General features: G+C 38.8%; 1 protein-coding gene across 1 annotated transcript; it reads right to left on the reverse strand.

The window, feature by feature from the left end:
* Positions 1-7,572: 7,572 nt before the first annotated feature.
* On the reverse strand, positions 7,573-58,356 carry LOC118819333 (mucin-5AC-like). The gene is made up of 57 exons (XM_036587073.1): positions 58,245-58,356; positions 57,874-57,927; positions 56,428-56,689; positions 55,935-56,049; positions 55,103-55,193; positions 54,606-54,712; positions 53,644-53,860; positions 52,725-52,853; positions 52,426-52,543; positions 52,175-52,313; positions 50,354-50,464; positions 49,580-49,649; positions 49,288-49,425; positions 49,033-49,197; positions 48,822-48,916; positions 48,279-48,405; positions 47,413-47,665; positions 47,248-47,300; positions 45,866-45,966; positions 45,568-45,719; positions 44,057-44,195; positions 43,255-43,365; positions 42,979-43,158; positions 42,643-42,882; positions 42,379-42,535; positions 41,303-41,431; positions 40,587-40,737; positions 40,464-40,507; positions 40,168-40,365; positions 36,670-37,256; positions 35,256-35,431; positions 33,517-35,140; positions 33,180-33,316; positions 32,112-32,321; positions 26,380-30,577; positions 24,387-24,562; positions 22,335-22,445; positions 21,395-21,706; positions 18,537-19,015; positions 18,105-18,286; positions 16,239-16,410; positions 15,879-16,126; positions 14,943-15,126; positions 14,181-14,364; positions 13,264-13,442; positions 12,270-12,339; positions 12,039-12,169; positions 11,852-11,886; positions 11,565-11,733; positions 10,340-10,438; positions 10,188-10,231; positions 9,836-9,958; positions 9,527-9,622; positions 8,803-8,931; positions 8,409-8,448; positions 8,170-8,293; positions 7,573-7,950 (listed from the first exon to the last, which is right to left on the reverse strand). Exons 1-57 carry the CDS (start codon positions 58,321-58,323, stop codon positions 7,746-7,748), a joined length of 14,349 nt encoding a protein of 4,782 aa, XP_036442966.1. The 5' UTR covers positions 58,324-58,356; the 3' UTR covers positions 7,573-7,745.
* Between the last annotated feature and the right edge of the window lie 13,733 nt (positions 58,357-72,089).

Genomic DNA, 72,089 nt, shown 5'->3' on the forward strand with positions numbered 1-72,089 from the left:
TGTCTCTGGCTGGTTTTAACCACAGAAAGCTGCAGTAAGTCACATGTGGCTTGAAATTTACACAGAGAAAGACAGTCAATCTTTTAGATAAATAGAGAAATGCTATTGGTGATGCTGAGCCCTTTATTTCATTCGATTTTATGAGTAGAGTGTAAAAATGAACTTGAGCCTAACCACTGTCGGCTCTCTCTGCCTGCATTGTGTAGCAGCGCTCTGCTTCATGATGCTATGCTAAACTGCACAGCGTGATGCAGCACATCTGGTGTACGTTGGCCTTAAAGATAGTTTTAATGTGGCCCAGATCTGCAAAATAAATAAAGAAATAAAGCAAAGAAGTTACAAAAATTTTACCAAATGTGCTTTAATATTAGTTCCTTCTGCCGAAAAAAAAGTAATGTAATAAAACTGTGTGAATATCAGGTTAAGCTCAGCCTTTTCAGTATTTTCAGATGAAGCTGAATGTGGTTTTGTTTTACTTAGTCTTGTTTGCTGAAATGTATTCTGTTGGCTGATTCTTGTGTGTTTAGGTGCTTGAACGTCAGGTTCAGAATGCATGTAGTCATGCGGTTATTCTTTTCTTCAGAATCTGTACAAATGGGATACAGGACAAACTTAGCTTATCTTAGTAATGGCTTGCTGCAGCATAAAGCGAGTTGTTACTTAGGAAACAGAGCTCAACAGAATGATACAGTTATTGTTATTTAAAAAAGGTGCTGTTATGAAAAGCAAGTACAGCACAGTTACAACACCCTCAAAGTCTGCCATCGGAACAAACTGTTGTATAAGGATCATTCTACCAAAAATAGTTCAAAGTCAGAATGGAACGTGTAACGGAATAGGCTTTAGACTGAAATCATTTTGATTTGAGTGATCCTATACATTAACTGTATTTATTTTATTAAAACAAATGATAGAACATTCCATTTTGTTGCTACTGAAACAATTATATCACTGCTGAAACTTTACCAAATGTTTCAGTACTGAATGTTTTAGTAGTGACAGTTTTAGCTCATTTTGAGCTCAAAAACTCTAGTCAGTACGTGACCAGCAAACACAGCTTTGAACAGCTGTACACACTTAAAATATTCATATTTATCATTGAAACACGAAAGTATGTGTTTTGGTAGTGACAATTCTTAATGTTCCACTCTGATTTTTAGACTTTGGGACACACTTACTGAAAAACAATGGGATCTAACTGCTCACCATGTGGCCATGAGGGACAGAGATGCAGCCTCACTTCCTGCAGGGCATGGCTAAAATAAGGCTCCACATACGAACTAGAACTCCTTGTGTTTCGGTAATGCAGCTGTCATTTAAAAAATAAATAAATAAATAAAAACTAAACTCACAATTAAGCTAAATGAAAAAAAGGCAGAAAACAACATTGAGAAAAAAGTGTTATTTTCCCAAGTGTAAATTTAGAGGTTTGTATAGATTTTGTATATATTTATCTTATTACTATTTCTGGTGATGCCTTGCGTTTAAATAGATCAGAACACAATCGTCGTAAATATCTAAGGTCTGGTCTATAAATGAATAGAATAACTGGAAATCATACCTTTGTGAAGGCAGCTATAGTAGAATTGCACACATGAAAAGAACCAATTTCTGAACCGCAAAAACCTGTCTAAGCTGTCATGGTTCATTGAGTTGTCACAGCCATTGCCAGAACCCTTGAGGAACCCCATTGTTTTAGAGTGTGGGTTTGTATTCCAGCCGGTTGTATGCAGGATGGAGACACAAGGTGACGTAACAGGGACACCTGCAACTGGTACACGGCAGTGTGTATCAGTGTTAAATATCACTGACAAAATACTGCAACAAACTTTTGACAGCTGTCAGCCTCAGGCCAGATCTGAAATTTCTGGAGGCTGTATGCATTGGTAACCTTGTGGAACACAGCCACGTCAAAAGCTCTGGGTGGCATATTTGGTCACTCGCCCTGTCAACTTTACTGTAGGTGGACTCATGCTTGGATGAAGCTATTATTTCGCAGTCGCTAGGTAAACAGATGAAGCTTAATATCCCCTTGGAGTAAACTTGATTCAGGATGCAGGCATGGAATCAATGGCCCAGCAACGTAATTCAAACACATAAAGTGATGATTGATGTGCTGCACTGACATGTGTCAATAAAGATTAAACTAAAGAGGCGAGGACAGAATAGCTTTTATGTAAAGGTTACTTTCGCAACCCTTTGAATTGTATAAATATGTACACAGGGGTGGGACGGAGGGAGGGCACCTGCGCATGTGTAATTTATCTCATGCGTGAATTGTGTTGGTCATTTTTTTAATGTGGATACTGAATTATCTAGAATGCTAAAGAACAGAACATTGCTGTTCGTCAGTGGTATGACTTCCAAAACAAACAATTACATACAGAGCTATGTTTAAAGCTTTAAATGGTTTGTGTATATCAGTGCTATTTTACCTTGTGTTTTGTTGTTGTTTTGTTTTTCTAACAGCATTTCAGAAATGCCAGCTGCCCTTTACATTGTGAACATTTCATTAAGAGTGGGCTAATAAAATGGTCCAAAATAATGGATTAAATTCTCTTTATATAAGCACACATTGATATGCAGACTGTCAGAGATAGGAGGTTCTATAGAATAGGATGTTCCAACAGTGAGGATCTATAAATATCTCTAGTTGTGATTAGAGGAGTACAGCTGTTTTGTGTTTTAGCGTTATGGCTAATACAGCAGGTTAACCAGTATATTTTTTGACTTGATCACTGTTTTATGATAATAGACATTAATACAGAAGCAAATCAAACAGCAAATATTACCTATTAGCAAAAATTTGCTAATCAAACATTCTTCATTTCACCACGCCACTAAACATGCCATCTTACAGTATAAAGCCTGAAAACAGACCTCTACTGTCATACAGTGAAGTGCACTGCATGAATAAGCTAGATGCTCATTTAAAAATAGACATTTAGAGCTTTTTATCCTAAGAAGCTGAGAGTTATCAGTTGTTTTGCTATAGCTACTACTATTTTCATGTAGTTTTGATATTGATCAAATATTTTTTGCCAATTTTAACACACAATTTCTATTTATTTATTTATTTACTTTACTAACTCATTGGAAAAAAAATAAACAATACATTTAAAATGCACCATTATTTTGTGTGTAAATGTGCATTAAAATGTGCAGAAGTTCGATGTGTTGACGATGTGTTAATTTATTTTCACATAGAAAATCAAAACAATCAAAATATTTCTTCTTCTGCTTTCAAACACAATGTGGAAGGGATTTAAAGTTTATAAGATGGCATTTTTTTCCATTGCAAATCCATTTAGAGAAGCACCAGAATAGAGAATAGAGAAATTTCTCCCCATCCTTTTTAACAGTCCTAAATGGATTTGCCCTGGAAATGAAGGCAGTTTTTTCATTTTTATATGTAAGAGTGCCCTGTGCAAAAAGAACTTTTAGTATTAGTATGTCCAGCCTCAAGTCTGTCTTTCAGAATCTGCGCTTTCCACACAGTTTCTCCACTTGTTTCAGCAAACTACAAGCCAAAAATAGGCATATTAAATTACAACATGATTTTAAAGGCTAAACATGATCCTGTTTATGATAATCCACTGGAAGAGGGCAGCATGCCCCCAGTTTTACTCTCAAGAGTTTTAGGAAATCTCTAGTTGTAGCTTTAAAGAAAGTGCTTTGTCAAGGTCCTGATTTCTATGCCATGACAGACCATTAATAATACAATATGAAAGTGTGTATATAATATGTTATGTGATGTAAATGAGAGTTTGTATGCAAACAGTGTTATAGGATAATATATTGTCACTCTTTGATTTTTTTTTTCAGTTTTTTTTTTTCTACATCCTCACAGCTCTCCTTTACACTGTGTGAAATTTTCATGATGAATGGACCAATAAAAATGGTCCAAAATCACAAATACAATAAATAGAAAATCTCTTAGTAGTTTACATAGAATGGAAGAACGTCTCCTGTAAAGTTTTGGAGATACTTGTACTTAAAGCCTTAATCATTACAAATATTTTGATATTGATACTGATACCTTGAATTAAATACCAGTTCCTGAATGCTACACTTGTTAATGACAAGTTGACAGTGGGAGGGGCTTAAGCTAGAAATGAATGTGAGGTTCTGAAAGTGGATAAATTTAAATTCGCTGACACGCACACAGGATGTACTTGGCCAGTCAGCAGCCTAGATTTTTGGACATGCATGCTCATTGGCTCACTAATTGAACGACACAGAACTCTGTAGTTCTGAAGTAATTCACTTGGACCATGCAAGTAGACATGTGAATCAGACGTCTAGTAACAAAATGCCAAATGCTTTGGATAAGAATCACGTTATGCATTAAAATGTGATGATGCTCACATTTCTTCAGTAACAAATTATTTGTCTAATGATATTCAGAAACTCTACTTGCTGGCTTTGTTTGAATTTATTTGGTGATATCCCACCGCCCTTACTCATACAACAATGATGAATGTTGTCTTTCACAACAGTGATATTGTTTCTATTCACTGTCGGAGAAAAAGGTACTGAACTGTACCCTCCATGGTAAGTTCTTTCAAAAAAGTATGAACAGCTTTTAATTTTGTGTCCTGAAGAAGGACTGAGTAAGCCGCAACACATCAGCACAATCTTTTAAGCACTACTTTGTGTTCATAAATACTCATACTTCTCCAAAGATCAAAGATACTTCAAAGAGGGCTAGATTAGACTTGTTGTCTGACAAGCTGGGCACAGGCTGACAATGAAGCCGCTTGAAATTTCTATTAACATACTAATAGGTTTAGATCAGAAACGCAACAGCTTTCATAGCTGTCAAATTTGAAATAAACACAGACTTTTGAGTTGGGAAAAATGTAATAGTTTAAGTTAATAGTATGTAGTAATATGTTAACCTTTGCCTTGTTTTTAAGATATTACACAACATTGGCCCCCCACACCCCAATTAAACATTTATCATGCAAAAAACAAGCATTGACATTAGCAAAGGTCCCCAAAAAGGAGATTGCATTGTTCCTGCACGAAGAAGTGCTTTTAGCCAGTCAGCGTTCTGTATAACAGCATCTAAACAATGAAACTTACTACCAGTCCATATTAGAGAAATTGGTTTTATTGCTCAGCTGAAGCTTTGGCGTATTAATAATCAAATATGTGAGATTAGAATACTAGCTACCTACTGACCTTTCAGCTGCCTTCTGTTTTTTTGTGTTGCATTGGTGGCATTGTACTGCTTTGAGTTTTAGTCTGTATGTATGTGTATGTGTTATTTGTGATAAATCATTGTAGGTTGCCATTTTAAGAACTGACCTTTGCTAACGTGAATGCTTGTTTTTTGCATGATAAATGTTTAATTGGGGTGTGGGGGGGCAATGTTATGTAATATCTTAAAAACAAGGCAAAGGTTAACATATTACTATATACTATTAATCACACAGTGTAAAGGAGAGCTGTGAGGATGTAGAAAAATAAAAACTGAAAAAAAAATTCAAAGAGTGACAATATATTATCCTATAACACTGTTTGCATACAAACTCTCATTTACATCACATAACATATTATATACACACTTTCATATTGTATTATTAATGGTCTGTCATGGCATAGAAATCAGGACCTTGACAAAGCACTTTCTTTAAAGCTACAACTAGAGATTTCATAGAGTTTTCCTAAAACTCTTGAGAGTAAAACTGGGGGCATGCTGCCCTCTTCCAGTGGATTATCATAAACAGGATCATGTTTAGCCTTTAAAATCATGTTGTAATTTAATATGCCTATTTTTGGCTTGTAGTTTGCTGAAACAAGTGGAGAAACTGTGTGGAAAGTGCAGATTCTGAAAGACAGACTTGAGGCTGGACATACTAATACTAAAAGTTCTTTTTGCACAGGGCACTCTTACATATAAAAATGAAAAAACTGCCTTCATTTCCAGGGCAAATCCATTTAGGACTGTTAAAAAGGATGGGGAGAAATTTCTCTATTCTCTATAATAAATTAACACATCGTCAACACAGATCGAACTTCTGCACATTTTAATGCACATTTACACACAAAATAATGGTGCATTTTAAATGTATTATTTATTTTTTTCCAATGTGTTAAACTCAAATAAAGTAAATAAATAAATAAATAGAAATTGTGTGTTAAAATTGGCAAAAAATATTTTGTCAATATCAAAACTACATGAAAATAGTAGTAGCTATAGCAAAATGACTGATAACTCTCAGCTTCTTAGGATAAAAAGCTCTAAATTCAGAGAAGTCAAAGCTCTAAAGTCAGAGAAGAAAGGCACTTGAACTTTAGCTATCTTTGTTACCACCTAATTTTACAGCACTGCTGCCACAATCAGGTGAAAGGAAGATCTGCAGCATACTGGCTAGCAGGACACTTGTACTCTAAAACAGAAGCCAGTTAAGATTTGCCTAAGATCTGTCTAAGATCTGTCTGTGGGCCACATTTTGCCCTGGGGCTAGACTTCGGACACTCCCGTCATAGATGGAGTGTCTGGGATGATTTTTGCTCTGGGAATTATTGTCTATACTTTTTGACTCTTAGTGTGAAACCCTCACAGTTTTTAACTTATGGAAAGTTACCAATATACACATTTTCTCTGGAAGAGTGAATGTAGAGCTTAAGGACCATCGTTGTACCATTTATATAGTGTTTATACATTAGGGGACAAAATGTACATGTACAGTACTCTGTTTTTCTGACAGTGTTCAATAATTACTTGACAAGATAATCCCCAAATAATATCAGCATTGTATTTAGAACCACTGTTATGTAAGTCACTGTTATATAAACCAACTCACTAGGCACTTATATATATTACAGATTATAATTTTTATTGATTTATATATCACATTTTGACCATCTGACTATGCTGCACTATGCTGTAAGTGACAGCTGCTTCTATTGTTTGTTCTGAACATTTTTTAATGTTTTCTCTTCACTTTTTCCCATATACTAACTTTTTCACTGTTCTCAGATGAAAAAAAAAATGCAGCTACAAAACTCACTTTACAGAAAAGCATCCTGTCTCCTCTGTGTACACAAATATAGTTACAGTGGTTGGCCTCATGGTGGAACCTTTTACATTTCAGCCCATTAGTATTGATTTGTAAGTCATCTTGTTCTTGGCATCAGCTGAGTTTATATAGACTTTGACTAGAAATTTCAGTCTTATAGTTTTGTACTTCTTGTGTTCAGCATCACAGAACGTGATTTTTTTTCTTGCTCATACAATTTTGAAGTTGAACCCACTAAAGGATTTTAAATTTTAAGAGGGTTTTAGAGGACTGGGCAGGATTTACAGTGCTGTCCAGAAATTTTGGTACCTTTGGTAAAGACGAGCAAAAAGCCTAAAACAATTTTGTTGTCTTTCATATTACATTGATATCTAACCTTTCAGAGTTAAATTAAGCAGATTCAATTTTTCATTTCTAAAACAACATCACAAATGTTGGTTCCCCCTGAATTTAGAATATGATGACCATGGCTGATACCTCATTCCTGTGTATCAGTACATCAGTCGTATCTTCTGACTTTTCATATAAATAAGAGGCTAAGGCATGTTCATTGCTGATATTTATTGAATTTTAAGCATCAGAAAAGAAATAATAAGAAGCAAAAACTAAAGTAACATTTTGTTTTAGATTGTAGAGTGATTCAGATAAGCAAACTGAATTGTAAATAAAGTCATAAATAGATTAACGTTGATTTGAGCAGGCAGAGCATGGGGATCACCGTCTTCTACGGCGCTGCTTGACAGCAGCGGTCTCCCTTGCTGTGCATTCCGTCTCTGTGCAGCCACACTTTTCAATAAAGATGTAAGTGTGTATGACCTTTGATCCATCTGGACAGATGAGTGTTGCTTCTTTCTGGCTGGTGACCAGTTCCTGACAACAGGAGCATGAGTGCTGGATTGTTCTGGTTTGCACTGAGTATCTGAGGCGAAGCAGAAGGAGAGAGGGTTACTACTATGAAATATTTCTAAACAAATTTTTCTGCAAAATGACTTATTTTATTGACATAACTATTTTGCCTCCACACATGTTCTTTAAGTGGCTGTGTCATATTAGAATTCAACACAGGTGAGCTGTTTTTGGCCCCTGGCATGTATTTAACTCTATTTTGATGGAGATTTTTTTATTTTTCATCACTTACCCAGATGATGTGCTGCAAGAGCCTTTGCAAGTCGTCATCTCCACCAGGTTTGCAGTTTTGCAGCCGTTGCTCTCGAGGTACGTGGAGGTCTTGCTTACACCACAGTGCTCAGTCTTGTTTATGCCTTGAGAGACCATGCAATTTACATTAATAAATTTGAATTTCAGCATAAATAGAATATAATATAGAAATGTGCACTTTCAATAGAATATGAACTAGGACAGATTTTGAACACTCACAGGTAACACAGCAACCATCGGGACCAACGACTATCGTTCCCTGTGTTAAAAGAGAAAGGATTTGGGAGGGTCTTTATAAAAGCAACAAAGTGGCATTTTACCTTGATCTAGTTATATTCTGTGTCCATGTAATTCATAGACAATAGTCTGGGTATCCCCAAAAGTCAGTCCTATTGATTCATTTGTTTTATTTCAGTTTTAAAAGTCATGTTGAATTGGTGTTGAACTGAAAGCAGCTTATGGAAAAAGTGAAATAAAAACAAAGGGCATAGTGTAGCTATTATTGTAACACAGGGCTAACACTCCATATCACTTTGATGTGATTATTATTAACTAATTGTTTCAGTTCACTCATAATAATCCATTTTTGTGGTCATAATTTTTGTCAACTCACAGGAATACAGTCATCTTCATTGATCTTTGGACAAACAAGCTTGGCCTCAATCACGATGAACTGTGTTCCAATCTTCACACACTCAAACTTCAAACATTTATCACTAGGTGGAGTCCAGATTTGACCAGGCTGTGGAGAAACAGGAGGAGTAAACTAGTGTTATGAGCAGCGGTGGAGAAAAATAAGTAAATGTGAAAGAGGTAAGTTACTGCATGTGATCTGACTTTGATGGACAGGCTTTTTTATTAACCACAAGTGAGTTTAAAACCGCATTTATTGTATTTTTATGTGTTTGGTTCCTTAATATGATATGTTCAGGCCTGTACAGTTATTTTAGGTTACATGTAGGATGCATTTTGTTATTTTAACCCATTTGTACATCATAATACGGTGGAAATGAGATCTTGAAAAGCTTATTTAACAAACATTTATACTTTTTTATTTATTTCCAAGAAAACATTAGACAAAACATGAATAAAAATAAAAATGAAATGCAATGCAGGTTAGTGGTAAAAGTAATTGTCATTGCTGTTGGAACAAAAACAAGTAATTCTGTCCATTTGTCATGAAATATACACACAATGTAAAAGTCAGCTGGCATTTTCAAATGTTGTAAAAAAGAAATTTTAATAGTTACTAATTATGTGTAAGATGATCAACTTTGAATTTAAGCTTTTAAGCATTCAGAAAGTTGCAGTCTTTTTGCACATGCAGAAAAACTCACCTTGATGGTTTCGGTGATGTTTCCTAACGTGGCCACGCAGCTGGTCTGCACACAGTTTCCACAGCACTGCCCTGTAACTGACTGGTACTCATATCCCTGAATGTCAAAACAGAAACAGACTGAATTTCTCAAGTCTTTGGGCAACTGAACACATAAAAAGTAAAGATCACTTTAGTTGTCTTCTACAGCACTTTGTTATTAGGTTCATCTTTATTTCTAAATAGATTAACTGACACAACAATTTTTACCTTTCAACTAATAGTAATAGTTTGACAGCATGAATTTCAGAAAAATTGTCTCTGGTCTCACCAGTGGGCAGAATGTGTCACATGGAAGAGCCTGACACTCAATTTTGTGCCATTGATTTTGTTGATCCATGTCATGACTGCATATGCACTGCTCACAGTTTTGCATAGGCACTGCTGAACCAGGCTGTAATTAAACAAAAGCATAATAAAAAAAAAAAAACTCCAGTACATGAACTGCTTGCAATAAACCAAACAAACAGCAAAATACTTGTATTCATTTATGACTAAATGGAAAGAGAAAAGCTTAAAAGGAAAACAGTCAGAAGCATACTTCTGTGGCATTTGAATTCACACTTAATTTTTATGAATTGCATCCTACTAGGTGTCACGTTCATGCTCAGAATTGGTCTTACCTTATATTCCGTATTGTTGAACACACAGACGTTTCCATTAGGCTCTGTAAAAGAGCACAGCAGACTTTTTAACATACAGTCTACATCTAATCAGCTTCTCTGAATAGATTAATTTCATACATAAATATATACACATGCTCATCTCCACTCACCACATGTATACTCTGGACAGCAAGCTCCCATTACAACCTCTTGAATGTATCCAACAGGGCACGTGAGCTTCTTAGAAGGACAAAGACGGCCATCACACACTGTGGGAAGATGTAAAAAATGAATAAAAACATGTAAATGACAATGATGCTGCCAGTAATTGCTGATTGAGAGTATCAAGGCCGTTGTTGACAATTTTTCACTGTAATAGTCATCCAGTGACAGTGTAGTTTAAACCAAGAAAACCTTTATCTCTGCTCAGAAAAGGTAGCCACTTTTATAGGGGAGGTACACTGACTTCTCACCCTCAACTTGTATTTCATTGCTGTTGATATAAACCCTTAAAAGTTATTAAAAGCAATTATTGCATGTGACAAAAGAATGCTCTAATTTTATAGGAATTATTTCTGACTCGTAGCTCTTTGAAACAGGAAAATTTGTGCACAAAGTGCAGATTATAAAATGTAAGTGTAGAAGGGGAGATATTGTATCATGAATTGAATTCAATGAAAAGTTATTGTTGTTGAAAGAAAAAATATTCTTTACATTTTTGCCATGCTTTTGTCAGTTTTTTACATAAAAATGAAAGTTGAATTTTCCAAAAGTTCTCCATAATATACTGGTTAACGTGTAAACAAAGTTCATTCAAAGTGGTTTGGTGTGAAATGCTCTGTTCTAGAGAAACCTGCTGAGTCGGTATTGTTCACAGTGGTGGTGATAGGAACTAGATGTCCACCTCTAAAAGCTCCCTCACCGAAGTCATTATATGAAGTGAATACACTGCATGTCTGAGAGATTGTTTCACAATCGTTTTGGCATAAGCTTTTGGTCTACACTGTATTTCTTAAAATCTATTCATGGAGGAGAAGATACATGCAACGCTTTTCGTTTTTCCACTATTTTACCATCATTAACATTCCATACTCAGAAGACACGTATGGTTCACTAGTGGCTTTGGATAATAAATAAAATGTCTATATTGTATTATAATAAAATGTCTATGTGTTATAGTCATTGCGACCCCTGGTTCTTATCACCATCACTGTAAAGAAATCTGAAAATGAAAGTAATAACCCTTGGTGGGTTAGTTATGCCTTTCTGTGGATACATTTGATGCAAGAGTGCCTTAAGTAGAATTACCAAAGCCACTGAGATGTAATCTTTATAAAAGAGTATTACAATATTACTGTTTTGCAGTAAATAAACCAAGCGAGTCACACCACTCACCGCATGTGATATTCTGGCAGCAGCCCACTGTCTCTGTGATCTTCACCTGACCTTCCTGATCGCAGGTAACTGGCTGTGGTGTAGGACATTTTGGAGCATCACAGTACACAGTCAGAGTTTCTGGCTGGCATGTGCATTTCTCACAACCGTTATTCCATGTCTCACCAGCCTAAAATGAATAATTATGTTTTTTAGATAACCACAGTGATACCACCGATATAAAAGTTTTGCAACAGATGGTTTCAAATCTTCACTCTGTCTTGTTCTTAATTGTTCTTTTGTCTTACCGGTTTCCACCTTCCATTTGGCAACAGGCAGATGTCTGATGATTCACAAAAAAAGTACGTATTGTTAATTTAGTATGCTTGAGAAAATCTAGCACTCACATGGACTGATGTCTAAAGCAGTTACACAATAATGCCATTGTTCATAAAAAGTAAAAAATAATAGATACATTAATAAATAAATACTTACTACAAGTAGGAACACAGACATCTGAAAATGGGTTCAGCAACGTAGTGCCTTCTGGACAATAGCAACCCTCCCAAGTTATGCTTTCCAAAGCATTGAATGGACTAGGCTCACTTATAAATTTCAGGTTATATCTGTAACAGCAGACAATGTAACATCACTGTGATGCTCTATTTCTATTAAAACCAATTTCTTCAGTAAGTAAGTGTATATTTGTATTGGACTGTACAGTACCTCAGATCACAAGTTGATTCAACCTGAGGACCACAAGCTTTGTATACTTTGGGTTCTTTACAGATGAAAGCTGTGAGTGTAAGAACACAGAAGAAACACAGAAATGTTTCAGACTTCAGCAAGTAAATTGACGAATTGACAGTTATATGCAGGTATCTACACTGCCTACTGCCTGCTGCCCCTGGCCACAACATTACACATTTTCATCACTAAAAATGCAGAGCCGGTACCTACTTGCCATGATGAAAAAAATCCCTTCTGAGAAACTACCAGACCAGCTGAATTTTCACACATTCGCAATGTTTTGCTATTCATAAGAAAATGACTACTTTTCACCCTCCTGCACAAGACCCAGAGACTGTTTGGTTGTACACGGGACTAACTCCATCAAATCAGATTTTGTTGGAATTAGGCAACTGTGCCATTAATGGTAGTGCTGCAACAGCTAACGTGAAGGGATCTCCATGCACTTTGTTTGTAGCCTGATTTAATAAAATATGGTTTACTGGCTTTAATGATGATCAATGCAAAAGACACACAAGTTCATTTTCTACTGGGGACTAGCTGAAACTAGTTTATGACTAGTTTATGCAGTGATCTTCAGTGATCCCATTAACAACTCCTCAGGGCCAACAGATGAAAGCATAATGAAAATCAAGAAGACTCAGATGTGTCAGGGGGATCAAATGGTTGTCTATATTGTAAAAGGGAGGATTCCTTCACATCAATCCCTGGTTTGACTGGAATAATGAAAAAAGTGGATGTGGGGGACTCATAGCTAAAGTGACACCTGGCTGGTTGTTGGTATCAAAATGTTCTTGTTAAATGTAAATACAGTGTATATATGACAAAATAATTTCAAAAATTATTAATTCTGGTCACTAATTATTCATTTTGGCAACAAGAGTCATTGGCTTGGTGACCCTAGTGACCTATCGGACATTTTTATGTCTGTCCACTCCTGTGTCATATGCTGCAACTTTTGTGCACTTACGACATGTTCCATTTGTGGCTTCTCTCCAATCGATGCAAACTCCTGCCAGAGCACACTCCTCTGCATACATTTGCAAACTAGCGCAGCCAATAGACACATTGTTCACGTGGCAAACATCAAAGTTGCAGGCCAAGAAAAAAGGCTCGTAAGGGACAAGCTTGTGGCATTTCTCAAAGACCCTGTTGAAAAGATCAAAAGAGCACACAACAGAGTGAATTCCATAGCAAGCGCTTAATACAAGGATTCAGCAACATTACTCTGGGTTACAAAACTTACCACCAGGTAAAATAAATTATTCTATATATTCCTGCCAGACAGAGGGGCCAAAATTGCCTGTGTTTTTCTCCTTCTCTGTTTCCTGCAACAGTATGTCAAAATATTGACTTAGTGTCGCAAAAAAGACTTATTTTCTCAAAATATTCTCTTTCTTTCTTGAAATTAAGTAACTCTTTATATCAACATAGAATCTCAAAATCTTGAGAAAACAAGTCAAAAGATATAAAATCTATGTTTCAAGAAACTTAAGTCATTGTTTTCAAATACTAAGTCAATATTTAATGAAAACAAGTCATTATTTTGATAAAGTCAACTGTTCAAGAAAATATGTTATTTAGAGATATATTTAATATTTAATATATTTTATATTTAATATAGTCAATATGTAAAGGAAAAAAGTGATTATTTTGAGACACTAAATGAGTATTTTGAGAAAATAAGTCATTATTTTGAGATAATAAGTCAGTATTTCAAGAAACTGCGTCATTATTTTAAGTCTGTATTTTGACAATATTTTGATACTGCTGCCAAAAACAGAGATGGAGAAAATAGAAGAATTTTTTTCCTATTTGTCAGGACAGGAATAGGCTTCCAAAATTGACACAATCTCAAAATGTTTTAGTTCTTGTGGGAGTACTTACTTGCTACTAATAATTTCGCAGATTGAATAATTAGTACAGTGCACTGGTGGTAGTGTAGGTGGAACTGGTTGGCAGGAGCCATTGTTTTCATTAACATGCCAGTAGGGAGCCATTTTTTCACATGATGATATAATGGTGCCATTTGGCAAGCGACAGTCATCAGTGCGGTTATTATCACATGTTCCTGAAAAGTTATTGAAAAATAGTTACATTCGAACAATCAAACCAACAGTGACAGTTGACAACTTGGATCATTGGACAGTTTTAATCTCACAGTCATCTACTAATAGGAGTGAATCTTTAAAGGACAAAAGCATGCATCACAGTAATCTGTTATTTTAAACATATCCTAGGAATATACCCACTTCAGAATTTAGATTTTTGTATATACTAGTAAGGACAGCATTTCAATATTATTATTCCATTAAATTTTTACAGTAGTAGCTAATTTTTGTAAGGCTGCCAATGATGCCACATATTGCACATTTTTATGAAAAATCCTTTTTTTGATTTATTAGAGAAGAGAAAGTCTTTTTAGCCTGGAAGGCAAGCTGTCTTTAAGAATAAAGGCTTATATGATGCGTTTTTGTCAAAATCATTACAATCACATATAAATCATTAAAACATTCATTGATTCACTGTAGTTTCAACAAAAGTTGTGGCCTTTTAGAAGCAAGAGATCAGAACACAAATTGTCTTACAATTATTCTACATGTAGCACCTACTGATCATTATTTTAGTAAAAAGAGAATATAAACTTACCACATTGTCCCTCAGTGTTACCGTGGAATTTTTGCCATGGGAGGTTGATGAAAAACATCATTCCAGTGAATGTGACCTGTGCACCAATCGCTGGTATCACCACCAGTGATTCAATGCCATTGTCTGTTATTCGGAAGTCACTGTTCTCAAATGGCAGCACGACTCTCTTGTTGTTGACGTAAATCTAAGGGGAAACAAACATTTTAAAAATCATACTTTAACTTCATCACCCACGAGTCAGCTGATCTCCCACTTCAAGCCTGCACAGAGAGTACTGAATTGTGGCTGAGTCGTGAGAGTTGAATGGAAAGAAAGAACTTTGGGATTGACGTATCAGTTTTCTTCCAGTGCTTTAAGCTTAAAGCTTTGACCTGGACCTATTCCGCTCTTAATTTTAGGAATATTTACAAAGTACATGCAGGTTGGTACAATCCATTCAGAAAAATGCAGAAATTATGTTGGAACTGAGAGTCAGCTGGGGACTTTTTTATGATACCTGCATGTGCAAGTATCAGTCATTTTCTTTCTTACATTTCTGGTGTGTTGAAACATACAGATCACATAAAATGTCTCTTGTCATAAGTAAAGTATCTAAGTAAATGTCTGAAGTGTGGACACGATCATTGAAGAATGGTGTTTGTTGACCATGAAATAACATGTGATTTCTATGTGAGAAACTGTGTAAAAATTAGCATCTGGCTAAATGTACCCTAATGACTTGTGGCTACAAATGACAAATGGCATCACTGGAATTGAAATCCCAGCAACCGAATCTACTTCTAGGCTGGTTGAGCTTCTAGAGCAATGACACAGAATAGTTTTTACCCCAAAAACTAATTTGTCAAATTAAAAAAAATACTTTTTCAGTAGTACACTTCATTAATACAAACCACTTCTATCTTTAAATGAAATTATATAAATAATTCTATTAGTTACCAAGTTTGTGACAATTCCATTAGAAATCTCCTGTGACATGAAAATCTTGAAGAATTTGTAGTACACTGTCAGTGATTTAGGACAGGAGAGGCCATCTGGAGAATCACAGTTGACATTGTCAATGATGACGCTGAAGTTATATGTTGGATGGATCTCTTTGACCAAGACATAGGAGCAGTTTCCTTGGAATGGGTAGTATGTTCCATCAAATGTGATGTAATGTGGGTCTCCAAAGCCACTGCAGATACCTGAGCAAGACACAACACACTCAGTCTTCCCTGCAGTGGAGATGTAGAGTATACCCTAATGTCCATAGCAATTGTAGCATTGTATTGAAGTGATGTTATCCAGTGTACTCACATTGGCAGTCATATTTGGAACAGCACCCAGAATCATCAGTGACGCTTACTGGTGGATGGTTGTTTACACACACAGGCAAAGGTGCAGGCTCACAATGCACATGCTCATGCTTGATTGTTCTGTCGACACATGTGATATTGGAGCATTTGCCATCTGGTATACTTTCACCGTTCTGAAAAAAAAGAACTAAATTAGACTTGGTCATAAAAAGAAACTCTTGGTGGATTACAGGAAGTATGGCATGTAACGTAACACCCTAAATTCTGTTACAGACCACAATATAGTGTTCTATGCCAAGAGAGAAGAAACACAGTTGTACAAAACATATTTGTACATTCTGGAATCACTTTAGACTACATTCTAAAGTCATCATATATTTTCCGCGAAAAGATGCCAAGTCAATGCTTTCTTACTGGTTTTAGAATGATTGTGCTCTTTTTTAAATTATTTTTATATACATTCTATGATATTACAACCCTGTTTCCAAAAAAGGGACACTGTGCATAATGTGAATAAAAACAGAATGCAATGATATGCAAGTCATTAAAGCCTGTATTTAATTGAAAATAGTATGAAGACAACATATCAAATGTTGAAACTTAGAAGTTTTATTATTTTTGAAAAAATATGTGCCTATTTTGAAATTGATGCCAGCAACACATTTCAAAAATGTTGGGGCTGGGGAATGTTTACCACTGTCTTGCATCACCTCTTCTTTTAACAACACTCATAAAGCTTTTGGGAACTGAGACTAATTGCTGTAGTTTTGAAAGTGAATTGTTTCCTCATTATTGCTTGACGTAGGATTTCAGCTGCTCAACAGTTCGTGGTCTTTCTATTTCATAATGCGCCTAATGTTTTCAGATGTGCACGTCATTCATGCCACGTGCACTAATTCAGACCCATACTACCTCAGATAGTGACTGAACTGTGCCCTGATAACAAGCCAGAAAGTTTTCAGAAAGATTTCTGAGTCCATGCGGTGATCGTGTGTGTTTTAAATGCAGTGCCACCTAAATGCCGGGAGATCACAGCCAGGCAATATTATTTTTGGCCTTGTCCTTTGCATACAGAGATTTCTCTGGATCCTTTGGATCTTTTAATGATAATGTATACCTTACATGATGAAATAACCAAGTTCTTTGCTATTTTACATTTCGAAACGTTGTTCTTGAATTGATGAATTTGCCCACACAGTCTTTCACAGAGTGGTGAACCCCTCCCCTCAGCCTCTGTGGGATACTCTTTTTATATCCAGTCATGTTCCTGACCTGTTGCCAATTAACTTAATTAGTTGTGAGATGTTCCACCAGTTGTTTTTTCCAGTATTAACTTTTTTTAAATGTCTTGCTGGCATCAACTCTCGGAATCCTCTAGGAGGTCACATGACTCTGGAATCTTTGTAACCCACCTATCCATGTTCAACCTCTCCTGATTATTGATTACTTTCACCTGTATTCCTTGTCGTGTGTTCCTTTAGAGTTAGTATAAAGCCTGGGCTTTTAGTTAGGTTCATTGTGAAGTATTTTTCCAGCTTACTGTTCATTTCAAGCCTTTTGTCTGTACTGATTTTCCTGGTTTGTGACTTTGCTTTGGTTTCTTGTTCACCTCTTCTGCCTAACCCCTTTTTGAACTCTGATTTGCCTCGTTTGTGTTCAGACCTCTTTACCTGCCTTACTGACCTTGTCTGTGTCTTGCCTGCTCCATCCAGACAGCTCACAATCTAATATGTTATCTTTGTACTAATTTGCGCAGCGTCCCAAACTGTTTTTGGACATGGGGTTGTAGGTTAAATTCACATAGAAAATATACAAAAATGATGCGCTGGATCACCTTTGTTTTTAACCAATTTGAGGGAAGTCTTACCTTTAGGGGTGGGTTATGATTGTCGCAGTTTGGTGACAGAGGTGTGGTAGTAGGTGGTGAAGTTGTAGTTACACCACATGGGGTCAGTTGTGGAACGAAGACACATGCGACATATGTATTTTTGATACATGTCATAGTGTAACACCATCCATCACCATCACTCACATTGTATACTTGGGAACCTGTTTTAAAATGGTAGTTTTTAAAAAGGAAGGAAACACAATTTGTTAATGTTTATTTACATGGTGGGAACTGAAAGATTACGTAATAAGCACAAAAAATATGGACATGATTCTCTATTATATGGTCTAAAAACAAATTCATGACAACTAAAAATAACATGGAGAAAAACACTGTAAACATGATGACTAAATATTATGAGTACTATGAGTAAATTAAAAAAATATTTGAATGTAAGTAAAAGTAAGTTACCTGGGGGATATTTTATTCCATCGAGGATGCAAGAACAATTCTGTGTAATGTAGGGAGGAGTTGATGTGGATGCAGTATGTACAAAGAGTGTAGAGGTTGTAACTGTCGGAGTTGTTTCAGAACAGTATTTATCACAACAGAGCACTCTGATTTCATAATCTAAGCACTGCTGCTGGAGATCCTGGTTTTGGTTCAAACAAATCAGTCCATCTTTAGCATTACAAGTCACTACTTGACCCAGTTGTGAAAGTGGAAGTCCTGGGTAGAGTTTTGCTCTGCATTCCACTTTACTTGGTGCGCTACAGATGCTAGGATAAGTCTCCGTTATTCTTTTAATTGGTACAATTTCGCCACCATTAGCTCCTGTTGTTGGAGGGCCAAAGTCCATCCATGCTGACCAATGGCAACGCTTACAGCTTGTTGTGGTCGAAATTGTGGTTTTTGTTGTAGATGTAGGTGATGTGCTTGTGGTTGGGGATGTTGTTGATGGAGTTGTTGTAATTGTTGACGTAGGTGTGGTTGTTGTTGTGGTTGGTGTAGATGTTGTTGTTTCAGTTGAAGTAATGGGACAAGGCCCAGGCTCAATTTCACAACAGTAGACTCTAATCTCATAATCCAAGCACTGCTGCTGGAGACCCTGGTTTTGGTTCAAACAAATCAGTCCATCTTTAGCATTACAAGTCAGCACTTGACCCAGTTGTGAAAGAGGAAGTCCTGGGTAGAGTTTTGCTCTGCATTCCACTCTACTTGGTACGCTACAGATGCTAGGATAAGTCTCTGTTATTCTTTTTATTGGTACAATTTCGCCACCATTAGCACCTGTTGTTGGAGGGCCAAAGTCCATCCACGCTGACCAATGGCAACGCTTACAGCTTGTTGTGGTCGAAATTGTGGTTTTTGTTGTAGATGTAGGTGATGAGCTTGAGGTTGTGGATGGTGTTGTGGTTGGGGATGTTGTGGTCGGGGATGTTGTTGTTGGAGTTGTCGTTGATGTAGGTGTGCTTGTTGTTGTAGTTGGTGTAGATGTTGTTGTTTCAGTTGAAGTAATGGGACAAGGCCCAGGCTCAATTTCACAACAGTAAACTCTAATCTCATAATCTAAGCACTGCTGCTGGAGACCCTGGTCTTGGTTCAAACAAATCAGTCCATCTTTAGCATTACAAGTCACCACTTGACCCAGTTGTGAAAGTGGAAGTCCTGGGTAGAGTTTTGCTCTGCATTCCACTTTACTTGGTGCACTACAGATGCTGGGATAAGTCTCTGTTATTCTTTTTATTGGTACAATCTCTCCACCATTAGCACCTGTTGTTGGAGGGCCAAAGTCCATCCATGCTGACCACTGGCAATGCTTACAGCTTGTTGTGGTCGAAATTGTGGTGTTTGTTGTAGATATAGGTGATGAGCTTGTGGTTGGGGATGTTGTTGTGGTCGGGGATGTTGTTGTTGTTGGAGTTGTTGTAATTGTTGTCATAGGTGTGGTTGTTGTTGTAGTTGAAGTATGGGGACAAGGCCCAGGCTCAACCTGACAACAGTAGACTCTAATCTCATAATCTAAGCACTGCTGCTGGAGATCCTGGTTTTGGTTCAAACAAATCAGTCCATCTTTAGCATTACAAGTCACCACTTGACCCAGTTGTGAAAGTGGAAGTCCTGGGTAGAGTTTTGCTCTGCATTCCACTTTACTTGGTGCGCTACAGATGCTAGGATAAGTCTCTGTTATTCTTTTTATTGGTACAATTTCGCCACCATTAGCACCTGTTGTTGGAGGGCCAAAGTCCATCCATGCTGACCAATGGCAACGCTTACAGCTTGTTGTGGTTGAAATTGTGGTTTTTGTTGTAGATGTAGGTGATGTGCTTGTGGTTGGGGATGTTGTTGTTGATGGAGTTGTTGTAATTGTTGACGTAGGTGTGGTTGTTGTTGTGGTTGGTGTAGATGTTGTTGTTTCAGTTGAAGTATGGGGACAAGGCCCAGGCTCAACTTCACAACAGTAGACTCTAATCTCGTAATCTAAGCACTGCTGCTGGAGATCCTGGTTTTGGTTCAAACAAATCAGTCCATCTTTAGCATTACAAGTCACTACTTGACCCAGTTGTGAAAGTGGAAGTCCTGGGTAGAGTTTTGCTCTGCATTCCACTTTACTTGGTACACTACAGATGCTAGGATAAGTCTCTGTTATTCTTTTTATTGGTACAATCTCGCCACCATTAGCACCTGTTGTTGGAGGGCCAAAGTCCATCCATGCTGACCACTGGCAACTTTTACAGCTTGTTGTGGTCGAAATTGTGGTTTTTGTTGTAGATGTAGGTGATGAGCTTGTGTTTGTGGATGTTGTTGTGGTTGGGGATGATGTTGTGGTTGGGGATGTTGTTGTTGTTGGAGTTGTTGTTGGCGTATGTGCTGTTGTTGTTGTAGTTGGTGTAATTGTTGTCGTAGGTGTGGTTGTTGTTGTAGTTGGTGTAGATGTTGTTGTTTCAGTTGAAGTAATGGGACAAGGCCCAGGCTCAATTTCACAACAGTAGACTCTAATCTCATAATCCAAGCACTGCTGCTGGAGACCCTGGTCTTGGTTCAAACAAATCAGTCCATCTTTAGCATTACAAGTCAGCACTTGACCCAGTTGTGACAGTGGAAGTCCTGGGTAGAGTTTTGCTCTGCATTCCACTTTACTTGGTGCACTACAGATGCTGGGATAAGTCTCTGTTATTCGTTTTATTGGTACAATTTCGCCCCCATTAGCACCTGTTGTTGGAGGGCCAAAGTCCATCCATGCTGACCAATGGCAACGCTTACAGCTTGTTGTGGTCGAAATTGTGGTTTTTGTTGTAGATGTAGGTGATGTGCTTGTGGTTGGGGATGTTGTTGTGGTTGGAGATGTTGTTGTTGTTGGAGTTGTTGTTGGCGTAGCTGTTGTAATTGTTGACGTAGGTGTGGTTGTTGTTGTAGTTGGTGTAGATGTTGTTGTTTCAGTTGAAGTAATGGGACAAGGCCCAGGCTCAATTTCACAACAGTAGACTCTAATCTCATAATCCAAGCACTGCTGCTGGAGACCCTGGTTTTGGTTCAAACAAATCAGTCCATCTTTAGCATTACAAGTCACCACTTGACCCAGTTGTGAAAGTGGAAGTCCTGGGTAGAGTTTTGCTCTGCATTCCACTTTACTTGGTGCGCTACAGATGCTAGGATAAGTCTCCGTTATTCGTTTTATTGGTACTATTTCGCCACCATTAGCACCTGTTGTTGGAGGGCCAAAGTCCATCCACGCTGACCACTGGCAACGCTTACAGCTTGTTGTGGTCGAAATTGTGGTTTTTGTTGTAGATGTAGGTGATGAGCTTGTGGTTGTGGATGGTGTTGTGGTTGGGGATGATGTTGTGGTCGGGGATGTTGTTGTTGATGTAGGTGTGCTTGTTGTTGGAGTTGTTGTAATTGTTGTCGTAGGTGTGGTTGTTGTTGTAGTTGGTGTAGATGTTGTTGTTTCAGTTGAAGTAATGGGACAAGGCCCAGGCTCAATTTCACAACAGTAGACTCTAATCTCGTAATCCAAGCACTGCTGCTGGAGACCCTGGTTTTGGTTCAAACAAATCAGTCCATCTTTAGCATTACAAGTCACCACTTGACCCAGTTGTGAAAGTGGAAGTCCTGGGTAGAGTTTTGCTCTGCATTCCACTTTACTTGGTGCGCTACAGATGCTGGGATAAGTCTCTGTTATTCGTTTTATTGGTACAATTTCGCCACCATTAGCTCCTGTTGTTGGAGGGCCAAAGTCCATCCATACTGACCACTGGCAACGCTTACAGCTTGTTGTGGTCGAAATTGTGGTTTTTGTTGTAGATGTAGGTGATGTGCTTGTGGTTGGGGATGTTGTTGTGGTTGGGGATGTTGTTGTTGTTGGAGTTGTTGGTGTAGCTGTTGTAATTGTTGACGTAGGTGTGGTTGTTGTTGTAGTTGGTGTAGATGTTGTTGTTTCAGTTGAAGTAATGGGACAAGGCCCAGGCTCAATTTCACAACAGTAAACTCTAATCTCATAATCCAAGCACTGCTGCTGGAGACCCTGGTCTTGGTTCAAACAAATCAGTCCATCTTTAGCATTACAAGTCAGTACTTGACCCAGTTGTGAAAGTGGAAGTCCTGGGTAGAGTTTTGCTCTGCATTCCACTTTACTTGGTGCGCTACAGATGCTTGGATAAGTCTCGGTTATTCTTTTTATGGGTACAATCTCGCCACCATTAGCACCTGTTGTTGGAGGGCCAAAGTCCATCCACGCTGACCACTGGCAACGCTTACAGCTTGTTGTGGTCGAAATTGTGGTTTTTGTTGCAGATGTAGGTGATGAGCTTGTGGTTGTGGATGGTGTTGTGGTCGGGGATGTTGTTGTTGTTGGAGTTGTTGTAATTGTTGTCGTAGGTGTGCTTGTTGTTGGAGTTGTTGTAATTGTTGACGTAGGTGTGGTTGTTGTTGTAGTTGGTGAAGATGTTGTTTCAGTTGAAGTAATGGGACAAGGCCCAGGCTCAACTTCACAACAGTAAACTCTAATCTCGTAATCTAAGCACTGCTGCTGGAGACCCTGGTTTTGGTTCAAACAAATCAGTCCATCTTTAGCATTACAAGTCACCACTTGACCCAGTTGTGAAAGTGGAAGTCCTGGGTAGAGTTTTGCTCTGCATTCCACTTTACTTGGTGCACTACAGATGCTGGGATAAGTCTCCGTTATTCGTTTTATTGGTACAATTTCGCCACCATTAGCACCAGTTGTTGGAGGGCCAAAGTCCATCCATGCTGACCAATGGCAACGCTTACAGCTTGTTGTGGTCGAAATTGTGGTTTTTGTTGTAGATGTAGGTGATGATGTTGTGGTTGGGGATGTTGTTGTGGTCGGGGATGTTGTTGTTGGAGTTGTTGTTGGAGTTGTTGTAATTGTTGTCGTAGGTGTGCTTGTTGTTGGAGTTGTTGTAATTGTTGTCGTAGGTGTGGTTGTTGTTGTAGTTGGTGTAGATGTTGTTGTTTCAGTTGAAGTAATGGGACAAGGCCCAGGCTCAATTTTACAACAGTAGACTCTAATCTCATAATCTAAGCACTGCTGCTGGAGATCCTGGTTTTGGTTCAAACAAATCAGTCCATCTTTAGCATTACAAGTCACCGCTTGACCCAGTTGTGAAAGTGGAAGTCCTGGGTAGAGTTTTGCTCTGCATTCCACTTTACTTGGTGCGCTACAGATGCTAGGATAAGTCTCAGTTATTCTTTTTATTGGTACAATCTCGCCACCATTAGCACCTGTTGTTGGAGGGCCAAAGTCCATCCACGCTGACCACTGGCAACTTTTACAGCTTGTTGTGGTCGAAATTGTGGTTTTTGTTGTAGATGTAGGTGATGAGCTTGTGGTTGTGGATGTTGTTGTGGTTGGGGATGATGTTGTGGTCGGGGATGTTGTTGTTGTTGGAGTTGTTGTTGATGTAGGTGTGCTTGTTGTTGGAGTTGTTGTAATTGTTGTTGTAGGTGTGGTTGTTGTTGTAGTTGGTGAAGATGTTGTTTCAGTTGAAGTAATGGGACAAGGCCCAGGCTCAACTTCACAACAGTAAACTCTAATCTCGTAATCTAAGCACTGCTGCTGGAGACCCTGGTTTTGGTTCAAACAAATCAGTCCATCTTTAGCATTACAAGTCACCACTTGACCCAGTTGTGAAAGTGGAAGTCCTGGGTAGAGTTTTGCTCTGCATTCCACTTTACTTGGTGCACTACAGATGCTAGGATAAGTCTCCGTTATTCGTTTTATTGGTACAATTTCGCCACCATTAGCACCTGTTGTTGGAGGGCCAAAGTCCATCCATGCTGACCAATGGCAACGCTTACAGCTTGTTGTGGTCGAAATTGTGGTTTTTGTTGTAGATGTAGGTGATGAGCTTGTGGTTGTGGATGGTGTTGTGGTTGGGGATGATGTTGTGGTCGGAGATGTTGTTGTTGTTGGAGTTGTCGTTGATGTAGGTGTGCTTGTTGTTGGAGTTGTTGTAATTGTTGTCGTAGGTGTGCTTGTTGTTGTAGTTGGTGTAGATGTTGTTGTTTCAGTTGAAGTAATGGGACAAGGCCCAGGCTCAACTTCACAACAGTAAACTCTAATCTCGTAATCTAAGCACTGCTGCTGGAGACCCTGGTTTTGGTTCAAACAAATCAGTCCATCTTTAGCATTACAAGTCACTACTTGACCCAGTTGTGAAAGTGGAAGTCCTGGGTAGAGTTTTGCTCTGCATTCCACTTTACTTGGTGCACTACAGATGCTGGGATAAGTCTCCGTTATTCGTTTTATTGGTACAATTTCGCCACCATTAGCACCTGTTGTTGGAGGGCCAAAGTCCATCCATGCTGACCAATGGCAACGCTTACAGCTTGTTGTGGTCGAAATTGTGGTTTTTGTTGTAGATGTAGGTGATGATGTTGTGGTCGGGGATGTTGTTGTGGTCGGGGATGTTGTTGTTGGAGTTGTTGTTGGAGTTGTTGTAATTGTTGTCATAGGTGTGCTTGTTGTTGGAGTTGTTGTAATTGTTGTCGTAGGTGTGGTTGTTGTTGTAGTTGGTGTAGATGTTGTTGTTTCAGTTGAAGTAATGGGACAAGGCCCAGGCTCAATTTTACAACAGTAGACTCTAATCTCATAATCTAAGCACTGCTGCTGGAGATCCTGGTTTTGGTTCAAACAAATCAGTCCATCTTTAGCATTACAAGTCACCGCTTGACCCAGTTGTGAAAGTGGAAGTCCTGGGTAGAGTTTTGCTCTGCATTCCACTTTACTTGGTGCGCTACAGATGCTAGGATAAGTCTCAGTTATTCTTTTTATTGGTACAATCTCGCCACCATTAGCACCTGTTGTTGGAGGGCCAAAGTCCATCCACGCTGACCACTGGCAACTTTTACAGCTTGTTGTGGTCGAAATTGTGGTTTTTGTTGTAGATGTAGGTGATGAGCTTGTGGTTGTGGATGGTGTTGTGGTTGGGGATGATGTTGTGGTCGGGGATGTTGTTGTTGTTGGAGTTGTTGTTGATGTAGGTGTGCTTGTTGTTGGAGTTGTTGTAATTGTTGTTGTAGGTGTGGTTGTTGTTGTAGTTGGTGAAGATGTTGTTTCAGTTGAAGTAATGGGACAAGGCCCAGGCTCAACTTCACAACAGTAAACTCTAATCTCGTAATCTAAGCACTGCTGCTGGAGACCCTGGTTTTGGTTCAAACAAATCAGTCCATCTTTAGCATTACAAGTCACCACTTGACCCAGTTGTGAAAGTGGAAGTCCTGGGTAGAGTTTTGCTCTGCATTCCACTTTACTTGGTGCACTACAGATGCTGGGATAAGTCTCCGTTATTCGTTTTATTGGTACAATTTCGCCACCATTAGCACCTGTTGTTGGAGGGCCAAAGTCCATCCATGCTGACCAATGGCAACGCTTACAGCTTGTTGTGGTCGAAATTGTGGTTTTTGTTGTAGATGTAGGTGATGATGTTGTGGTTGGGGATGTTGTTGTGGTCGGGGATGTTGTTGTTGGAGTTGTTGTTGGAGTTGTTGTAATTGTTGTCGTAGGTGTGCTTGTTGTTGGAGTTGGTGTAGATGTTGTTGTTTCAGTTGAAGTAATGGGACAAGGCCCAGGCTCAATTTCACAACAGTAGACTCTAATCTCATAATCTAAGCACTGCTGCTGGAGATCCTGGTTTTGGTTCAAACAAATCAGTCCATCTTTAGCATTACAAGTCACCACTTGACCCAGTTGTGAAAGTGGAAGTCCTGGGTAGAGTTTTGCTCTGCATTCCACTTTACTTGGTGCGCTACAGATGCTGGGATAAGTCTCTGTTATTCGTTTTATTGGTACAATTTCGCCACCATTAGCTCCTGTTGTTGGAGGGCCAAAGTCCATCCATGCTGACCACTGGCAACTTTTACAGCTTGTTGTGGTCGAAATTGTGGTTTTTGTTGTAGATGTAGGTGATGAGCTTGTGGTTGTGGATGGTGTTGTGGTTGGGGATGATGTTGTGGTCGGAGATGTTGTTGTTGTTGGAGTTGTCGTTGATGTAGGTGTGCTTGTTGTTGGAGTTGTTGTAATTGTTGTTGTAGGTGTGGTAGTTCTTGTAGTTGGTGAAGATGTTGTTTCAGTTGAAGTAATGGGACAAGGCCCAGGCTCAACTTCACAACAGTAAACTCTAATCTCGTAATCTAAGCACTGCTGCTGGAGACCCTGGTTTTGGTTCAAACAAATCAGTCCATCTTTAGCATTACAAGTCACTACTTGACCCAGTTGTGAAAGTGGAAGTCCTGGGTAGAGTTTTGCTCTGCATTCCACTTTACTTGGTGCACTACAGATGCTGGGATAAGTCTCCGTTATTCGTTTTATTGGTACAATTTCGCCACCATTAGCACCTGTTGTTGGAGGGCCAAAGTCCATCCATGCTGACCAATGGCAACGCTTACAGCTTGTTGTGGTCGAAATTGTGGTTTTTGTTGTAGATGTAGGTGATGATGTTGTGGTTGGGGATGTTGTTGTGGTCGGGGATGTTGTTGTTGGAGTTGTTGTTGGAGTTGTTGTAATTGTTGTCGTAGGTGTGCTTGTTGTTGGAGTTGTTGTAATTGTTGTCGTAGGTGTGGTTGTTGTTGGAGTTGGTGTAGATGTTGTTGTTTCAGTTGAAGTAATGGGACAAGGCCCAGGCTCAATTTTACAACAGTAGACTCTAATCTCATAATCTAAGCACTGCTGCTGGAGATCCTGGTTTTGGTTCAAACAAATCAGTCCATCTTTAGCATTACAAGTCACCGCTTGACCCAGTTGTGAAAGTGGAAGTCCTGGGTAGAGTTTTGCTCTGCATTCCACTTTACTTGGTGCGCTACAGATGCTAGGATAAGTCTCAGTTATTCTTTTTATTGGTACAATCTCGCCACCATTAGCACCTGTTGTTGGAGGGCCAAAGTCCATCCACGCTGACCACTGGCAACTTTTACAGCTTGTTGTGGTCGAAATTGTGGTTTTTGTTGTAGATGTAGGTGATGAGCTTGTGGTTGTGGATGTTGTTGTGGTTGGGGATGATGTTGTGGTCGGGGATGTTGTTGTTGTTGGAGTTGTTGTTGATGTAGGTGTGCTTGTTGTTGGAGTTGTTGTAATTGTTGTTGTAGGTGTGGTTGTTGTTGTAGTTGGTGAAGATGTTGTTTCAGTTGAAGTAATGGGACAAGGCCCAGGCTCAACTTCACAACAGTAAACTCTAATCTCGTAATCTAAGCACTGCTGCTGGAGACCCTGGTTTTGGTTCAAACAAATCAGTCCATCTTTAGCATTACAAGTCACCACTTGACCCAGTTGTGAAAGTGGAAGTCCTGGGTAGAGTTTTGCTCTGCATTCCACTTTACTTGGTGCACTACAGATGCTGGGATAAGTCTCCGTTATTCGTTTTATTGGTACAATTTCGCCACCATTAGCACCTGTTGTTGGAGGGCCAAAGTCCATCCATGCTGACCAATGGCAACGCTTACAGCTTGTTGTGGTCGAAATTGTGGTTTTTGTTGTAGATGTAGGTGATGATGTTGTGGTTGGGGATGTTGTTGTGGTCGGGGATGTTGTTGTTGGAGTTGTTGTTGGAGTTGTTGTAATTGTTGTCGTAGGTGTGCTTGTTGTTGGAGTTGGTGTAGATGTTGTTGTTTCAGTTGAAGTAATGGGACAAGGCCCAGGCTCAATTTCACAACAGTAGACTCTAATCTCATAATCTAAGCACTGCTGCTGGAGATCCTGGTTTTGGTTCAAACAAATCAGTCCATCTTTAGCATTACAAGTCACCACTTGACCCAGTTGTGAAAGTGGAAGTCCTGGGTAGAGTTTTGCTCTGCATTCCACTTTACTTGGTGCGCTACAGATGCTGGGATAAGTCTCTGTTATTCGTTTTATTGGTACAATTTCGCCACCATTAGCTCCTGTTGTTGGAGGGCCAAAGTCCATCCATGCTGACCACTGGCAACTTTTACAGCTTGTTGTGGTCGAAATTGTGGTTTTTGTTGTAGATGTAGGTGATGAGCTTGTGGTTGTGGATGGTGTTGTGGTTGGGGATGATGTTGTGGTCGGAGATGTTGTTGTTGTTGGAGTTGTCGTTGATGTAGGTGTGCTTGTTGTTGGAGTTGTTGTAATTGTTGTTGTAGGTGTGGTAGTTGTTGTAGTTGGTGAAGATGTTGTTTCAGTTGAAGTAATGGGACAAGGCCCAGGCTCAACTTCACAACAGTAAACTCTAATCTCGTAATCTAAGCACTGCTGCTGGAGACCCTGGTTTTGGTTCAAACAAATCAGTCCATCTTTAGCATTACAAGTCACTACTTGACCCAGTTGTGAAAGTGGAAGTCCTGGGTAGAGTTTTGCTCTGCATTCCACTTTACTTGGTGCGCTACAGATGCTGGGATAAGTCTCCGTTATTCGTTTTATTGGTACAATTTCGCCACCATTAGCACCTGTTGTTGGAGGGCCAAAGTCCATCCATGCTGACCAATGGCAACGCTTACAGCTTGTTGTGGTCGAAATTGTGGTTTTTGTTGTAGATGTAGGTGATGATGTTGTGGTTGGGGATGTTGTTGTGGTCGGGGATGTTGTTGTTGGAGTTGTTGTTGGAGTTGTTGTAATTGTTGTCGTAGGTGTGCTTGTTGTTGGAGTTGGTGTAATTGTTGTCGTAGGTGTGGTTGTTGTTGTAGTTGGTGTAGATGTTGTTGTTTCAGTTGAAGTAATGGGACAAGGCCCAGGCTCAATTTTACAACAGTAGACTCTAATCTCATAATCTAAGCACTGCTGCTGGAGATCCTGGTTTTGGTTCAAACAAATCAGTCCATCTTTAGCATTACAAGTCACCGCTTGACCCAGTTGTGAAAGTGGAAGTCCTGGGTAGAGTTTTGCTCTGCATTCCACTTTACTTGGTGCGCTACAGATGCTAGGATAAGTCTCTGTTATTCTTTTTATTGGTACAATCTCGCCACCATTAGCACCTGTTGTTGGAGGGCCAAAGTCCATCCACGCTGACCACTGGCAACTTTTACAGCTTGTTGTGGTCGAAATTGTGGTTTTTGTTGTAGATGTAGGTGATGAGCTTGTGGTTGTGGATGGTGTTGTGGTTGGGGATGATGTTGTGGTCGGGGATGTTGTTGTTGTTGGAGTTGTTGTTGATGTAGGTGTGCTTGTTGTTGGAGTTGTTGTAATTGTTGTTGTAGGTGTGGTTGTTGTTGTAGTTGGTGAAGATGTTGTTGTTTCAGTTGAAGTAATGGGACAAGGCCCAGGCTCAATTTCACAACAGTAAACTCTAATCTCATAATCCAAGCACTGCTGCTGGAGACCCTGGTTTTGGTTCAAACAAATCAGTCCATCTTTAGCATTACAAGTCACCACTTGACCCAGTTGTGAAAGTGGAAGTCCTGGGTAGAGTTTTGCTCTGCATTCCACTTTACTTGGTGCACTACAGATGCTGGGATAAGTCTCTGTTATTCGTTTTATTGGTACAATTTCGCCCCCATTAGCACCTGTTGTTGGAGGGCCAAAGTCCATCCATGCTGACCAATGGCAACGCTTACAGCTTGTTGTGGTCGAAATTGTGGTTTTTGTTGTAGATGTAGGTGATGATGTTGTGGTTGGGGATGTTGTTGTGGTCGGGGATGTTGTTGTTGGAGTTGTTGTTGGAGTTGTTGTAATTGTTGTCGTAGGTGTGCTTGTTGTTGGAGTTGGTGTAGATGTTGTTGTTTCAGTTGAAGTAATGGGACAAGGCCCAGGCTCAATTTCACAACAGTAGACTCTAATCTCATAATCTAAGCACTGCTGCTGGAGATCCTGGTTTTGTTTCAAACAAATCAGTCCATCTTTAGCATTACAAGTCACCACTTGACCCAGTTGTGAAAGTGGAAGTCCTGGGTAGAGTTTTGCTCTGCATTCCACTTTACTTGGTGCGCTACAGATGCTGGGATAAGTCTCTGTTATTCGTTTTATTGGTACAATTTCGCCACCATTAGCTCCTGTTGTTGGAGGGCCAAAGTCCATCCATGCTGACCACTGGCAACTTTTACAGCTTGTTGTGGTCGAAATTGTGGTTTTTGTTGTAGATGTAGGTGATGATGTTGTGGTTGGGGATGTTGTTGTGGTCGGGGATGTTGTTGTTGGAGTTGTTGTTGGAGTTGTTGTAATTGTTGTCGTAGGTGTGCTTGTTGTTGGAGTTGGTGTAATTGTTGTCGTAGGTGTGGTTGTTGTTGTAGTTGGCGTAGATGTTGTTGTTTCAGTTGAAGTAATGGGACAAGGCCCAGGCTCAATTTTACAACAGTAGACTCTAATCTCATAATCTAAGCACTGCTGCTGGAGATCCTGGTTTTGGTTCAAACAAATCAGTCCATCTTTAGCATTACAAGTCACCGCTTGACCCAGTTGTGAAAGTGGAAGTCCTGGGTAGAGTTTTGCTCTGCATTCCACTTTACTTGGTGCGCTACAGATGCTAGGATAAGTCTCAGTTATTCTTTTTATTGGTACAATCTCGCCACCATTAGCACCTGTTGTTGGAGGGCCAAAGTCCATCCACGCTGACCACTGGCAACTTTTACAGCTTGTTGTGGTCGAAATTGTGGTTTTTGTTGTAGATGTAGGTGATGAGCTTGTGGTTGTGGATGGTGTTGTGGTTGGGGATGATGTTGTGGTCGGGGATGTTGTTGTTGTTGGAGTTGTTGTTGATGTAGGTGTGCTTGTTGTTGGAGTTGTTGTAATTGTTGTTGTAGGTGTGGTTGTTGTTGTAGTTGGTGAAGATGTTGTTTCAGTTGAAGTAATGGGACAAGGCCCAGGCTCAACTTCACAACAGTAAACTCTAATCTCGTAATCTAAGCACTGCTGCTGGAGACCCTGGTTTTGGTTCAAACAAATCAGTCCATCTTTAGCATTACAAGTCACCACTTGACCCAGTTGTGAAAGTGGAAGTCCTGGGTAGAGTTTTGCTCTGCATTCCACTTTACTTGGTGCACTACAGATGCTAGGATAAGTCTCTGTTATTCGTTTTATTGGTACAATTTCGCCACCATTAGCACCTGTTGTTGGAGGGCCAAAGTCCATCCATGCTGACCAATGGCAACGCTTACAGCTTGTTGTGGTCGAAATTGTGGTTTTTGTTGTAGATGTAGGTGATGATGTTGTGGTTGGGGATGTTGTTGTGGTCGGGGATGTTGTTGTTGGAGTTGTTGTTGGAGTTGTTGTAATTGTTGTCGTAGGTGTGCTTGTTGTTGGAGTTGGTGTAGATGTTGTTGTTTCAGTTGAAGTAATGGGACAAGGCCCAGGCTCAATTTCACAACAGTAGACTCTAATCTCATAATCTAAGCACTGCTGCTGGAGATCCTGGTTTTGGTTCAAACAAATCAGTCCATCTTTAGCATTACAAGTCACCACTTGACCCAGTTGTGAAAGTGGAAGTCCTGGGTAGAGTTTTGCTCTGCATTCCACTTTACTTGGTGCGCTACAGATGCTGGGATAAGTCTCTGTTATTCGTTTTATTGGTACAATTTCGCCACCATTAGCTCCTGTTGTGGGAGGGCCAAAGTCCATCCATGCTGACCACTGGCAACTTTTACAGCTTGTTGTGGTCGAAATTGTGGTTTTTGTTGTAGATGTAGGTGATGAGCTTGTGGTTGTGGATGGTGTTGTGGTTGGGGATGATGTTGTGGTCGGGGATGTTGTTGTTGTTGGAGTTGTCGTTGATGTAGGTGTGCTTGTTGTTGGAGTTGTTGTAATTGTTGTTGTAGGTGTGGTAGTTGTTGTAGTTGGTGAAGATGTTGTTGTTTCTGTTGAAGTAATGGGACAAGGCCCAGGCTGAACTTCACAACAGTAAACTCTAATCTCATAATCTAAGCACTGCTGCTGGAGATCCTGGTTTTGGTTCAAACAAATCAGTCCATCTTTAGCATTACAAGTCACCACTTGACCCAGTTGTGAAAGTGGAAGTCCTGGGTAGAGTTTTGCTCTGCATTCCACTTTACTTGGTGCACTACAGATGCTGGGATAAGTCTCGGTTATTCTTTTTATTGGTACAATCTCGCCACCATTAGCTCCTGTTGTTGGAGGGCCAAAGTCCATCCACGCTGACCACTGGCAACTTTTACAGCTTGTTGTGGTCGAAATTGTGGTTTTTGTTGTAGATGTAGGTGATGAGCTTGTGGTTGTGGATGGTGTTGTGGTTGTGGATGATGTTGTGGTCGGGGATGTTGTGGTCGGGGATGTTGTTGTTGTTGGAGTTGTTGATGTAGGTGTGCTTGTTGTTGGAGTTGTTGTAATTGTTGTTGTAGGTGTGGTTGTTGTTGTAGTTGGTGAAGATGTTGTTGTTTCAGTTGAAGTAATGGGACAAGGCCCAGGCTCAACTTCACAACAGTAAACTCTAATCTCGTAATCTAAGCACTGCTGCTGGAGATCCTGGTTTTGGTTCAAACAAATCAGTCCATCTTTAGCATTACAAGTCACCACTTGACCCAGTTGTGAAAGTGGAAGTCCTGGGTAGAGTTTTGCTCTGCATTCCACTTTACTTGGTGCACTACAGATGCTGGGATAAGTCTCCGTTATTCGTTTTATTGGTACAATTTCGCCACCATTAGCTCCTGTTGTTGGAGGGCCAAAGTCCATCCATGCTGACCAATGGCAACGCTTACAGCTTGTTGTGGTCGAAATTGTGGTTTTTGTTGTAGATGTAGGTGATGAGCTTGTGGTTGTGGATGGTGTTGTGGTTGGGGATGATGTTGTGGTCGGGGATGTTGTTGTTGTTGGAGTTGTTGTTGATGTAGGTGTGCTTGTTGTTGGAGTTGTTGTAATTGTTGTAGGTGTGGTTGTTGTTGTAGTTGGTGAAGATGTTGTTTCAGTTGAAGTAATGGGACAAGGCCCAGGCTCAACTTCACAACAGTAAACTCTAATCTCGTAATCTAAGCACTGCTGCTGGAGACCCTGGTTTTGGTTCAAACAAATCAGTCCATCTTTAGCATTACAAGTCACCACTTGACCCAGTTGTGAAAGTGGAAGTCCTGGGTAGAGTTTTGCTCTGCATTCCACTTTACTTGGTGCACTACAGATGCTAGGATAAGTCTCTGTTATTCGTTTTATTGGTACAATTTCGCCACCATTAGCACCTGTTGTTGGAGGGCCAAAGTCCATCCATGCTGACCAATGGCAACGCTTACAGCTTGTTGTGGTCGAAATTGTGGTTTTTGTTGTAGATGTAGGTGATGATGTTGTGGTTGGGGATGTTGTTGTGGTCGGGGATGTTGTTGTTGGAGTTGTTGTTGGAGTTGTTGTAATTGTTGTCGTAGGTGTGCTTGTTGTTGGAGTTGGTGTAGATGTTGTTGTTTCAGTTGAAGTAATGGGACAAGGCCCAGGCTCAATTTCACAACAGTAGACTCTAATCTCATAATCTAAGCACTGCTGCTGGAGATCCTGGTTTTGGTTCAAACAAATCAGTCCATCTTTAGCATTACAAGTCACCACTTGACCCAGTTGTGAAAGTGGAAGTCCTGGGTAGAGTTTTGCTCTGCATTCCACTTTACTTGGTGCGCTACAGATGCTGGGATAAGTCTCTGTTATTCGTTTTATTGGTACAATTTCGCCACCATTAGCTCCTGTTGTGGGAGGGCCAAAGTCCATCCATGCTGACCACTGGCAACTTTTACAGCTTGTTGTGGTCGAAATTGTGGTTTTTGTTGTAGATGTAGGTGATGAGCTTGTGGTTGTGGATGGTGTTGTGGTTGGGGATGATGTTGTGGTCGGGGATGTTGTTGTTGTTGGAGTTGTCGTTGATGTAGGTGTGCTTGTTGTTGGAGTTGTTGTAATTGTTGTTGTAGGTGTGGTAGTTGTTGTAGTTGGTGAAGATGTTGTTGTTTCTGTTGAAGTAATGGGACAAGGCCCAGGCTGAACTTCACAACAGTAAACTCTAATCTCATAATCTAAGCACTGCTGCTGGAGATCCTGGTTTTGGTTCAAACAAATCAGTCCATCTTTAGCATTACAAGTCACCACTTGACCCAGTTGTGAAAGTGGAAGTCCTGGGTAGAGTTTTGCTCTGCATTCCACTTTACTTGGTGCACTACAGATGCTAGGATAAGTCTCGGTTATTCTTTTTATTGGTACAATCTCGCCACCATTAGCTCCTGTTGTTGGAGGGCCAAAGTCCATCCACGCTGACCACTGGCAACTTTTACAGCTTGTTGTGGTCGAAATTGTGGTTTTTGTTGTAGATGTAGGTGATGAGCTTGTGGTTGTGGATGGTGTTGTGGTTGTGGATGATGTTGTGGTCGGGGATGTTGTGGTCGGGGATGTTGTTGTTGTTGGAGTTGTTGATGTAGGTGTGCTTGTTGTTGGAGTTGTTGTAATTGTTGTTGTAGGTGTGGTTGTTGTTGTAGTTGGTGAAGATGTTGTTGTTTCAGTTGAAGTAATGGGACAAGGCCCAGGCTCAACTTCACAACAGTAAACTCTAATCTCGTAATCTAAGCACTGCTGCTGGAGATCCTGGTTTTGGTTCAAACAAATCAGTCCATCTTTAGCATTACAAGTCACCACTTGACCCAGTTGTGAAAGTGGAAGTCCTGGGTAGAGTTTTGCTCTGCATTCCACTTTACTTGGTGCACTACAGATGCTGGGATAAGTCTCCGTTATTCGTTTTATTGGTACAATTTCGCCACCATTAGCTCCTGTTGTTGGAGGGCCAAAGTCCATCCATGCTGACCAATGGCAACGCTTACAGCTTGTTGTGGTCGAAATTGTGGTTTTTGTTGTAGATGTAGGTGATGAGCTTGTGGTTGTGGATGGTGTTGTGGTTGGGGATGATGTTGTGGTTGGGGATGTTGTTGTTGTTGGAGTTGTTGTTGATGTAGGTGTGCTTGTTGTTGGAGTTGTTGTAATTGTTGTTGTAGGTGTGCTTGTTGTTGGAGTTGGTGAAGATGTTGTTGTTTCAGTTGAAGTAATGGGACAAGGCCCAGGCTCAATTTCACAACAGTAAACTCTAATCTCATAATCCAAGCACTGCTGCTGGAGACCCTGGTCTTGGTTCAAACAAATCAGTCCATCTTTAGCATTACAAGTCACCACTTGACCCAGTTGTGAAAGTGGAAGTCCTGGGTAGAGTTTTGCTCTGCATTCCACTTTACTTGGTGCGCTACAGATGCTAGGATAAGTCTCTGTTATTCTTTTTATTGGTACAATCTCGCCACCATTAGCACCTGTTGTTGGAGGGCCAAAGTCCATCCACGCTGACCACTGGCAACTTTTACAGCTTGTTGTGGTCGAAATTGTGGTTTTTGTTGTAGATGTAGGTGATGAGCTTGTGGTTGTGGATGGTGTTGTGGTTGGGGATGATGTTGTGGTCGGGGATGTTGTGGTCGGGGATGTTGTTGTTGTTGGAGTTGTCGTTGATGTAGGTGTGCTTGTTGTTGGAGTTGTTGTAATTGTTGTCGTAGGTGTGCTTGTTGTTGTAGTTGGTGAAGATGTTGTTGTTTCAGTTGAAGTAATGGGACAAGGCCCAGGCTCAACTTCACAACAGTTAACTCTAATCTCGTAATCTAAGCACTGCTGCTGGAGATCCTGGTTTTGGTTCAAACAAATCAGTCCATCTTTAGCATTACAAGTCACTACTTGACCCAGTTGTGAAAGTGGAAGTCCTGGGTAGAGTTTTGCTCTGCATTCCACTTTACTTGGTGCGCTACAGATGCTGGGATAAGTCTCTGTTATTCTTTTTATTGGTACAATCTCGCCACCATTAGCACCTGTTGTTGGAGGGCCAAAGTCCATCCATGCTGACCAATGGCAACGCTTACAGCTTGTTGTGGTCGGAACTGTGGTTTTTCTTGTTGTTGTTCGACTTGTTGGACTTGTTGGCGTTGTTGTCGTAGGTGTGGTTGTTAGAGTTGATGGTGTTTTTTTGGTCTTCGGAGATGTAGTTGTGGTTGGAGATGTTGCTGTTTTTGTAGGTATTGTTGTTTTTAGTCTGGTTGTTTTTGGTGTAGTGGTTGTGGTTTGTGTTGTGGTTGAACATTCAACGCTCTTGCAACATTTTGCTTTTATCTCATAGTCAAGACAAATCAGAGTTTGATATTTGTTCTCACAAATTAATCCTTGGTCATTGCATGTGACATTTTGGTGTAACTCAGATAATGGAACTCCTGGGTAGCGCGCTGCTTGACATATGACTTCAACTGGTTTTTCACATACTTTGTAGCGTCCAGACTTGATAATATTTTTAATAGTGTCATTGTCGCCTCCATTTGGTCCATATTCGGGATAATCAACATTCATCCATGGAGTCCAGGAACAGACCTCACACTGATGTGGAGTTGTCTTTGTTGTGGTAGTTACCGTTGGTGAAGTTGTTGGTGGCTTTGTTGTACAGTTCTTGTTGTCACAGCAATAAACTCGTATTTGGTAGTTCAAGCATAGTGGAAATGTGCCTGACTGATCTTTGTTCTTGCATATTAAACCTTCTTTGACATTACATTCCACAACCTGCCCTACTTCGCTTATGCTTTTGTTTGGATACTTTTCAGCTCGGCACTCAATTTTGCTCGGTTCATTGCAGATTTTATAACCAGCTGCTCTAATACTATTGTAAGTTTCAGAGTCACCTCCATTGGGACCAGGGGTGGGGAATGTTGTATCAAACCATTGAGTCCATGCACATGATTGCTGGCATGGTCCAGAAGTAGTCGTCGGCTGTGGTGATGTTGGAGTACTAGAGCGCGTAGTTGACACTGAAAGAAAAGACAATCTCATAGAATTCGGACTGTACATCATTTTTGTGCACACATTCATATAAACCAGATTATTTATCACTTATACTGACTCAAGGCTCCAATGTGTTGTTTTGTCAAAAGTGTTTGTTATATTACTCAAAAAATCTCGCTTTCGAAGTTGTCTGAAATCTTGGTCTCCCAATCTTTTTGATAGTGAGTCCGCCATCCCCAAGCCAAACAGTTTTCAAGGAAATTTTTTTATCAAACTAAACATTTGATATTAGTACATGTTTTAATTACATTTAAAATCCTGAATCTGTTCACAGAATAAGAAAAAGGCGCTGTATCAACTTTGCATCAAACCTTTGTGTTGCACTGTTCCTTTAAATGATATTTTTTTAGGGGTCACACACATTTTAGTATGAGAGAGAACACAAAGAGATGCAAAATGCTGTTAAACTAGCAAACTATTCTTTTGCCAATATTATAGAAGGCAAAAATGTCTAAATGGACTGCAAATGGAATTAAACTTGGATCTTACTTTTCATGAACTTTCAGAGTGAATACAGCCTATGGTGCTGGACGTTCATAAACAAAATATTTAACATTATGTTTGTAGTTCCCAGGTAAAGGCCTCAAGTAGCAATATTTGAGACTGGAACTTAGACTAGGGTTCAAATCTATCTGCTTGAGATATGATAAATTATGGTAAACTAGTGTTCTAAACTGACTTTGCAAAGTTAATAAGCATCACCAATCTACTGTTTAAACATCCTTTGTGGTGAATATTGGTGTTGATCATTATACTTTACATTTCAAACTTAAAATGAAATTTCATCTAATAATTCTCTTGCAAACACTCATATCTTCTCAAAGTTAAGGTTTTATTTTAGAAAGACCGTGATAAATGATGGTCCATCAGCTATGATGGGGTCTCAGAAAGGGTTAGTGTAAACTAGGAGTTTGAAGGATATTACGCTATAAGTTTGAGTCAGTATCCACCTCAAAAGCCATCATCAGCAAACTCACAGTGGCTTTTGCTACACATTATCTTCCCACACTCAAGCAGAAATATACATATCGCAGCAAACATCGGAATTGTGCAGTCCTGGTGACAGAATGGGAGGTTTCTGTGTTTTGTTAGTGCTAAGCCAACGGTGGGTTCCCACACTTTTGATCACTAGGTTGCTCAGATTTAAAGAGAGCAAGGCAGTTTAAGTGGGACAGAATTTTGATAAAAGCTGTGAGGGTGGGACAAGTGACATCATCCTGGTGAATGCTGAAGGTAAAGTTTAAAACAACTAATTCTGACGAAGTACACATAGACGTTCAATAATTATTAATAGGGCTTACTTTATACTTGCACATTGTGCACTAACAAGACCAACCTTTACTTAATCTAAAGCAATCACCAATTTAGGTTTGCTGGGGCTTTAAGGATAGGAAGATGAAGAAAAGAAATGGCAGCATGGACTCAGAAGTGGCAACATTCTTGTTTAAATCTTGCACTGTCCCTTCCCGGTGTACAGTCAAGGTCTGTCCCAAATCCTGGAAGTGAGGACAGTGGATGACCAAGATGACAAAGAGAGAAACAGGAGGCCAACAGACTTATGTTGTGGATACTGCTGACCACAAAAGGAATAAGCATAACAGGCCCAGGGGGTGCCAATTCAGAGTGGTCAGGAAATCACCTAACCATTTGAATTTAGGGAAAGAAAAAGGACTTTAAGATTGCTTTTAATGTGTAGCAAATAATGAGCAGCAAGACATTGCAAACCAAGAAGTGTATATAGTGTATGTATGCACTCGAATTGTGGGTGGTAGGTGTTTTGGAGGCAGCAGGTAGTTAATAAGAGCATGAATGTGGGTTAAAACAAAAGCAATTCATGACATTTAAGCTCACTGAAAAAAATGCAGGGAACAGTTCTTCTCACTCAAAAAACAACTCTGAAATCCAGTTCCTTTGGTGGGGACTCAATAACATGGGAAAAATGTGTTTTCAGATCTGGCCTCCAAACACTGCCCTATATGATAACCATGCTGTCTTTCATGATTAACTTGTCTCCACATTCCTTTATAGTTGCTTTTTTGCTACATCTAACCAAGCAACAAGTAATTAACCTGCGATTTACTATTCATTTAAAATTGCCTCCATCTGCCAAAGACTATTTTAACTAGACTAGCATAGTGGTTCACAAATAGATTTGCTTAATTTTAGTAAAGATTCTCAAAACTAGAGATATATTAATTTGAAAACATTCAAGAATATAGTTGAAGGTAGGTATTTACATAGTTATGTGTTACAGTTATGTTGCTCTGTGCTAGCTAGTCTTGCTAACAACTAGTCACAGTATACACACTACTTCAAACTACACTATACCACTGGTCATTACATGTGACCATTAGATTTGGAATACACTAACAGTAAAAATAGTAATACATCAGTAAAAGTGGTGGACTTTGGCTTTCTAGTGTTCTAAACGTTCAGACAGTGCCTTTGCATGGTCAAAGTTTACTTTGTTTGGTCGGCATCTCTCCACATCTCCCTGTTAATTATCTGCATGTTACCTTCTATAAATGTAAGGTGAGCATCAGAAAGAAACATTATAAGACAAAGTCTGCTGTGGTCTGTACTGGTGAAAAGAAATTCTAATTTTGGCAAGTTGGACCAGCAAGAACCTTTACACATCGGGAAGAATGAGAAGGGTTGTAACATGGAGGTAGCTGTAGCACCACCAGTTTCAACAATCAGAAATGGGCTGCAGGGGTTATATAACTACTGTGCACACCCACCCCCCTCTTGAGCTGACAGGAGAAGTGAAGTTGAAGACTTTGTGTGAAATAGTGACATGCTTACGTTACAAAATCCCATTAAAACCCTCCTTTGTCTCTCTTACAAGAACTTGTAGGTATAATTGGCAGCACTAACCTGGTTGTGTTGTTGAGAAGTTAAAGGTAGTTGTTGGAGCGGTTGTTGTTGTTGGAGTTGTAGGGCAAGGATACATTTTCCTCTCAATTTTTCCATTCTCTCCACAGACAGCAGTCATGCAGTGGCCAAGCCCATCGGTGGTATTGTAGATAGTGCTTCCATATCGATATGTTTTTCCATCGTATGTGCAGGTACATGCTACAATTAGATGAAAAAGCTCACTTTCCTTCTTAACGAGTGGTTTATTATATCTTAAGAGATATTTGTAATGTAAGACATGAATAGTCTTTTCTTACCGTTGATATCTCTTGTGCAGTTGATTGTCATAGAATGGCAAGAACTGCAAAAAGAACAAACACTTAGTTTTAAATACATCACATTAATAAATAATGTCTTGAAGATATCAAGTGCGAGCATACCATGTCTGACAGTTTTCTGCGGTGGGAACCTTCTCTCCGTTGCTGTAATGCTTCCCTTGTTTATCGTAGCAGCCACAGCTTTCACTCTTCACACATTTCATTGTGTGTTCATCAAGGTATGGCTGATCAAGAGGACAGTTTGGATAACAGCCTAAAGAGGCAAATATTAGACGTGTGTCAAATATGGCTGTAACCTGTTAAATGTCCTTGGTATTTTCACTTTACAAGCCATTCATGCTCAGACTGTTTGCAGACAACATGGCAGCAAATACTTCATTTATCATGCGCTTATTAATTACATTAATAAATTTGTGAATGTAATTTCATCTGATTGTTACAACAATTATATATGCAGAAAAACATGGACACTCGAATATATCTTGCCAGAGAATACTCCAATTAATTGCTCAACTTTAATATTTAGATTTTTTTTTTTGAAGTGTCACTTTACAAAAATGTTGTTTTGATATTTACAGTGTAGATGTAATGTAATTCTCAGCCCAGCCACCAACATTTCTAACAAATCTCATTGTAATCAGTGACGCTGCAAACGTTTTGTATATTTTGTCCTGAAAGCAAATCAAATCTTATATACATTGTAGATAACAATAAATAATTAAATATAAATTAAATATAATTTTATAACATTCTTCCATGCTTAAGTGCTCATATTGCTTTTGTTTACCTGTTACTTGATTTTAAAATGATCTGTGTACCTTCTAGTGGTGGTATCTGACTGGAACACTTCCCAGAGGGGTTGCTGCAGGTCTTCATGCAGGAGGCACCACAGGGTTTATAGTGCCACTCACACTCACCAGCAGGGTTGTAGTAATCGCAGAACATTGCTGCAAGAAGAACACGAGTTTAATCTCAAGTGTTTAACAGCACCATTTTATTGTCCATGTTCCAGAAGTGTCATGCCCACTGAAGTCTATTGTTTTTAGAGATGCAATGAATCCTTATTTAGGTTCCTGTGCTAGTTTACAGAAAAAACGGCCACCTATTCTGAGTATCTACCATATTTGTTTCTCCTCATAAGTTTCTCCCAGAGTCTGGAAGCTCTCAGGAGCCCCTGCTCCCTTGTTGGCGTTTTCTGTATAGGACCATAGGTTCCTACTTGCTATCCATTTTGCGATTGAATTGTAAAGAAGTAGTTGGCAGCTAGTGCTTCTTATGTGGATTCTGAGGTATTTAACAGGTAAGAGTCAGCATCCCATTACTCTACGTGATAGAACTGGTCAAGTGATCTATCCATGCTTCACTCATAGATGCAAGTGACAAAAATCCTCACTGGTTGTCTTTAGTTAATCTAAATACTTCTGTCCAGTCATCGGCTGTTTTTTTCCTCTAAATTCAATATTGTACATTAAAAGTAAAATTTCGTCCTCTCTTCATTCTGCTATCTGCTGTGGACCAGAGGAGGATGGGCTCCTTTTTGAGTCCTGGTTCCTCTCAGGGTTTCTTCCTCTTGCTCTGAGGGAGTATTTTTTGTCACTGCTGCTTTCAGACCTAGATTTTCTGCAAAGCTGCTTTATGACAAGGCCTCTTGTAAAAAGTGCTAAATAAATAAACTTGACTTGACTATTGTTGCCAGTGTAGCATCTTGTCCAGCTTAGCAGCAGTTTCCGTAAAACCATGTGGAGCATGGATGAGCCAGTTATTTTGAACTTATCGAATCTTATCAACAATGTTTTAAGACAATAATTGTACATGGTATAGATATAAAACAATACCTCCTGAAAAACACTGGGTGCATGACGCCCCTGTATTTAACAACACTCAAGAGACTCACGGCAGACGCTAGGCGTTCTCCATGCAATGCAGGTTCCAACCGCATTACAGATTTCTGCGTATGCTGCAACAGCAGTGCACAAACACTCGCAATCTCCACCAGTATCACAAGCACATGCGTCCCACACACAAGCCTCAAAATAGGGAGTAGGATCCACCTTGACAAGAAGAAAAAGCCCAGTTAAGCATGGCGTGTATTATCTTAAAAAGAAAAGCAAAGTGAATTAACTGAAGCAAACCGAATGAACTAACTTCAGAAGGTTACCTGTGAATGACAGTCTTGGAAGACCTCACTGTTGATGATGCTGCACTGTTTCTGAGCCCAGGACTGCCTGTAGGGGTTAAAGGAACAGGGATTCAGGATAGCTTTGGCATTGGGGCAGGTGGAGGAATCCTTCCAGCTGTTTCCAAACTCCAAGGCATTGGTCACCACCCCTTGGTTTCTCAAGGTGAAGTCATTCTTTGCATTGCCGTCATAATTTCCGCAGAGGCCACAGACAGCACCCTGTTACAAGAGATCAAATAAAGTTCAGAAAACGTCCATTCACGGTATCTGGACACAGCAGAAGAGTCTGACTTTAATATGTGTAGACATGCTCACCTTGTATTCTGGACTCAGCTTGATAAATATGCTTGTCTTTCGATCCCACATAAGAATCATGCCATTATTGGCCTCAATCACCAAGTAGATTCCAATGAGCTGGATCTGGTAGGGAATTTCCTCTCCTTGATCCCTTTGCACTACTTGGTAGCTTCCATCTGTTAGTATGAGCTCATTTTTCTGAAAGAAAGAAGTTAGGTATTCTGTTAAGTACTTGCGTGCTAAACAATGATTTTACAACTCTGTATGTACAATTAATGTAAGCCAAGGCCTTACCCCGAGGAAGAGCTTAATAGCCTTGGAGCAGGTTGTGCCAGTGGTTCCACAAGGGATGTTTTCAGTGATGACTCTGAAGGTAGCACTGGCATTGCTGTGACCACAGTGATCCTAAAACAAGCACAGAAATATGTTTTACTTCATGAACAATTAACGTGCATTAACTAATTAATGCACAATTCTAACTGCTATACTCTGTACTTTACACAATACATATTCTGCTTGATCCTTTTTATTTATGAATTTGTTTTTATGTGAATGTATTAGGGCTGCATGATATGGGCAGAAAACGTGATGTTCGATAAAGCTGCTGGATATCTCGATGACGATATGAAAAGCGATGAATTCTTATTAAAATAGTGTGTGTCCTGCGACATGTGAACGAGTGCCATGAAGTGTTTCAGTCTAAAAACAGCCAGGTTTCCCTGAACAGCTTTGTGTGTCTGCAGTCAGGCCATTCATTTATTATCAATATAGGCCTACAAAAATGAATAAATATGTATTTAGTTCCCTAAAAGCACCATCATTTGATCCGTTCTGTTATTGCAGCCCTCAACCATGTGTTTATCATGATACGATAAAATTATGATTTAAGAATTAAGAAATAGATATCCATGTGACTGCACAACATTTCTACTTTATAACCAGTGACAAATTCTTTACATGTGCAAACACAGTCAGGCAGTGTTGACAAAAAAAAGAAAAACAAAAAAAAACATTGTTTTTATTGATATAAATGAAAACAAAGCATCTAGTGTTACTATAACCACTCAAGGCACTCGAGATTTTTCTCTTCACTTACTCTGACAAGGGTATATTCACAGTCTCCATCAAAGGTGTATCTTTTCCCATCAAATGTGATGTAATGTCCATCACCGTAAGCTGTGCAGGTTCCATAGCACGAGTTTGTGGTGCACTGCCATTTCTTGTCCTTACATGTGCTGCATTCAAATGAGACAAGAGATATGTAAATTAATAACTAGTTATAGATGGCAATTGTGCTTCAAGCATTATGCCTAACTGTTAACTGTTTAGCTCCTTAAGGGGGCGTTCAGATGATGCTTTTGTAAACATGGGGCTCGCATTAATTCGACAAGTAGGTTAAACACACAAAAAAGAAACGGTGAGGTGATTGATAAACATTTTGAAACATATATAATAATAAAAATTATTATTAAAAGAAAATGTGGACAATATTTCTATAACAGATCACACAAATAAATAAAGAAATTAAGAATACAGTTCATGATGTCCAAAAAGGGCCAAAACTAGATTTTCTTGGATGAGCAAATAGGAATCCTCAATATTGTCTGGTCAGCTGTGGATGACATGGCACTCTTTCAGCACAAAACTTCACAGTTTCTTCAACTTAAATATGTGGTTTTAAAACATCAAGCACCATGCGCAGGCTGGAGGAGTGCTTTTCAGTGTTGGTCTATAGACAACAATGAAAAAAAGCCACTTGAAAGAGTTTGAAAAGGCATCATCTGAACGTTCATGCAGGATCAGGAGGGCATCATCTGTTTCCGTTCAGAAAATGCAGAGCCAGTCTAAGTTAGCACAGCATATATATTTTCTGTGAATTTTCATGAAAGATCGCAGGTACAGTAAGCTGAACTACAAAGAGGTGCACATGATAATGACTAACTTGTTGTATTTTTACTATATCATTTGACACTGTTTGAAAGTACTAACTGACATTCACGTTAAACTGGCATTCTGGCCTAGATCTAGCATTTAAAATGTCCTTTGTCACGTTGTGTAATATTCTGTAGTGCAGTAGTGCATCTCTTAGCTCTAATCTCAGTTTGACACAGTTCACAGTTTTGTATCCTTTGTTTTTGTCTTTCAGTCTTCTGTCCCTACAATACCCAGCATGCAGTAGGCAAATACGTCATAAAATTGTGAACCCCCCAGCCTCTGACGTAGAAGCTAGAGGGGCTAGAACTCTGAGAACTTGGGCTGGAGTTCTGGGCAGCTTCTGCGTGTAGCTAAAAGGCTAGACCCCCCTCATAGCTGTGGTAGGACTGATGTAGGACTGAGGAACAGGGAGGAGATGGGGTGGTGGTGGAGATTGCGAATACTTCATCACGGGAATGGAAGCTGATCGTGTGAATTTATAGGGCATTAGATTGTAAGAAGGAGGGATTTCAGACATGTTCCTCCCAAACTTCAGTTATAACATAATTATATTTAATAACTGAGATTTTTTGGTTAGTTTTTATTTTTTTGACTGTTCGCGGTGATGTCCCTTCAGTTCAGAAATTAGCCAATGACTACATGTAGAACAAATGTCAACTGAGATATGTTTACCAGGTATTGCAGTCAACTTTGATGGATTCTCCGGGTTGGTGAAGGACACCGTTGTGGACACAAGGACACAGTTCCTCTTTAATGCAGCCTCCTTGCCCATCAGACACGAGGCCCGAGGGACACACACAGCCCGAGATACACTCTGTACTGATCTGTTGGGAAATAGTTTGTTTTCAGCATACATAATTCATACAAAAGTTCAATAAATGACATGTCAGGAGGTCATATTTCTTTTGTACAGCCACAGCAGAAACATCTTAATTTATGAAACGTTATCTTTACACAGGGAATAACTTACACAGGCCAGGTCCAGATTGTTGCAGCTCTTCTGGCACTCAGAGCCTGTAGATCCTGGGGCAGAGTTGGTGCAGTTGAAGAACACCATCGGTGAGGAGCAAGCTGAGGGCAAAAGGTAACACTTGTCTTAGTGACAATGCTGACATCCAAAACAATCAGAGCATGGTTTCAGTAAAGAGTCTTACAATTGCTCTGCTGTCTAAGTGGGTGATTTTACATGTAAAAGTAATTTTTTTTAAGAAAAAGAAACAATTTGGCAAAAAATCTAACTTGCACAATTTCTCCCTTCAAACCAAATGTATTCGAACAGCCAAGTCATGTTCAAAATTTAAAAGTTAACTAAAAAGTTGTTTAAAAGTTAAAAGTTTGCTTCTTTAGCTGCTTCTTTATTTTTGTTACCTCAACAATTAGCATGATGCTAACTTGATAATTTTGCCTCAAAGCTTGTGGAGTTCAGTATCTTTAATAGACTTGAATATGTGGCTTCTGACACTGTATGACACTGTTATGTATTAACATGGACTAAAGTACAGACAAAATTCAGCCTTTAAGGTGCTGCTGCTACTCTTTTAGCTATGTGCCATACTTTTGTCAACATAAGAAAGTCTATATATTTGTAGCTCCAGTTCTAAGATTAAAGAAGCAAACTTCAGACACCAAACATGTCTTGGCTGATCAACTACATTTGGGGTGGTTTGCTCCCTCTGTACTTTCCATTTCCCCACTTCTCTAGATTGCATACTACTCCCTCATAGTACTGAAACGTCTGTGCCAACTATATTTACTCATAAGTCTCTTCCTTTCCTGGACACATATGACGTATTTCCACTAAATTGGCTCACTAGCAGCGTCATGTGTCATACACTGTTTACACTATCCCACACTTGACCACACGCTAGACTCTTTGTCTAGTCTGATCCTGTCTATTGTGGTGCAGGTATTGTACTTACCCATGTGTTTGGGCATGTTATTTGTCTTTCTACATGGGTCTAAAATTATACTTGTAGCAGCGTCATGACATGCTAAATGTTTATTCCCCATCCCCCTTTTTTTCCATCAGAGGCTAACAGAAATTGCTCTGTTGTGCTTTACACTCATTTCATTTTACACATTTGAATTTAATTACAAATTTGATCAGGCCAAATTTAGTCAAACATAAGGGGGCACTCTAAGTAAGAAAATGCCCGATTAATCGATTAAACACAGGAAATACACCTTGACTCATATTTTTAAGAACACTAGAGGGCAGCGACTCTTCTATGTGCAGTATCTATCCCACTACAGTATGGAAGAGGAGCTTCTTTTACTAGTGTGGCTATATCACATCATAAACCAAACTAAATTGAATGTGAATGATCAGTATTAAACTGTGGGAGCACTCACATGGCTCGTCAGTGGAACGTCCGATGCAACTGAGCTGGCCGTTCTTGCAGGTGCTGAAACACAAGTTGATACATTCTTTAGGAAGAGTATCAATAGTTGGCTTTCTGTTGTCATAATGAGAAAAACTAAGGATTTCTTTTTGTAAAGACTCTAAATAAGGCCTACCACATGGCACCGTCCTTGGTGATGACTTCTCCAGGAGGAATCACTGATCCTTTGAAGTAGCAGGAACATTTAGCCGGTGGGACACATTTCCCGCTTTCATCAAGATACGTTCCAGCTGCGCAGACGCATCCATCCACAGGCTCAAAGGTAACAGCACATGTAAAGTCTGGGTCACTGTGGCAGCGGCACGACTGGTTGTTGTTCTGAACGTCATAGGAGTAGACCATGGTGCTGGGGCAGGTGGTATAATTCTCTGTGAACAAAAATTACCCAGTTTAGATAAAAACACATTTCATGTGTAACGTATCAGTGAATTAAGCAATAGAACACTCAAAATTGTGTGTGTTATTGTGGATAACATGACTCATCGGTACAGTAGTGCTCCATTAGTGTTCTGTTAATTGTATTGCTTTTATACAACAAGTAAAGAGAAAAGTAAAGCATCCGTGAATATCATTTCAAACCTATAGTTTAATCTTCGGAATTTCTCCTGCCAAAAAAGTAGTTCTAGCAGTGATCATTGTTGTCAACTGATGTTCAGTTTAATGATAAGGTGAAAAGAAAGTGTTGTTATTAGATGTGATTAGAACTAAGAATGAAATGTTCAGAGAACAGTTATGAAGCATCAATGACAGATAAATGAAAAATAATAAATGAAAAGTGTACATGTATGCTTACATGCTCTACCATAGCTGTTAGAGCAGAAATTGTTCCTTGCATTACAATATTATTTTGTTAATATTAGAACTACTTGACCTGGCTAAACCTTAGGCACTATTTGAGTATTATTTATTTGAACCAGGTAACATTATATTATATTGGGTTATATTATGTACTATATTAAGTACTAGAAATGAATCACTTACTGCAGGCTTCATTTCTCCAGCCATTGAGAAGGATCCCTTTGGCAGCACAAGCGTGCACATAAGAAGAAAGTGCTGCACACATGCAGCTCTCACTGTTCTCACAATTGCATGAGTCATACATGCAGTTCTGTTGAATGACAACCAAAAGAAAAAGGTTATACAGTTATGGTTAGAATTAGAGCCCAACCGATATGTCAGTTTATTTTATTGGCCAATATTTCATGACAATAGTTAACAGGTTTTTTCATCATAGATTATTTTTTCCTCTCAATAAGTCAAAACTTGAAACTTATATAATTATATATAAATATAAAGTAAATTTAGAAATATTGCCCATTATTATTAGTTATCCTCTTAAAATCTGTACCAGCCACAGCATTTTCATAAGCAGTCGAGGCCCTAGTTAAATGCTTATAAAACAAAGCTAATGGTAAAAATGGATAAAAAAGGTTAAAAAAGAATTGCTTTAATATGGCAAATAAAAAAGTATGTCAAAAAATGGTTACGAACAAAACACAGATAGGACTATCCACTGTAAGATACCTTTTGATAGAGATCTGGGCTGATCTCACTGTGGCATGGAGCAAACACTCCATTGGAGTCTGACAGCAGAGAGCACCACTTCTGAGCATATTTCTCTGTAATAATGATAGGAATAATAACAGTGTTTAATGCAGCACTTCTTAGAATCACACTCTGTAATATGTTTAAGAACACTTTAAAGTGAAAGTGAAAGAAAAACGGTGAGGCGTACCATTTTCCAAGCTAAGACTGCATGGGTTCTCAAAGCTGTTCTTTATTTCAGGGCAGTTGGCTCTGGTCCTCCAGCTGTTGGCGAAGCCTACACCAGTACCCTCACAGGACCCACTCATAGTGGTGAAATCATCACTTTGCATGTCATTGAAGTTTCCACATAGGCCTAAACACGGAGAATACAAGCATTAACTCTGTTATTCAATCAATGCAAGAACTATACATATATAAATATGAACATATGAACATAACACACCAAGTAACTTCTGCTTGTGAGTTGCATCCACTGTTATGTAAACCTGCATAATTGGCACAAGCTGAATCTCCATCTGAAGTCCAAAAGAGGTCTGCACGATGACGTAAAATGTGGTCGGTCTGAAAATGTTCACACCCGCTACAAAAAGAAGATAAATGTACAATAAATACTGTTATTTATTGAGCAAGTAATAGATTTAACATGACAACAAGCCTTTGAAAATGATTTCCAGCAAGTCAGTGCATTTCTGCTTTCTATGTAGGGATCTTACTGTACCTTCGTAGTCACTCACCTGTAGAGAGAGGAAGCTGAGAAAAGATTCTGTTGACAAAGACTTTTCCATCAGGCTGGATGCTGAACACCTAGAAGGTAGTGGACACATTTAGCATGCAGAAGTGTAATTTTTCAGAAAAGGTTTCCATTTTCAGTTTATTACAGCACTATGAAAATATTACATCTGAAACAAAAGCTGTGCTTTATTGTTTACCAATCTAACACTGTAGCCAGAAGATAGTGCATTAGCCCTGTGCTAAAATACTAATCAGAAGTGAGCATGCTAGTCACGATATAATAATACAGTATGATACTTTTTATTGTTACATTGATATTAGCATGATTTAAACAGTGGAGTATTGCATGTTGGGGTTTGCATATTTGCATGAATGAAATTTGGTGAATCTGCTTGGCTATTTATCTTTAAAAGTCTTGGTTCAGGGCCTTATTGATTTACTACAATGGAAACTGGACAGGGTATTCTCTTAAACTAACTTGTCTGATTCAGCTCAAAAACAAATTTCTGATGTGTCTTATAATAGATGTTATGTCAAGCAGTATACTACACTGTGGACTAAATTCTTAAGTCTTAAGATCTGGGAAAAGATCTAGAAACAAGTGAACATCATTTTGGAATCAAATACTAAATGATGTGATTGATTTAGGAAATTTTCAAACAGGAATATGTTTGAATGATGTCAGGTTGTCACTCTATGGTTAATGTTTTGAAATGCTCTGTTTTGAAATATCTCTTATATACTGGGCAGGTTTATTTGATATAACAATTCCTTACGGTGTTCCCTCCGGAGAGGGCCAGGGTGACCGCCTTCAGACACGCCTCTGTATCAGACAGACCACATTTCACCAGGTCTCCTACAACCGTGAAGTCTGTGCCATTGGTTTGCTGGAAAAAGAAGAACACAATTAACACTAACACTGGTATAACAGAGGTGACAAATAAAAAGGAGATTTTACAACCCACTACAAACCTCTTCAGCTTTGTATATCCATATCTTGAAGGAACTACGTGGAAAGCATTTCAAAGGTCAATAAGCATCACAGCCAAAACAGTTCCAATAGAAATGAAAGCACCGTTCTAGTTTCCATTTTTATAATGGCTCAGTGGAAGGGCATATGAACACAAACTATAGAGCTCCAGTGTTCCAAGCCTCAAACTGTATGCTGCAAAACGGCACAGCAGAGGGTTTTAAAACTCTGGCAAATTAAACATTCGACACAAGTATGTGTATATTGTTCTTCAAAGGCAATTTAGAAAGATAAAACTTTTAAGTGGTTTCTTCAGAAACTTTAAATTGGATTTTAAAGTAAGAAAGTGTGAACTTGTGAGCGAGTACAGTGCAGAGAAGGTGCTCACAGAAAGTCCTGGCAGTTTCAGAAGGTTTCATAAAGCCATTATAAAAGGCACATAGTTGAATAACTAATTGTAATAAAAGTTGAAATCAAGCAAAGAAACTGAGCCTCACTGAGCTCACACAGACATTTTCATGAACAAGGAAAATGCATAATGAAAAGAAAAATTAAATTTCAAGACCATAAGCAAATAATGGTGTTGAACTGAACAGTTTTTCTGGTATGGAACTCATAAGAACTAAAAACAAAGATAAAGAAAGCTCTCAAAAATTAGCTTACTTAAATACTTAATGAAGAACTTGAACTGACACAAAATGACCACTCTATTGCAAGAGAATATTTCTGATTGTTGCAGCCAGAAAATTATATATGAATGTCTATGGGTAACCACAAGTATGAATGCAAGAAAAAATATTTTTGCATCAAGAATGTTTTCTTAAGACACAGCAATGTGTGTTTTACAGACTGATGAGCTTTTACTAACACCAAAGCAGTCAAAAAAGGGCCTATAGCCCAAAACAAAGAGCTGGTAAGACCATTCACGTAGCAGTTTCGATAGCATGAGTTAGTAAAATAAAAGACTTATTTTGAATAAGACTTTAAGGACACGTCCAGTGACTGTCAACAGGCCCTGAAATGGTTTCCTATTGTAGAGAAGGTGGGAACAATGACTGGGCCGAGAAAGCAGGACAAGTAAGACAAGTAAAATGGAAGAAATTTGAAGGAATCATCTATATGGCATAGACTTAATGGCTGAAATAAGGAAGAAGCACAACTGCCATTAAGAGAGTAAAGTGTGCAGTCACCACCTTATATGAAAGAGAAATATGTCTGTGTGCTTACATAAGAGGTGATAAAGGTGAAAAAATATTTAGTCAGAATCAGAATCTTTATTCGCCAAGTACCAGATAGACAGGGTATTTCTCTGGGAATATAAGATTCCTTAGTCCCCAAAGTCATAAGTTCTGGAAAGAAGTCTGGAAGTCTAGAAACTCATTTTGGAGTCTAAGTGTAATGTGTTTGATTAAGGACATTTTCCAGCCTGAAAATGCTTGAATGTCAGCACGAAGTTGGTTTAGAATCACTCGAGAAATAAGTAACAGACTTCGCAAACCAAGTAACAGATGGTTCCAAAAAACTGAAAGAACATATGTAAGGTTTGTAAATGTGATGTCTATAATTAAAGACAAAATTTCGTTTACACTTCCCAAAAACCAGGAAAATATGTAGCTGTCGCACTGACCTTAGCAAGGACATATGTACAGTCACCATGGAAAGTGTATGCCTTTCCATCGAATGTGGTGATATGAGAGCCTCCCTCCACAGAGCAGGTTGCAGGACAGTCTTTCTCTTTACAGCTCCACTGATTGTTGGTGCATGTGCTACACAGGGGAGAATATATAAGATGAATCAGGAACGGTCAAAAGATGTCAGTCTAGCAGTGTTTGAAGAAGAAGAAGAAGAAGAAGAGAAGTCACAGATAAAACTTCTCACCATTCCTTGCAGTTGCTGGTGAAGGACTGACCAGGCTGATAGGTTTTTCCATTATGGGTGCAGGAGCACTGTTCCTGTGTTATACATCCTTTACCAGTGAGGTCATCAAGCACATAACCTGCAACGCAACACATCCAGTCATTGATCTCTATAGACGTCTAGATATTAATAAATTATGATGAAATTCTGGACACTATTATAACCATTGCAACTTGATTCTTGGTGTTTTCTGTCATCTAAGACTTATCTACAGCTCATTGTTAATCAGAATGAATGCCTGTTTTAGGAACCTACAGTACCTGCTGGGCAGAAGCATCCATCGATGCAGTGTTCTTCACAGACGTGGCCTCTGTCAGGGTTGGAGCAGGTGTTGATGCAGGGGTTCCCGCACTCCTGGTGCACCATGTTTTGGTAAGGGCATGTTTTAGCTGTAAAACAGAGCATGCAGATGTATAATAGTAAGGCTTAGCTTTACTCAAAGCTGTGAACTGCAAATAACAATACAGCTAAAAGCAAAAGCAGTGGAACACATCAGTATTCACAATATCAGACCTCACTTCCATTAAATTCTGATTCTTTAGGAAATATTTCAATGAAATGATTAATGGCATTTCACCACAATTTGATCCGCTTTGATTACAATACAGAATTACTTTTAAATATGCAAATGTGGCTGAAGGGATTGTTAACATAGTAGCAGAACATAGACAATAAAAACAATACACCAAGCTTCCGTTGGATGTTTACATTTAAATAGTCTAGGTTTATTTTGGCCAAAGAAAATGAGCGCATGCACTAGCATTTCAGAATTGAGAAGCTTGGAATCACTTGCAGTTTTAAATTTTTTAAAAGAATTTATTTAAATACACTTTATACAAACTTCTACAATGTGGATCAACATATTAAAAGAAAAGTAAAAAGTATTAATAGATGTTTTAATCACAATTTAGGAATTCTGTAAAAAAGTATACTATAAATAATATGCCGTAATATCAGAATCATTCGTATGCATTCTCTGCAACTAAGTAGGTTTTCTATTATTGAAAGCATAGATTCCAAACATTTTGGCAGTGATTGCAAACTGTATTGTCTATAACACATTATAACATTACAAACTCAATGTCATTGAATCAGCATCTTCAGATAGATTTACACTTCTAATATCTATGTAAACTTTGTTAGATATATGTGTACATTAAGGCTCTGGATTCAACTCACAGCAGAACTGGTCTGTCCTCCACTGGCTGGGTTTTCCGCCGGCGTGCACGCACTGGCGGGAATACTCTGAGATGGTGCTGCACAGGCAGAAAGAGCTGGAGTTTTTGCTGCACTGGCACATGTCCACCTCACAGGCTTTGATGAAGAAATCAAGGGCCACGAGGTCCTTACAGCTGCTGAAGGACGGTCCTGAGAGCAACTGCTCACACACTGATGTCTACAGAGAGAAGACAAGAGTTTATGTAATAAATAAATAACTATGCAAAGAGTCAAACTTTTTTGTCAACCATCCTATTTTTCACTTAATGGCCACTTTATCTGGAACCCCTTCCTTGTAACTTCACTCATCTGTTGATGCACAGTTTATTTTAGCCATTTTCCAACTCAGAGGTCTTCAAATCTGGACCTTGAGTCCAGTTTCTGGTCTTAGATTTTGTAATTACGGGTAGGTGTGATGCTAGGTGGCCAGTCAGATACATTAACAGTTCAGCTAACTATCACTAACTATCACTACAAAATCCAGGACCAGGACCTAGATGCAAGGTCTGGATTTGAGGACCTCTGGGCTAGAGGATGGCTAACACAAATGCATCAGCAGAGGGGTGGAGCTACAAATGAAACAATATCTAGTCAGTGGTGGTCCTGTAGTGGCCTCTTTCCATTGATGAATGGGTAGAGGGGTGTAGATAGGGTACAGTTCTGAAACTGTAAACCTACAAAGTGCACCTGTACACCTGTGTGACGGGCAGCTCATTATTAAACATCACAGTAATAAAACCGAAATATGTGTAAACCCTCTTCCAGTTCCAGCGTGAAGTAACTTTGATAGATCATTTTGTAAATCAGTCACATGGCTGTTAAAGGGTTAAGCCTCCTTTATGCCAGATTAAACTCTAGTGAAGTTATTGTGTCTGTCAGACATGAATATGAATACATTATATTGATATTACACCAGATCATACCAGCTTGTTGCATGTGCTGTCTGATGAAATGGATGATGCCGAGCAGCTCTCTGTTGGAGCATCCATCTTAGCAAAGTGTCCATAGTCAGACGGAGATATCTCAGCACCTTTATTACACCAAAGAAAAAAACACAATACTTATACTTACAATTGGCTATTTGCATGAAGTGAGGAAGGCAAATCTTGTAATGTAAATCATTAATAGCCTTAAATGCTTCAATACCATGTAGTACCACTGCATGGTTTAGTAATATCTGCATATTGTAGGATTGCAATGTTCATAAACAGTGAGAGTGTAAACTTACAACTACAAAATTCACACAGATAATGTTCTTAAAGCATAATTAATTATGTGTGAGTGACTAGAGAGCAAAATGTAAAACACTTTATTGGAACTCATATCATTCTAGGACTATTATTTGTATATTGTCATGAATCTCAGCAATAAAAACCACGCAGGACAGGACTTTAAAAAAGTTCTGGACCATAGAACATACCATTTTTGATGAATTCGTTGTAGAGCTGGACCCCATTAAAGTCGCCACACAGTCCACAAGTTTGATTTTTGTACTTGCTGTCCAGTTCAACCTGAAGAAATGAGAGAACGCAATACAGATTGAAGTGGTGTTTCCTGAATTAATGCAGTATCATGAATTCAAAATACAGTAGGCTTCAGCTAAACATTTATTTAGCATATCCAACTTTTATGCTGTTCAAACTATATGTAGTAATCTAAACTTGTGCATTATGGTTTACTGCAATGTAAGATAGCTTTGTTTTCTGAGCATTTTTGTTGCATGAAATGCTTTCCCAGTTTGCTGTTTTATAGTAAATTGATGTTGATAACAGTGAATCCAAAGCAATAACCACAGTTCACTGTAAAGACAGTGTTAAATCACCGCTAGGGGGGTCGCTAGTAGTAATGCACCAAACTGATGTACTGTATCAGTCTCAGTATTGACACTGGCCCTAAACTGATCAGGTGTCAGTCAGATATGACAGTTGATGCTGTTTCATGCTCATGGTTGTTATAAAATTGTAATAGCAGTTTTTAGGCCTCCTAAAACATTGCAAATTAATTACAATTACAATTTGTGCAATTCTGAAAAGACTGTTGGTGTACATCCATATTTGCTGTGTGACATTAGCATCTACTGTATATTTATCTTTATGTACTTTGTACACCTTAAAGGAGCACTAGTATCAGATTGGTGCTCAGTATGGCTGACACAGATATCAGAATCAATATCAAGTGAGAAAAAAGTTTGCTCGGCAGCACTGCTCCAGTTATATGTGAAGTAACATGTTAGTTTTGAAGTTTTCACTCACCATGAAAGCATCGTCATTATTCCACATGGCTGTGAGCCCCAGCTTGGCCGTAACTTTGATGTAGGAGGGGTTTTTCTCAATGAGTACTCCAGAATGGCTGTACGGCAGAGTCACCCTGCAGAAAAATAGAAGCAATACAGTTTCACCTTTCACCACCATTCAATTCAGTTCAGTTCGGTTCAGTTCAATTCAGTTATTTTGTTATGATTCAGAATAATTTTTATATATAATAAACTGAATGCACAAATGTGACTGAAGAGACTATTGACACAGAAGTGGAATACAGACAATAAAGACTATCCACGAAGGTTTTTTTTACATTTTTCCTGTTTACAAATAGTACAATCATTGTAAAAATGAGCGCCATATATTTGAAACTGATTATAATCGATTCTAATATTCCAAGTCAGTGCTTCATGATGCATTTTCTGCTTTTATTATTTATCTGTTTCAGACGACTGTAGCAGACCATAAAAGTATTGAGTGTACTCACTCCTGGTCGTCTACGCTGACTGAGCCGTTGGTCAGCTCCACAGCCGTGCCCTCCAGCTTCATGGTGATCTTGCTGATGGTGGGATGGCCATCCACCACCTGCCGCCGCATCTGGATGTTGAACTCCTCGTAGCTGCCCCTGCACTGTGAGGTCAGGATGTAGTTGCAGGTAGAGGGCAGCTGGAAGATGTCACCATCAAAAGTCTTGAAGTGGTAGTTCCCCCATGTGCTGCAGACTCGTTCATTATGAGCGGGGCTCACGCCTGTCAATCAATACCAGAGGTAATCAATAAACAATATAACTATTCTGCACTCACCAAAATGAAAGTTTCACTCAACTACTATCTACGTGAAGTATTCAGTATCTACACAGAATTATTCTGTATCTACTGTGAATTATTCAGTACCTTCAATTAATTTTTCACTATCTACTATGAATTATTCAGTATCTACTATTAGTTTTTCAGTAACTTCTACACATTATTTAGTATCTACAATGAATTATTCAGTAACTACTATAGGTTATTCAGCATCCACAATAAATTATTCAGTATCTACTATGAATTATTCAGTATTCACTATGAATTACTCAGTAAATACTATTCATTATTCAGTATCTACTGTAAGTCATTCAGCAACTATAATGGATTTTTCAGTATCTACTATGAGTTGTTCAGTATATTAATTATTCAGTATCCACTATGAATTCTTCACTATGAATTATGAAATATTCAGTACAAAGTATAAAATATTCAATCAACTATAAATCAACTAAAAAATGTTCAGTAACCACTATGAATTATTCAGTATCTACTATGAATTGTTCAGCAGCTACTATGAATTATTCAGTATCTACTATGAATTGTTCAGCAGCTACTATAAATTGTTCAGTGATCTTTAATCAATGTGCTTTAAATTTACTCAACTTTAATTAACTCAACTATATGTACTTAAGTCCTAACATTTGCCACACATCTTAATACTACAGCACAACGCATTAGAAATCTGTAATAAAGTACAGTGGATGTCTACAAATTTGCTATATTCATTTGCTGTACACCTCTTTGAATACACTAAAACTGGTAATAGTAGATACCACTACTTAGTTTAAATCAAGTTCCTTTTTTTTAACAAACTGATATTTTACTCAAAGAATGAAACTTCTCAGAAATGTAATCAAATTGCTACTTTTTAGCAAATATTACTAAGAAATATTAACTTTTGGTCCCAAACTTTAGAATTAAGGGTTTAACTTGGAATTAAAGTGAGGCAATTGGTTTCCCAACTGTTTGAAAGTGAGCTTTGTTAAAGATTCACTGTATACTTTATACTATACCCTTATTTCAGGGCATAATTCTTGTCAGAGTTTAAAATGAAATTATAATGATATTGTAATGTGAGAACTTTGCATTATGCTGTGACTGTGTTGGTTGAGACAGATTCTCACCTGAGGTCATGATTATCTTGGTCATTGGGGGGATGATGTTGACTGGTCCATTTGCTGTTGGAGCAAAGGGAAGGTCAGTATGATGCTAGAAACTCGAGTTACACAATTTATAAGCTAACAAAAACACCAATGCTTTCCATCAGCGCTTATTGTTATTATTAATCATCTGTTCAGCATGAAATTTTCACAATAGAAGGAGCAGAACTGGAAGAACAGGACATAAGTCTTTCTAAAGGCCCCACTTTGGTCAAACAACTCAGCCCTACCGAGTAGGAGAAGTAGATTCAGAAAAAGTAATGCTGAATTCTTATGGTTGTTACAAGAGCAGCAGATCTGAAGTGGCTAATTAAAGAAAAGGTTGTTATCCGTACCTGTCTGTGTGGCGCTTATTCCAACGGCTAGTACCATCCATCTCAGCATCCATATCGGAATCGCTCTGTAATTCCCCATGGTGGCCCTGTGGGTCGGCTGATGGCCCACAGGAGTTTGAGTGTGGCTCTTAGCTGAGCTTTAGCCTTTATAAGACCTTCTATTGTGCGAAGGCCAAGGAGGGGCTGAACTTGGCTCCTTACCAACATGTCAATGGTTCGCTGATTTTAATCTAATTGGCTACTTATGGATTCATGATTTCGGTGTTGGGAATTAGTGTATAAATTAAAATCTGACTGATTAAGCTTTTATTTTAATTTTAATACTGTATAGACCTTTAAGATTCATAGACCTTCTGAAAGGCCTTAACAAATCAATGTTACACAAAAGTGACCATTGATTTATTAACCCTTCAGTTTTCAGTCTTATTATCCTAAGCTTTATTATTCATTGACTACATAGAAAACAATGCAAACTGAGTCGATTTCAGCAGTCAGGAATGAAAGCTTGGGCCCTTGTTTGGGTCCTGACCATTTTAAGGGTTACAATCACCATTTAACTGGATTTCTATTCTCCGTATAAATATTAATATATTTTACATTCCTTAACATGTAACATTTAGCTAAGTACATACTGTTACAAAATGTGTTCCCATGGCATTTTCGTTGTTTACTTGATTGTTTTATCTTATTTTGACTCACACCGCACACGCACATGCTTCTGCAGGTGTGTACCTATTAGAAGATTAATTGTCAATTATGTCCCTCGACCTTACGCTCCATCTGCCTTTCCCTTTTGTTTTCCTTATCTGGCTGACAGCAAATTTACACAAAGGCATTAAAAGCTCATGAGTCAAAATGAATAAAAACCCCACGTGTACTTTTGCTCTATCTCACACAAAGTATGTTTCATATCAGTGAGTGCTCAGTATACACCCATTCAATCACAGGCTCCACCAACAAGCCTTTCTGCTCGGTAAAAAAATTAAAGTCAACTTAAAATTAGAAGTCAGCTCACTTACAGAGCTTTTCTTAGCTCAACTTGAGGAGAATTACACTTCTCACATTTTTTAGTTTTGCATCTCTGTAAGGTGAACTGCATATGCAGCACTGTGGAAAGGTTTTACATGCCTAAGAAATATTTGAGCTGTTTATCAGGGCAGAAAAACACTAATATTAGAACAAACACATGCAATATTAATACAGTACATAGCAATTTTATGTGTGTTAAAGTTTATGTTTAACCATTAAAACACTGAACATTTTTACAGTGAAAATCAGTTAAGATCTGATGCTGCATGCAATAATCAGCAGATCTCACAGGCGAGTGGACACTGCTCAAATGTACAATATTTTCTGCATAACATTATAACCACTAATAATTTGCCCTGTACACTTCAGCAGGGCTGCTTTGTGAGCTAAATAATCAATATTATTTTCTCATAATGTTATCTCACACCTTTTTTCCTGGCAGTTTGCCACCCCAATAAAATCACTGAGTCTAAACTGGGCACCCCGTTGAAAACCTGGCTACACCCCTGACTGTATGTTTGGTTGCATTTATTTAATCTAATAGATGCTGTTTTTTACAAGCACAAATACACTTAGTGCCAAGATAAATGGTTTAAAATAATGTGCTTAGGTGCCAAAGACTTTTGCACAGTACTGTATGCACTGTAATTTTTGCTCAGTTTTCCCACAAGCTGGGACTCTTTCTATCACACCGTGCCACCAGGCATCTCCTCCTCTTGGGCTCCCAGATATTGGATGGATGGGGTTTGAACTCACAACCTCCTGATATTGGGGTGAATACATAGTCAGCCACTTGAGAGCCCCTGAATTTGCTTCAGTGTAGCACTTTTTTGATAACTGAACACAGCATTTGCAAACTGGTGGGTTTAAATGTTAATTTTAGTCCAACACAATCTGCCCGTGGGCAGTGTTCATAAGGCTGCATGACACCTAAATAAGCTTATCATTAGAATTCACATCATGAAAACTATGTAAACATTTATATTCCAATAGGCAACATATTATTTCGCCAAAAAGGTCATGTGACAGTATTAACCTGACATTTGTGTAATGTCAACTTGACATGAAAACATGTAGGTGGCATGTAGCCTTATGAACATGACCTACAGTGAAGTCTTAGCAAATATTCATGGCGACCATATGGATAGAGTTTCTCCAGAATGTCCTGTCTTCCATTTGGTTCCAAATTCTGACTGATTGTGTTTTTTGCAGCTCTGAATTCTCTTTTCCCACAAATGGACGTCCAGAAGGCAAGCCTCGTTCTTCTTTAGTAACAAGTTGAGTGCCTTCTGACCTGAGGGTCCCTTCTTCTGGCTCAGCAATCATTCTTTTGTGTCTATCTATGTGATTTACCATCACTGTCCACACAGTTAAATTGATGTCTTTGTCGTTGTCACCTCTGTGATCATTTGCCAATGACATCATCCTTTATCACTGCTGCCCAATACCAGTGGCAGGTCAGTCTGGCATCTCTGTTAAGACCTTTCTCCCATGGGAGACCCTAAAAGGAGTTACAAAGCACAGCTTTCTGCTTCTTTGATGCACACAAGCCTCAACAAGGTACTATACCATGAGAAGGAATTTGAGATTATTCAAAAAAAAAAAAAAATACAAACAGTGAATGTGTTTGTCACCTTATGAGCTGAAACTCCTTAAATGGTTGTTGGATTTCAAGTCATTTCCTCTGCACAATCCGAGTCCGAGTCCGCAGTGCAGCTGTTGTTCCCCCCAACATCAGGAGGTTGTGAGTTTGAACCCCAGTGATGCCATAGCCATCCATAAGTGGGAGCCCAAGAGGAGGAAATACTTGGTGGGATTGTGTGATTGGAAGAGTTCCAGCTAGTTGAGAATCTGAGTGAAAAGTATATATTCTAAATAATTTACCTAATGGAGATACAGAGTTTGACTTTGAGTGAACTTTAGTGTCATCAAGTTAACTCAAGAAAAGCTGTGTAAACAAGTTGACTTGTAATACTATGTTGAGCAGACATTAACTTTTTACAGTGTAATATCATGAGGATGCCTGTTCACATCTACAGAGACGTACACGTCCACTTGTGAAATGTAACTGTTGATATGCAATCTACAGAATGAATGTCTTTTGTTAAGTCCCTTTTTGTTTTCATTTTGTTCAGACCACTTCTAACAGGGAGGGGAATCAATTATTCCGATTACATTTCTTTTTAGGTCTGAGCACATGCCCGGACTGGCTGAACTTATATGAACTCAGACTGAAGCAATCTGAGCTATTTCTTTGGCACATTGTACGCATTATTGTAAAGTATTGCTTCTAATTCTTCTCAAACTTCAGCGTGCAGTCTCTGCTGTCTTTCATGCTGGCTTGTTTGATTTTGACTCATATCACACTCACATCTGCAGGTGTTCTCATCGAGGTGTGTTCTAATTACTTATTTTAATGCCACACCTGAAATGCATTCTTGGGAAAGAACGTGTTAATTTGACTCATTGATTGACTACATCAGGATTCAGGATCTGCTTCAGAGATTTATGAACAAAATAATTAGTGAGCAGGATCTTGGGAAGGCGTTTCACTCACAGTGCTGTGCAGCTGACAAAATAAGAAGCTATTTAAAGCTGTTAATCCGTGCAGGAAGTGTTTACTGCTTGGAAATTAGAATAAACACAGATAAACTTAATTTAATATAACTGTGATTGACATATGTCAATTTGTTAACCATAGCAATGAGTTATAGCTATAATATAATAGCTACAAAAGATATTGATATTTGTATTTATGTTTATGTTTATTTAATGTTACATTGTGTTTATCCTGGCAAAAATTACTGTCCAGAAAAGTTTTAAACAATATTCTCAGGTACTTATGAATATTCAAGTTTATGTACAAATTTTTGCACAGTTCTTGTATGTTATAATAGAATAGTTCTTCTCCCTTCTGACAGAAATTTAAGTGCTGTATTGTAGCAACATGTGTTTTGGAACTGCAGAGTGTGGCAGCACGTACAGCTGATATTGCATCTCACACTGAGCCAAACAGACACTTCTGGACAGAGCTGTAAATGGTAGTTTTAAAAGATGGTAAAAATGTACAGTGTAAAGTTATTGTTTTGTAGATAAATCACTAAATTAGGCTAAAATGCAAAGACAAATCTCTAAATTGGTCTAAAAACTGAACATAAATCACTAAATTGGCCTGAAATGCAAATCTGAATCACTAAAACAGCCTAAAATGCAAAGATTGAGCACTATATTCAAATCAAAATTTAAATAAAATTTGACATTTTTATTAAAAAGTTGAAATTCAAATTACATTTTTATTAAACATCTTTTTTATTAAATTCAAATAAAACACAAAATAACTAAATAAACAGAAAACATAATTATAAATCACTAAATCTTTGTAAATAGCAAAGATAAATCACTAAATTGGCCTAAAATGAAAAGGTAAATCACAAAATGCTGAGTGCTTCACTCTCTCAGACTCCTGACCACAGTGAGCTGAAGCATAGCATAGACTTTGCTTTTCATGACCTGCTGTGTCCTGATGATCAGATAGTTATTCAGTCTACAGGTAGCTGTTCATGATCTCTGCACTGAGAACTCACTGTCCGATCATGAGGTAGTATTAAAGCGCTCGTCGCTCTGCTCTGAGTTCATCCACCTTTATGTTACTTTCTGGAGCTTCAGCGAGGCCGAAGTCCGAGTGGATCAGCAAAGCAGCACCAATATCTCACAGTACAGCACCACCTCCAGTGTATTACTGCAGTTATACCACAGTTTCATTATTGATACTAAATGTGAAATTTTGAAACAATGATGACACAAAAACTGATTAAGAAGACGGTTTATTACACAGCTCCGATCTACCTACACAGAACAGGAGATGTTAACTAGCTGCGCATAACATTTCTGTAACACATTTCAATCTAATATCAGTAGCTGACAGCAAATAAAAACAGTTTGTAATACTATCGAAACTCCCAGTAGCCAGCAGTCCCCCTTTGAACTGAGTTAACATCCATGGAGGAAGAGTCATACGCCTCACTTTTCTCCACCTGCTGGATTTACTTTCTCCTCAGTTTCTGGCTAGTTTAACTGTGTTTTGATGAAAGGCGTGACTGCAGTATTTAGTAAGGAGGAAAATGAGCACATTGCAACAGAAGCAGGCCCCTCGGCCGCTCGTGTCTGTTGTAAACAGTTTTATTGACTACAGTGGAGCATTTTGGTTTTCCCATTGGTGCTCACTTACAACACTTGTTAGGACAAGATTTGTTATAGTTGTTCTGTGATTCTTATTTGGTACATGCAATAAGGCAGAGTGATACTTAAAATGATCTGTCTAACCGTCTAATCATCAAGAGATCATGAGTTTGAATCCTGGTGATGATTCAGCCCTCTATGGGCAGAAGTCTGCACAATTGTAGTAATCGTCTGATTTTTCTTCCTATTTTTGCTTAATATAACAATTCAGCTGCTTAGCAGTCTGGCATTGTCTTGCTAAAAAAGCAGGTATGTCCCTGAAAAAGACATCATTTAGACGACAGCTTATGTTGCTCCAAAATGATTAGGTACCCCTGTAATGGTGCCTTCACAGATACGCAGGTTACTCTCTTACAGTCTTACACCATGGCTAGAGCTTTGTGAACTTGACGCAGTAACAGTCAGTATGGTCCTTTTCTTCTTTGGCCCAGAGAACATGACGTCCATTATTTCCAAAAAGAACCTGAAAGGTGGACTCGACAGAGCATAGCATGTTTTCACTGTGCATCAGTCCATTTCAGATGAGCTTTAACCCAGAGAAGTCGACAGTGTTTCTGGATGTTGTTGATACATGGCATTTGCTTTGCTTAGAAGACTCTTCACTTGCATTTGTCGATGCAGTGACAAACAGTGTTTAATGACAAAGGTTTTCCAAAGTATTCCAGAGCCCATGTGGTTATATTTATTAGAGAAGCATGTCAGATTTTAATGCAGTGCCATCTGAGGGGACGAAGGTCATGGGCATTTAGTATTGGTTTTAGGCCTTGCCCTTTACACACAGAGATTTCTCCAGAGTCTTTTAATAATGTTACGGACTATAGATGGCGAAATCCCTAAATTCCTTGCGATCATGCACAAACTGTTGGACCATTTGCTTACACTGTGGTGGTGAATGAGCCTTTGGTGAAAACTCCTTTTATACCCAATCATGATAGCATCACCTGTTTCCTATTCACCTGTGTACCTGTAGAAAGATCCAAAACAGAATTTGTTTTTGAGTGTGTGATGCAATTTTAGGTGCATGATATTTAGCTAATTAAGTTAATGTAACAAGTAAGTTGTTGATGAAAGATGCATTGCAGAGACCATGATGGAGTAAATCTCCTCTTTATTTAGGACTCAGATTCTCTTTCATTTCTTTTCATGTTCAGTAGTTGAAAACATAATGGTAACAAAGCAAATTGTTTCTCTGTCTATAGCTGCCTCACCTGCAGACCTGATAACATTCACTGAAATCAGCAGCAACCTGACATTTTTAGAGCACTTTGACAGTAATAGGATAAAGGCTACATCACAAGCTGAAATCTAATCAGAATGAACACAAAAGCCCAGGTTTTCTATAGACTCTAAGCTACACATGAGTCAGCATGCGTCTTGACTGTCTTACCATTGTGAAGGCTTCAGTGAGCAGTGCTCGACATGTTTGTTAGCAAAAGAGTTTTGCTGATATATGCTTATCTTGCTCCCAAAATCTGGGCAAAAAGGAATTTATTAATTACATTAAAAAATTACAAACCCGATTTCAAGAAAAATTGGGACATTGTGTGAAATGAAATAAAAACAAAAATCTGTGATTCGTTAATTCTTTTGAACCTTTATTTAACTGACAAAGAAAAGATTCCAATGTTTTCACTGACCAACTTAATTGTATTTTGTAAATATAAACAAACTTCTGTGTTACGTTCATTTTCCTTTTAATTACACTTGTCTTGCTGAAATAAATGGATTTCCCGGGAAGAGATGTTGTCTTGGTGGCAGCATATGTCTCTCTAAAAGTCTCTCTAAAATCCCAGTATACACCTCTGCAAGTCACAGTACACACATATGCAAGTCATTCATGCTGGGCACTGATGCACCTTCATACCATGACAGATGTTGGCTTTTGCACTTTTCACTGATAAAAGTCTGGATAGTCCTTTTCGCCTTTACAGCACGGAGAACTTGATGTCTGTTTTTTCCCAAAAAACAAGCTGAAATGTGAACTCATCTGACCACAGCACATATTTCCACTGTCTTTCAGACCATCTGAGGTGAACTTGGGCTCAGAGAACTCGGCAGCGATTCTGCGTAGAATTGATGTATGGTTTGCTCCTTGCAGTGGACTGTGTTACGTGACATCACTTTTCTGAAGTACTCCTGAGCCCATGTGGCTATATTTTACACAGTAGCATGACGATTCCTCACGCATTGCCATCTGAGGGCTCGTAGATCACGCACATTCAACGGTGGTTTCCAACCTTGCCCTATGTGGTCTGAGATTTCTCCAGATTCTCTGGATCTTACAATATTATATACGGTGGAGGGTGAAAGACCTAAATTATTTACGATCTCACAATGAGACTTGCTCTTTTTGAACTGTTTGACTATTCTCGCAAAAAAAGGTTTGGCATAAAATAGTGAGCCATGACCCATCTATGCTTGCAGAAACTGAGCCTTTGGTGGATGCTCCTTTTATACAAAATTGGATTTACCATAGACCTCCGAACTCATTATTCTGTAGTTGGTGTCATGCCCATGTTTGCAACTTCAGGTCAGAGCTGAAAAAATGTCATTTTTCATGACATGCCAAAACAAAAATGTTCCAAACCTGTTATGTTATGTCAATTGTACATGTTGTATGTTATGTACCATTTTTCCTCCGAATGTCACCTCATCCTCTGAATTATGAAATTGTTAAGATATGAAAATGTGAGTATTGCTACATGTTAGCTAACATTTCTATACACTGAATTGACATCGTAAGACTGACCTCACCAAAATAGCCAACACAAACCAGCAGGCTTTGTCCAGTGTGGTAGTTTAGAGCCTTTGGCAGTTTTAGGCTGCAGTTTGAGCTAGAAGCTAATGTCATACAGTAGACTTATTTTCATGAGACGCCATTTTAATATGTTAGTGGCAGGGATGTGGCAATATTCATACAATGAATCCTTACTAACTTCATAATTCAGAAGATCCAGTGATATTTCGGGGTAAAATGTACATAAGACGGAACAGTATATACAGGATGTATCTGGTTTGGAATATTTTGGTTTACCACAAGGTGAGTTAGCAGTGATTTTCAATTGCAATGTTTGTTTTTCCCATAGAGAATACCTGCTTAGTCCTAGAGTTCCTATTATGGGCAGGACGGCAGCTACATACAAATTCCGCGGTACATAATAAGATATTATGGTTAGCAGCGTCCTTTAGTGCCTCAAAGCTGAAACTTTAGCATCAGATTAGATTAGATAATAATTTATTGTCCATTTTCACAAAAATGTATCACCTATCCCAGGTGATTTTATCAGCCAGTCTACAGGAATTATTTGTTCAGCTTTGAAGGAATAAATGTTCTCTGGATTCACCCACCACTTTAGAGCAGATGCCCAGAAGCCATTAGGTCTTGGCCTTAAGGCCACTGAACCAGACCCAACACCCATACAGCAAGACACTTTAAATGGTGGAGCAATAGAAAAGGGTAAGGATTTCCCTACTGGCTCCAAAGAGTCTTAGCCGCCTTAAAAATAAATCCTCTGCTGTATTTTCCTACAAACATAGTCAACGTGATAACTCCAAGTAAATGCACTATCCACAAACACGCCCAGATATTTAAAAGATACTGTTTGTTTAATAGATTGATAATGTATAGTAACAGGGACTTAACATGTCTGGGATGGTGTTCCAAAAATAATCTCGTCTGTTTTAACAGGATTTAAAATAGGGGAGTGCTGCTCACACCACTGCACTATTATGTTCACACTGTCTTGAAAAAGGCCTGGCATATCCTCCTCCTTCATTAGTACCACTAATGCAGAATCATCTGAAAATGTAACCACATAATGGTTAAGAATACCAGCAACACAATCATTGGTATAAATTTTGAAAAGCAAAGGGCAGCTAACACATCCCTGCCAGGATACACAAAGAAGAATATGACTCTCACATAAGGTCCAGATTTTGTATCTTTCAAGTGCTTTAAAATAAGAGTAGCTACAGCATCATCCATACTTCTACGCAAACTGATATGTAAGCATGTAGGTGGATCTATTATGCTTTGGGGTTGTGTGATAGTCAGTGGCACAGGAAACATTTCATGGGTAGATGGAAAAATGAATTTCACTAAATACCAGAAAATTCTGGCAAATGAGACACGATCAGTCAAGATACTGAAGCTAAAACAAGACTGGCTTCTACAACAGGAGAGTGATCCAAAACATACCTTGAAATCCACCATGAGCTACAACAAAAAATGCAAGCTGGAGCTTTTGGAACGGCCTTCACTGCCCCCTGACTTGAATTGCATTCAAGATGGCATAAGAACATCACAGAACTAGAAGCATTCTGCAAAGAAGAGATGGTATCAAAAAAATTCTAGAAAAGAACGGAAAGACTCTTAGCTGCCTACAAAAAGGGTTTGCAAGCTGTGATATCTGCCGAGAAGGGGGTGTTACTAAGTACTGACTTAGTAGGGTGTCTAAAGTAATCATTATCATTATCAAATCATTTTTTTTACTCCTTTTCACTTTAAAAGTCAACAAAAAGGAGTGCCCAAACTTTTGCATACAACTGCACACCCATCATGTTTACATTTACTTTGCTGAAATGGAAACTCCTTGATAAATATCAGAACCCCAATGAAACCCATAACTGATTATAGCTGTAATAAAACTTAGCTGAGTTGTATGTAAGGCAGTCTTGAGCCTAAAGCATTACTGTTATTCTGGTTATGAATCATATTGTTTGGAAGTTATATACTATTTTAAATTATAGTGCTACCACTGTTCTTGACATCAAATGGACATATTTGTAATTAGGATCCTGTGGCTACTTCAGAAACACCTGTGGCCTTGTGTTTAAAGTATTCAGTAAACACACCTGAGTACACACAGTCATCTGTAGGCATTACCCAGCACTTTCACACCCCACACCACCGTCCTGACCACAGTGCGGCACTGTTCTGTCCTTACTGCTCCTGCTGAGTGATGAATTTTTGATTAAACAGTGTTATTCACTAAATTTTAGAAGTCAAACAAAAGAACTGAGTCGAAAGTTTGCAGTGTAGAGTTATTGCTTTTAGGAACAGCACTCAATTTTGTCCGCAGCAGAAATACTGACTTTGAGATGCATTCACTGCTTACAAAAGGAAACACATCAGTCTGTTGCTCTGTTTTATCTATTTATTGGATGTTAAGTCAAGCCACAATGTATTTACATATTGCTTTTTACAGCAGCCATTGTCACAGATCAGCTTTACAGAAAATCAGGGTTCAAGACCCAGATGAGCGTCACCAAGGGCAACAGAGGCATGAAAAGCTTGCTAAGAGCAAGAGGAAGGAACCTTGAGAGGAACCAAGACTCTAAGGAGAAGCCATCATCCTCCGGTCAACAAGAGTAATATAAGAGAATAGAATGAATAATTAGGTTTGACAACTAATATATAATGCAGAATATAGAAAAAAGAGAGGAAGCGAGCCTGTCTCTGGACAGAAGTATTTAGATTAATCAATCATAACTGATGAGAAATAGCTCTATGAAAACTAGTCACTAGTTTTCAAAGAGATATTTCTCATTTGTTATTCTGACAGTTACTGTATCAGCCATGCTGTAACACTGCTGCTTGTCAGTAACAATCACTATTAACAGTGTTAGTGTCACTGTTGCAGTCATTCTTACTGACTGTTACTGTTACAGTCACTCTTACTGACTAGTAACAGTGTTACAGTATTACTGTCATTCTTACTGACTGGTTACAGTGTTAATGTTACAGTCACTCTTACTGACTAATAACAGTGTTTCAGTATTATTGTTAGTCACTCTTACCAACTAATTACAGTGTTACTGTTAAAGTCACTTTTACTGACTAGTAAGTGTTTCAGTATTATTGTTAGTCACTCTTACTCACTAGTTACAGTGTTACTGTTACAATCACTATTATTGACTAGTAACAGTGTTATAATATTACTGTTACAGTCACTATTATTGACTAGTAAAAGTGTTACAGTGTTGCTGCTAGAGTCACTCTTGCTAACTAGTTACAGTGCTACAGTGTTACTGTTGCAGACACTCTTACTAACTAGTTACAATGTTAGTCACTCTTACTGACTAGTTACAGTGTTACAGTATTTTTATTCACTCTCACTGACTAGCAACAGTGTTACAGAAAAAAAAGATCTATGAAAATCAGTGACTGGTCACTTTATTTTTCACGTCTGCTCCCTCAGTGTTTGTGTTGGAGACATCACTAGGTCTGCAAACCAGTTTATCTTTGACCGTCATTGTGAAAAGTGGGCACATTACTTAGAGGTCTGGTAACCGACTCATGCCTGACATCACGCTTTTTTCAGGTTCGGGCCAATTTTTCACATATAACATCAGGCTCAGGAAGAATTCAGGTTTGTTGTCTAATCAAAGATTTTTTTATGTAATAGATTTATTTTTATTTTAAATAATATACCTATGTGCAATCTCTTGGTCACTCTTTCTCTCTCTCTCTCTCTCTCTCTCTCTCTCTCTCTCTCGTGGAGTCTAGAACTGTACAGTTAAGTCAGTGTTAATAACTTTGCCATGGACAAAATATGTGAAGTTAAAGGTTGCAGAAACATCAGCAAAATCCACAAATAGAAAAAACTGAAAGCAAAGACTAGTAAAATAAATGATTAGTAAAGGTACTGAATGTTATAAAGATTAACGTATTTTTCACTATTTGCATTTGGTGCATACTTTTATATTTTGAAACTTTTATTTATTATTATTCATTATATTAATTTATATTTAACGCCTTAGAAATAAAAAGAAACATTTTGAGCAATGCAAAGAATGGTATCTTGGTAAGTAAAATAATCTTAAATCTAGTTGTTATATCAAATATTTTTCATTTTGAGACTGAAAATATTGTATGATTATTATTTTTAGGCAATTTTACTTATTTAAGTCATTTAATCAGTTGAAATGGTCTTATTTCATTGGTGGACAATTTTTACCTGCATTATGTTTGAAACAAGCAAAAATTGCATTTTATAGCTACTTTGAAAAAAGTTTAAAACAAATGTCTATAAATAAGTTAAATTACCTTATAATATTCTTACAACAATGTCATATTTATTTATCTGATCAGCTGCATTCGGGGTAAGAGGTGAACTGGAAAAGTCAGAATATATCCAGAATCAGTGGAAGCTCACCGTCCAGGCTGAGGTTCAGGTTTAGGGAGGTCAGGGCGTGTCAGGACTTAAACATGTGCCTCAGACTAAAACTGTAAGTATGTAGGAGGAAACAGATAATAATGACCATATATGGTCTGATATTTGCACACACCTGATTGAATTCTTCTTTATTTGTTGATGTAATTACAACATCGTGCCACAGCTGGGCGTCAACAAATAGATACTTACTCAAGCCTTTCTTACGCAAATATTTGTTGTACACACACACGTTGATGTCTCCAAATTCAATAGTCAGAAACCAAACAGAATCCTCTATTTATTTCTCACAGTGTCAATGTGCAGCTCTCATCTCTGTGTCATCTTCACAAATGTGACAATATTAATGTTTGTTAATATCTAGTAATATTTCTTCGCTTGTGTACTTTACAAATTTGGTTGTTATCAGTGTGTCACCATGGCTGAAATGAGGAGCACATTAAAACACAACTTTAGGTTGTTTTCAGCTGGGCTGCTCAAAGATGGTCAGCTGGAGCATTTGATTTGGCCCACCAGAAAGAGCCTAATCATGTCCCCCCAACCCCTCCTCCAAGCTCCTGTCAGCCAATGAGAGAACATGTTTTTTCATATGGATGTTTCTGCACCTTTAGGCACCAGCAGTGGCTTTTTGGATCTACGGTACTGTGCAAAAGTCAGAGACCACCCTTCATTTATTTAATTTTCAGTCAAAACATCCATTTAATACAAGGTAATAATTTTCAGGAGATGTTTGTGGGGTAAGATATGAGATAATCCACTTGCATAAATAATGGGGAAGTCAAAGGAAAATAAACAAGTTTCCAAAACTGGAGTTCAAAAAATGATTAAATGCTACAGGGAAAATAGGGCTCCTAACAACCACCTGGAAGACCCGATAGACACCAAAACTGCCCCAATCAGATAAACAGCACTTAATGCTTTCATCTTTGAGAGAGAGGAGAAAATCAAGCTGCTTCAGATCTGAAAACATCCACAGGTGTTTCTGTCCATCCTTCCACTGTGAGAAGACGACTCAGCGCTATGGATCTGAAAGGATGTGTAGCTGTCAAGAAGAACCTCACTGAGAAAAGGAGACAGACACATCAAACAAAGAGGCTGAACAATGGACTGACCACCCCAGCGTCCAGACCTTAACATCACTGACCATGTTTGATTACTTCAGAAAATGATCAACCAACTTCTAAGACTGAACTTTGGAGGTGTGTCTGCAGATTTCTTTGAGAAACTGAAAGTGAGTCTCCTGAAAAGAATGGAAGCTGGAATAAAGGTAAAGTGTGACACACTGAAAACCCAAACAGCTGATATTAGATTTAGTTCTTGATGCTTCTGTGTAATTTTCTGTTTTTTCTGACTCTGACTTTTGCACGCTGCTGCATCCCTTATACTACAATGGGTGAAAACA

This window comes from Colossoma macropomum, unplaced genomic scaffold, assembly GCF_904425465.1.
Source record: "Colossoma macropomum unplaced genomic scaffold, Colossoma_macropomum, whole genome shotgun sequence".
Taxonomy (NCBI): Eukaryota; Metazoa; Chordata; class Actinopteri; order Characiformes; family Serrasalmidae; genus Colossoma; species Colossoma macropomum.

What these genes read in the sequence shown, in the direction of transcription:
- LOC118819333 (XM_036587073.1), bottom strand. Translation starts at nt 58,323, where the DNA reads ATGGGGAATTACAGAGCGATTCCGATATGGATGCTGAGATGGATGGTA. An exon ending in AATAAGCGCCACACAGACAG is followed by an intron (nt 57,928 to 58,244) that starts GTACGGATAACA and finishes TTGCTCCAACAG; the next exon opens with CAAATGGACCAGTCAACATC. An exon ending in ATCATAACCCACCCCTAAAG is followed by an intron (nt 16,411 to 18,104) that starts GTAAGACTTCCC and finishes CTTTTTTTTCAG; the next exon opens with AACGGTGAAAGTATACCAGA.